At 35.3% G+C, this 72,089-nt stretch overlaps 3 protein-coding genes across 4 annotated transcripts; all 3 read right to left on the reverse strand.

The window, feature by feature from the left end:
- Positions 1 to 15,747: 15,747 nt before the first annotated feature.
- Positions 15,748 to 18,056, reverse strand: LOC127788378 (cytochrome P450 736A117-like). The gene is made up of 3 exons (XM_052316563.1): positions 17,460 to 18,056; positions 16,909 to 17,325; positions 15,748 to 16,429 (listed from the first exon to the last, which is right to left on the reverse strand). Exons 1-3 carry the CDS (start codon positions 17,979 to 17,981, stop codon positions 15,821 to 15,823), a joined length of 1,548 nt encoding a protein of 515 aa, XP_052172523.1. The 5' UTR covers positions 17,982 to 18,056; the 3' UTR covers positions 15,748 to 15,820.
- An 8,103-nt stretch (positions 18,057 to 26,159) lies between these two features.
- Positions 26,160 to 28,827, reverse strand: LOC127788380 (cytochrome P450 736A117-like). 2 transcript variants are annotated; one of them, XM_052316566.1, is made up of 3 exons: positions 28,234 to 28,827; positions 27,692 to 28,096; positions 26,160 to 26,890 (listed from the first exon to the last, which is right to left on the reverse strand). In XM_052316566.1, exons 1-3 carry the CDS (start codon positions 28,750 to 28,752, stop codon positions 26,282 to 26,284), a joined length of 1,533 nt encoding a protein of 510 aa, XP_052172526.1. In that variant the 5' UTR covers positions 28,753 to 28,827; the 3' UTR covers positions 26,160 to 26,281. The 2 variants fall into 2 exon arrangements, with proteins under 2 accessions (XP_052172526.1, XP_052172525.1); XM_052316565.1 differs by having other exon boundaries at positions 28,231 to 28,827.
- Positions 28,828 to 52,473: 23,646 nt separating this feature from the next.
- On the reverse strand, positions 52,474 to 54,891 carry LOC127788379 (cytochrome P450 736A117-like). Its single transcript, XM_052316564.1, has 3 exons — positions 54,370 to 54,891; positions 53,819 to 54,235; positions 52,474 to 53,253 (listed from the first exon to the last, which is right to left on the reverse strand). The coding sequence occupies exons 1-3, from the start codon at positions 54,889 to 54,891 to the stop codon at positions 52,648 to 52,650; spliced, it is 1,545 nt and encodes a 514-aa protein (XP_052172524.1). The 3' UTR covers positions 52,474 to 52,647.
- Positions 54,892 to 72,089: the final 17,198 nt, after the last annotated feature.

A 72,089-nucleotide genomic window follows, 5' to 3' on the forward strand; every position in this document is an offset into this window, starting at 1 on the left:
TCTGCGAAGAACTCTTGACATATATGCACATATATATATTATATACTAATCCAACAACTAATTTTTAGAATTATATTTTATAATTATTAATATAAATTAAAAACATTTATTAATTGATTATTTTTTAAAAGAATAATAGAATAAATTAAAAATAAATTAATTGAGTTAAATAAAATAAAAAAGAAGATTTTATATATTTTTTAAAAATTATTAAAATTTTATTTATTAAAATTTTGTTAAATTTATTTTTATTTTTTTAAATTAGATTTTTAATGAATTTTGCTATTAATTTAAATGCAATTTTAAATTTATTTTTAAGATTTTATATTTATTTTTATTAATTTAATTTTTAATTATTTTCTTAAGCAAAATTTAATTTTTTAATGAAAATAATGAATTTTAATATTTAATATTTTTATTTAATTTTTGTTTTTAATTTAGCGGTAGTTTTTGAAAACCACCGTTAAATTTAATTTTTAATGAATTTTGCGAAGATTTTTGAAAATCCCCACAAATATTATTTTATTTTTAATTTTTAATTATTTATTTTTTTGAATTTAGCAGCGGTTTCCGAGAAACCACCACAAATGTTAATTTAATTTTAATTTTGAATTATTTAATTTTTTTAAATTTAGAGGTGATTTTTAATTTAATTTTTTTTTGAATTTTGCGGCTGTTTTTGAAAACTACCGCAAATGTTAATTTAATTTTAATTTTGAATTATTTAATTTTTTTTAAATTTAGCAGTAGTTTTTCAAAAACCGTCGCTAAATTTAATGTTTTTTGAATTTTACGGTGATTTTTGAAAACAGCTGCAAGTTAATTTAATTTTAATTTTAAATATTTTTTTTTAATTTAGCGACGTTTTTTTGAAAACCGCCGCAAAAAAACATGTTTTACTGAATTTTGCGGCGGTTTTATGAAACCGCCGCAAAATTTTAAAAAAACCGCCGCAAAAAAATAATTTTTTTGTGATGAAGGCCTCACAGTTGTTTCGAGCTTGATTGTGTGCACTATTGGCATCTCCAACATGAACTTGAAGTCTATTTTTTTTTTTTAATTATTGAACCCTTCTTTCACAAAAGAATCACCACCTCCTTATTTTCCATTATTTGTTTTAAAAAGATAATAGTATAAGCAAAATACAACTTCTTTCCTTATACTATATTCCAACCAATCACCAAATTCATTGAACCAAATTGGAATGAATTGTCTTGATTTCGAGGCTAACACAGACTTCTTTACAAGTAGGCTCTTCTAATTTGATCTTGAAGATTAACGTTGTAATCCATTATTAGAGTTCTCAGCTCAGGATCCATAGGAAATTGTGCAACATCAATTTGCTCAATACTTGCTTCGTTAACTTGTTTATTTTCTTCAATATAAATTTCCTCTATACTTTCTTTTTTTTCACAATTTTCTTCAATACTTTGCTTTCTTTGCATCGTCATTGTAAAAAAATAAAATTATGAACAAATTGTAAAAAATGTTTTGATAATTACTACTGGGCCATTATATACTTATTTATTTTTTTTTTTAGTAGTAAACTATAGCATAACTTTATTTTTAGTTGTAAACCATTGTAAAAAGTAAATTTTTTAAAAACAAAATCTAGCCCAATGGGGGTAATTGCCCCCACTGGGCCTCACGTGGCTCCGTCACTGCTTCCATAAGCTCAATCGACTTAAGATGATCTTAAGTTGACTGAAGTTTACTAGAATCTTGGTCTCTAACCTTAGGTCGACCAAGTTTCATCGAAGTTGTGCAGGAATTCTCTGGATAACTTAAATTGACTGAAGTGGGAACTTCAGTAGACTGAAGTCCAACGGATTATAATTAATCCTTGTACTCGAGTAAGGATTATAATTAATCGAGTAAACATTGTTTTCTAATCAAGTAGACAATGCATTGTTCCTATGACTTAAAAATAATCAAATAATGGAATTCTCATACTCGAGTAAGTTTAAAATATAATTGATTACATAATATATTCACTTGAGTAAGGATCAAATTTAGTCAAGTATTACTAAAATATACTTGAGTATTTTATGTCAAAATTTGAAAAATATAATCGTTACACTACATTAAACGAAGCCAATTTCTACTTTTCAGTTCATCAAATGCTTTTCAAACAACTTGTGCGTACTTTTGTGAATTATTAACAGTTGTTTAAGGTTTGTAGAAACAAAAAAGAATATTTCTAACACAAAAAACATTCCAATTTTTTAATGTAACACTACAAAAAAACTGGCATTTAGCGGCAGTTTTTTTTTGCATTTAGTGGCGATTTTTAGCCGCCGCTAAGTGATTTAGCAGCCGTTTTGAAAAGCCCAGCTAAATCAGCCGTTGCGGAGTATTTAGCGACGGTTTTGACCAACCGCTGGAATAATCGTCATAAATCATATTTTTTGCGGCAGTTTCAAAATTAGTGATTTAGTGGTGATTTTTAAAATATATAGCGGCAGTTTTTCAACCGCTACAAAAATTAAAATTTTTAATTTTAGTGGCGGTTTCTAAAACTGCCGCTAAAATTAAAATAAAATTAAAAATTTTAATTTCTCCCAACTGCCCGCTTGGACCTGCCCAGTCGACTGGACCCACTTGTGCCTGCCCAGCCACTTGGCTGCATGTCCGTGCGCCACGTGGCGAGGCCCCTTCCCCAGTTTCGAACCCAAGACCTCCCTTGTGCATGTGCATGCGCCTAACCGTCTGATCTGCCAAGCCCCTTTGTTATATAACCGCATATATAAATTATATATCAAACAACCACTACTTTCTAGAATTATATTTTATATTTTTTAATATAAATTAAAAAATATTAATTAATTTATTATTTTTTAAAAGAGTAAAGGAATAAATTAAAAATAAATTAATTAAATTAAATTAACTAAATTAATTGATTAAAAATAAAAATATATATATATTTTTTAAAATTATTAAAATTTTGTTAAATTAATTTTTATTTTTATTTTTTTAAATTAAATTTTTAATTAACTAGTGGTGAACCCATGTGATATATGGGAGAGTTTAATTTAAAAATAAAAAATAAATTTATTATTTTAAATAATTTTAACAAAATTGATAATTATAATTTTTTTAATCTTTAATCATGTTGAAAAAATTTAACTTTACTTAATTATTCACTATTTAATATGCTAATGGATAACACTTTTAATTCAATATACTGTAAATCAAAGTATTAAAAAATAATTAACATATTAAATAGGTCACTTGACAAAATACTTATAATTTTTTTTATTATATTATTTTTATTTATAAATAAATATTATAAGATCTATAATATTTCCACTTAAAGACGTTCGTTATTTTTTATTTATTATATTATAATTATAAATATAAATTAAAACTCTTAAATATGAGTAAGAATAAGTTTTTTTAATAATAATAAAATTTTAGAAAAATGAATTTTGATTTCTTCCATAGTTTTAAAAATGTGATACCTTAAATATTAATTAGCATTGAAAAACCCTAGCATTTGACAACCTTAAATAATTTTTTATGAATTTGTTAAGACATCACATTTTCAAGACTATAATATAATTATTAAAGTAATTAATAATTAATTAATCACTACCTTTGATTTAATGTAAATTTTTGAGGGAAAAAATTCACCATTGATTGACACTTGGCAAAATACTTTATTTGACTATCATATTTTAATATTATATAAATATACATAGAATAAAGATATAAAAATAATATTTTAAATAAATGGATAATTTTCTATGACTTAATTAATAGTTTAAATTGTCTATTAATATTTCTCATAAAACTCATGCAAATTTAATACAAAACAATTAGCATTGAAAAACTCGTATATTTAAAATTTATTATTAATTTTACAATAATTAATACATATTATTTCAAAATAATTGAAAGATTTAAATTATTAATGCAAATTACAAAATGTAAATTATTAATGCAATAAGTATTAAACGCAAATCATTAATGCAAGTTTTGGGGGAAAATTTTATTACTACTTATTATTTCAAAGTAATTGAGAGATTTAAATTATTAATACAAATTACAAAAGGCAAATTATTAATGCAATAAGTATTAATTGTAAATCATTAATGCAATTTTTGGAGAAAAATTTCTTTTTTCAAGACTATCCTACTTTTATATATATATAAAGATGCAAATTACAAAATGTAAATTATTAATGCAATAAGTACTAAATGCAAATCATTAATGCAAGTTTTGAGGGAAAATTTTATTACTACTTATTATTTCAAAGCAATTGAAAATTTAAAATTATTAATGCAAATTACAAAATATAAATTATTAATACAATAAGTATTAATTACAAATCATTAATGCAACTTTTGGGGTGAAAATTTCTTTTTTCAAGACTATCCTACTTTTATATATATAAAGATGCAAATTACAAAATGTAAATTATTAATGCAATAAGTACTAAATGCAAATCATTAATGCAAGTTTTGGGAAAAAAATTTATTACTACTTATTATTTCAAAGCAATTGAAAATTTAAAATTATTAATGCAAATTACAAAATATAAATTATTAATACAATAAGTATTAATTGCAAATCATTAATGCAAGTTTTGGGGGAAAATTTCTTTTTTCAAGACTATCCTATTTTTATATATACAAATATTTTGCAATTAATTTAAATTAAATTTTAAATTGCTTTTTAAGATTTTATATTTCTTTTTATTAATTTAATTCAATTTAATTTTAATTTTAAATTATTTAATTATTTTTTAATTTAGCGGCGATTTTTGAAAACCGCTGCTAAATTAATTTTTTTAATGAATTTTGCTGCGATTTTTCAAAATCGTCGCAAATGTTAATTTAATTTTAATTATAAATTGTTTAATCATTTTTGAATTTAGAAATTAAACTTTTTAATGAATTTTGCGACAATTTTGAAAAACCGCCACAAATGTTAATTTAATTTTAATTATAAATTATTTAATTATTTTTTTAATTTAGCGGCGGCTTTGAAAAACCGCCGCTAAATTAAATTTTATTTTCAATTATTTAATTATTTTCTAAATTTAGCAATAATTTTTTGAAAACCGCCACAAAATGTTAAAAAAACCGCCGCTAAAATAGTATTTTGCGGCGAATTACAAACCATCGCAAAATGTCATTTTTTGCGACGATTTTAAAAATGGCCGCTAAAAATCATTTTTTTGTAGTGTAATGTCAACTACATTCAAGACAGGAAGCCTATAAATAGGAGAAGAAGTTGGAAGAAAAAGTTTACAATAAAGAGACAAACTTTCTTAACTCAACTTCTCTCAAGCAATTCTAGATTAGTGTGTCAAATGTTGACTTGCTAGAGCACTAAGAGTAGATTGCTCCATGCTTGGCTATCGATTGTGCCTCGACAATCGATTGGCCAATGGACAAGAATCGACTCCTAGTGCCGCCTTAGCCTCCTCAGCCTCTATTTCTTCTATCTCGTTTGTCTTTTTCTATTCTACTTTCGTAAAATTACAAGAACGTGAGTGTCACGTTGGAAGAGACACATGGGTGCTGGTCATACAAAATCCTCGGGCTAGCATGGGAAGAGGTGATCGGAGAAGTACCAGATTACACGCTAGGTGTGGACAGACTAGGACCACCACAACTTGAGATGGATTCAGTTTTAGTATAGAAATAGTTTCTGTACTCATCCTTTATCAGGCTACAAGTATCATTTACTATATTTCATATGATGAAATAACGTATTTCTTAAATATCCAATCTGTGTATGATGTGTGTATTTATGGATTACACCGTGTATGTCTGATACACGTAAAAATTTTGAATTTTACCTACACTACAATACATAAATTCCTTCATGCTCTGCAAGAACAATTTGGTAACGGTTCTACTGCATCTAATTTATCCCATAATCTATTCAATTGTGTATAGTAAACTGATACTGAAAGATTATCCTGATTAATAGAATTGATCTTACATTGAAGTTGATACACAAGACGTCCATTACTTTCTCCAAACCTTTCTTCAATTTCATCCCCTAGTTGTTTGGCATTTGTAGTGTAAATGAAAGCATCTACGAGATCCTTAGATATTGAGTTTAATAGCCAAGAAGTAACCAAGTAATCACACATTTTCCGCAAATCAAAATCTGCCCTACTTTCCTTTGGAATCGGAATCCTTCCATCTATAAACCCTAGCGTATTCTTAGCTCCTAGGGCAATTTGTATTGCTCTACTCCATGATCTATAATTGAGAGCAATCAATGGAGCAAAAACTAAGACCAAACCTGGATGATTGGAGGCATGAATTTGTAGTAGATCTCCTATTGCAATGTTAGGATTCTGATCCTTTTCTCTGGTTTCAACGTTGTTTCAGCTCGAAGCCATGAACAGCTAATTCAATCAAGAAAACAAAGTGATTAGAGAGTCAATGAAGTACGAACATTGACGATAATAGCAGACGATGTTCTCAAATCAAGAAAATCCCTACGATCTTTGCTCTAATACCATGTAAAAGTATCAAATTCAAGGAAGACCAGCTTGGCGTGAAAGGTAAAGGTAGAACGAACATAGAACCTTTCTTTAATTTAGTCTCATCCACGTACCTTCATATCATCTCTGCTATGCTATTTATATATACATCTACTTCTTGCTCTATTTTAGTTACACGGTTGATAACCACTTGCACAACTTGCTAAATTAATTGAACTAACTAACTAAATCAGGCTAACTGCCATAACAAATAATTAAGTAACTAGTGGGTGGTCAATAGAATTTGATCAAGATGGCTCTAAAATCTAGATTTTGTTGCTGGGTAGCGGTGGAAAGTATTTGGAAGGATTTGGGGTTTCATTGTGCATGTTAAGGCAGTCGTCTATATATGCTTTATTCATTTATTTTTTTCTTTAAAAAAATAATTATAAATGATCATACTAAAAAGTATATATGAAAAGATTCCAAGCCCACAAACTAATGCAGAAAAAATATGTTTATGAGACCAGATTTGTGCTCTAAGTCTTCAGGCATCCATGTGCTTGCATGCTTGGTAGGAGGAGACTTAAATAATGTGTTAAGCTGCGATGATACATAGGAGGAGGAGAGCATGGCCCATGGGTAATATGCTCTTCAGCTGGCAGCGTGTGATATATTCTTCGTACCAAGTGTCTTGTTTTGGATTGAATTTCTTCCACTTGACTCATACTTCCATTTAGTCCCTCCCTGAAATGCTCCATGAAGTAGAAAATTTTTCTTATCGTCAAAATTAAACTACCAATTAATATTGTGGCATGCCATGCCATTGAGAGGCTAATGGTTTCCAAACGTGCATGCATGCATCTCATATACTTGAAAACGTGCATGCATCCACTTTTAAACCTTGTTTGTATTTGCATGTGTTTTCGGATATGCTTTCACTTCGAATTGATACCACATATGTCGCTTTAGAATGGATGATGACAGAACTATTGAGAAATCCAAAGTCCATGAGAAAGCTCCAAAATGAAATGCGAGGCAAGCAGGCTATACATAAATGAGGATGACTTGGAAAAATTCTCATACTTAAAAAGGTGTGATCAAGGAAACGTTGCGCTTGCATCCCCCAATCCCGCTAATTCCTAGAGAATCAACCCAAAGTGCCAAAATAATGGGCCATGTCTGATATTGCAGCTCACACCTTTTTAAGTATGAACTGGATCCTGTTGAGAAAAAGGGGGAAGACTTGGATGTAAGTGAAACTGTTGGGTTGTCGGTTCGCAAAAAGGTTCCCTTAGTAGCTCTAGCTTGTAACAACGTGCCGGTGCTAGTGTAAAGATAAAATCCAATAAATATGTGTATGTTCTGTCCACTTCAGATAATGCATGATAGCATATTTAGAATATGACAATCTAATATAAAATAAAAATTAGTCAAAATTTTACATTAAAAAAAATGCATCTACTTTAAAAATGCATCTACGGAGCTCATTTAACTGCCTGAAAGACTGCTAAAAGCACCAATTCTGAATCTTTCAAGTCTGCAGGTAGGCTCGAGCCCAATGGATGATGTCTAACACTAGATGAAAAGTAAATAAAGCATGGTTATAATTAGTGTCACGATACATGGGAAAGTTGACACGTAAATATAAATTATGTTTTCATTTTTTTCTTGCAAATGCATCTAATTAAAAAGTCTATTGATCTCATTTAATAGTTTTTACGGAGCTAACGAGTTTTTGTATCCTAAAAGTAGCAAATACAGAAGCATTCATTGAAAGTATCAAATATATGAAAGTACAGATATTTAATTTTGTAGTTAAGTGAGTCTAACTTACACGCCAAGGAGTTTGGCTTGAAGATGTCCCATTGCTTGTTTGTTTTGATGGTTCTTTTGATTCTATTTTTTCGAATTTTTGTGCTTCCCATGGTGGGGGAGTTTTCTGTTTATATGATTTTAATTTATTTCTAATTTCAATTATCTTTAAAAAAAATCATATTTTAACCATTACATAGACTTAAAACGTAAATATACATATTCTGCTCATACTAGGATATGAACATGCATACTGTTACGATGTTATTCTGCCAACAATAACCTGTACACATTGATACAAATTAAAGGTAAATAAAGGAATTCTTTTGTGGACTCCTAACCCGGCAGTTTCAGCAAGTACTGTTAGTGTGTGGGGGCTAACAGTACGTATTGTTGGTATGCATTATTATAACTCTCACATAACAATATTTGATTATAGTGAAAAATATAATGGCGACAGTTAACATAACTCTCATATTGACAGTGAACTGTTATAAATTTCATATGTTCTTCATATTTACTTTAATTATTTTACTTCTATTATTTAAGATTAGGACTTTAATCCTAACACGTATTTGTATCCAACTCAAACATGAACATTAGATTTGCTAATGCAAGCGCGACAGCAACCACTGAAAATTTAGCTCCTGGGCAACTTTTTCTACCAGCACCAGAGGGAAACAACTCCCTCAAAATGATGTCCTTTCAAGTCTGTGAAATTGTTTAGAAATCTTTCTGGTCTGAACATTTCTGGCTCATCCCATATCAATGGATCCTTGCCAATTGCCTAGGTATTTATAAACACTACTTGTGTGCCCGCTGCTATATCATAACCCATTACTTTAACATTTTGGGTTGATTCTCTAGGAATTAAACGAGCCGAAGGGTATAAGCGCATTATTTCTTTAATTACATCTTTTAAATATGGAACTTTTTTCAAGTCATCCTCGAGTATGGCTTGCTTTGTAACACCCCATTTTTTTCAAACGTGCATTAACATGGAATTTCGAAAATGTTTTTTTTTTCAACATACACTCAATCTAAATCAAATCCCGACAATCCCATTTTACTTTCTTAGCATATCAAACCTAAAATGAATAAACTAAGACAGGTACATCATCACATTAGCGGAAGCAAGATCGAAATCTCAAATTTCACATAACAAAATTCACTTTATTCATAACATAGAAATAGAATCATCATTTGACATAACATCTTCAAAACAAAATACATAGAGACTCACATCTCAACAACAACCACTTATAAACACCTCAAATATAGACAAAATATATGTTAAAGATCGCCAACGTAAATGATGGCTACATCTTGATAACCTCTTTTCCTTTAGCGTTGCTACTTTCACCTAAAATGTTTGAATATTCCAGGAACAAAGTCCAAATTAAATGATGAATCATTTAAGTAAAAGTTCAAATACATTTTCATGAATATATGCAAGACTATGAAACAAAAATCGATATATCCCGATATGATCCAGTCTAAGAGAATCTCACATAGCACTTAACCCTAACCGAGAAAAATGCAATCTCTATAAAGACAACACAACCTCATCGAAACATTGGCATAACACAATCCTACTTAAGAGAGACAACCTCAACGCATGAACCCGTGTATCACCCTTATATCATGTTAGGCATTACGCTCCCACTCAAAAGCATTACAGATCTCAATACAACCCTAGCCACAAGATGATCAACTTTATCCCCGAAATCAACGTCCACCTAGGCAATAATGTTATTTCTCAAAGTAATCTGAGGTGGTGTTTACTCTCACCCCCTCCACTTGAACCAACATCGGGGGTGGTGTCTACTCTCTGCCCTGTCACTTGAGTACCATAGGGTGAAGTCCATCTCAGCCCCGTCCCAAATGGATCACATAGCATTAATCTTTGGCACGCATCTCGAGTGCTATCACTCAAGTGCCACACACAGGTTGACAACCCACATTCCACATGGACAACGCACAAACATGCCAATGCCACATACCATGATTCGATGCATCATGAAAATAACATTTCAATGTACACAATTTATATGACAAAATTCAATGCACATGTATAAAACATTTTGAGACGAACCTCTCACATGAAAACAACCTACCGCAAGTCAAACCATTTATATAAAACAAATCCAGTATTGGATCGAACCACCCAAAATAAAACCAAGTTTTAAGTAAGAACACTCATAGTAAATCAAGTTTGGGTTAAGAACCACTCACAATATAAACCGAATTATAGGGTGAACACTCACCTTGAATGTATCTCAAATCACCTCAAAGCTCGCATCAACCTCGATATTTGTGTCAGTCCTCAAGTAATCGTACTAATGCTCAACCTCGAGCCTTAACTGTCCCTAGACGTCATATTCATTCAAAAGAATATCAATATCTATTTTCCCATAATTTTCACATAATTTCTCCTTTATTTCTTCATATTTTCCTTAATAATTCCTCAAACATTTTCCTGAATAAATAATTCCTCACTAACTAATTTCTCAAATATTTTCTCAATTTTTCTACTACCATAATTCATAAAATAATAATTTTAGAAAAAACCCACTTACCTTGACTTAGCCTCTCAGACTTCCTTGGTATGCGTGTCCTGACCACGAAACACGTGTCCGAATAATTTTTTGACTTCGACATACTCCTATAGCCCCAAATTAATTTCTAAAATTTTTCAAAGATTTTTCTCTATTTTTCTATATTTTTTCTTTTTTCTTTTCTTTTTTTTTTTCTTTTCTTCTTCTTCTCCTCTACCTCCTATGCGAACTGTCCCCATGCCCAGCCGCCGCACGCCCGCCTCAGCCGGCCACCGCTTTCCTCACCAGTCGCTGCACTAGCCACCACCGGCCTCGTCGACCGCTTGGCCTCCGCCAGCCGCCCCTGTTCATTGTCCATCTCATGGCTATGGTCACCACATGCTCGCAGTTATGGCTACGCTTGTTGTTGTGGCCACCCTCATGCAGACTCTCGATTCCTTCTTAAATTTGTTTGCCCCTGGACGTGCAAATTGATACCCCAGCCTCGTCGTGGCCCCTTTTTTCTCATCATCAGTTACTTCTTTCCCACGAGTAATCTCTCCATAATTCATTAGTTTCTTCTCAATATTCACCACTTTCATGACCGCTTCCCGAAAGGTATTCGTTTCCACATAACTCATCCCCTGTCACAGCTCGTGTAACACCCCACTTTTTCGGACGTGTTATAACTTAAGACAATTCTGGGATAATAAATTTTTTCCTTCAAAACTAATGCTAAACCATATTATTCCTCATATCCATCCCAAAATTTTTAATTTTAATTTTAATTATTTAATTATTTTTTAATTTTGCGGTGATTTCTTAAAAATCGCCGCTAAATTCAATTTTTAATGAATTTTGTGATGATTTTGAAAAATAGTCCCAAAAGTTAATTTAATTTTAATTTTAAATTATTTAATTATTTTTGAATTTAGCAGCAGTTTCTCAAAAAATGCCGCTAAATTCAATTTTTAATAAATTTTGCGGCGGTTTTGAAAAACCACAACAAATGTTAATTTAATTTTAATTTTAAATTATTTAATTATTTTTAAATTTAGCCGCGATTTTTGAGAGACCGCCGCTAAATTCAATTTTATTTTTTAATTATTTAATTATTTCCTAAATTTAGCAGCGACTTTTTGAAAACCGCCACTAAATTAAATGTTTTAATAAATTTTGCTGTGGTTTTGAAAAACCACCGCAAAATACTATGTTTTGCAACGAATTTTAAAACTTCCACAAAAAAATCATTTTTTTTTTTTTGTAGTGTTTGCTATTTAGTAAGGAGATAGTTGTAAGTTAGCTATTATATATTCCTTGTTGCAATAAAAACAAACATCAAAATTATTTTGCAACAACAGTTCAGTTTGAATATTAAAGGTTTCTGCTCCTTTTAATGAATTGAAAATCAATGATTTTTCTCTCCTTAACTCAAAATGACAAAAATGCCCTCACCCAATTCACAAATTCACAACTTCTACCCTTAGCCACCTCCTCTCTCCTCTGCCATGGCCACCTCAAACAAACTCCACCTCACCTCGCCTCATCACTGCCTTCACCTCGCTGACTGCCGATGCATCCTCTCGTCACCCCTCTATAGGGCTTCACCCAACCACTGTTGCATTCTGTTGTCGCCCCGTTGCAGCGCCTTGTGCAATCACTGCTACATCATGTCGTCACCTCACCGCAATGGTTCAACAGTAACTATAGCACACCAACTGTTCGTGAAAATGCTTATGTGAGTTCAATGTCGAGATCTTATGATCCAAAAATCATCAAGATTGATTTTCCTCGTTACGAAGGAAAGAGAGATCCAACCATTTGGCTATGCAAGGCGGAACAATTCTTTCAACTACATGGAATCCCTATTCAAGATCGAGTTACACTGGGTTCATTCCATTTGGATGGTGATGCATACCTATGGTATCAGCTGCTGAAACAGGAACGGGGCACAGTCACTTGGGAAGAATTCAGGGATGGATTAAATGAGAGGTATGGGCCAAATTAGTTCCTAGATTTTTTTGTTACACTAACTCCTTTACAACAGACAAGTTTAGTACACACTACAACAAAACAATCTTTTCGCTACGATTTTTTTTTCTACGTAGAAAATTTCGTAGCAAAATGTTAACATTTTGCTACGAAACTATTAAATAGTAGGAGTTAAAATTTTTCCCACCAAATATAATTTTTAGCTACGAAAATTTTAACTACGCTATAAATTTCGTAGCTAAAACTTAATATTTTGTTACGAAATTATTAAATTGTAGACAATTTAAATTAGTCAATTTTTTTACTACCAAATATAATTTTTCAATACCAAAGTTTTATCTACAATCCTAAATTACGTAGCTAAAAAATAAAATTTTGCTACAAAATTATTAAATTGTAGTGAAATGATAAGTTTAATAATGAAAATTAAAAAATATAAAAAATGAGCGGGGAACATTTGGTGGGGAAAAAAATTTTGGTGGGAAAAAATTTTCACTGAAATTTTATTTTTACTGAAAAAAATATAAAAAGTTCAATTTTATTCAATTTTATTTTCACTGAGAGGGTTTAATTTTGTTTTCACTCAAATTTAAAAAGTTCAAATTTCACTAACTTTTGGTGGCAACTTCCTCTCGTGCAAACCCTCTCTCTGTCTCGCGCAAAATTTGAGTTCCCTCTTATGCAAAACAATTTCTATATCGCGAAGCAACCCAGAAGGCAAGGCGAAGCAACCCAGTTTCCCGTCAAATCCAAAATCCCTAGAGCTTCAATCCCAGCAACGATTTTGTACGCAAACCCACTCTTTTTCTTGAATCCCAGCGAGGAACAATCTTCATCCCCGTCGAATCCAAAGCCTTCAATCCAGCGAATCTATTTCTTCCCACGAAGACAAAACCCACGACGCAATCTGTTCAGCGAAGACAACCCACGACGCAATCTGTTCAGCGAAGACAAAACCCAAGCCGCAATCTGTTCAGCTGCTACGTGGGAGGCCTCAAAGAGTCTATTCACACAGATGTTCAGGCTAATAAACCAAGTACCTTTGTCTTCGGCTATTGGGTTGGCCCGATTATACGAAGCTCGTGATCTCACCTCATCCAAAGTTCTATCTACAGGTGATGAAGTTCAAAATGGTCTAGTAACATCGTCAATCAAGAAATTAACTATAGAAGAGATAAAGGATAGGAGAAAGAAAGAATTATACTTCAAGTGTAATGAAAAATTTGGTCCTAGTCATCGTTGCAAAAAGCAATTCACGATTCAAGCTTGCTTGAATGATAGTGATGGGGATGATGATATGGACATTTATGGTGGAAGTCATGAAGTTCTATGGCCGCCATAGTTGAATTAGACCCTACAGGACAAAAGTGTTTTCAAGGGAGAGGGAGTTGATATAGTCCAGAAAAAATATATTTTAATTAATTTATTTTATTTTTCTTTTTGAATTAGTCAGCCATGTATTTAGGAATAGGTTATTAACTGTGGATTGTGCTTTGCTATTTAGTAGGGATCTAGTTATAAGCTAGCTATTATATATTCCTTGTTTCAATAAAAATAAACATCAGAATTATTTTGCAATAACAGTTCAATTTGAACATTGAAAGATTTTGCTATTTTTAGGGACCTAAAAATCTATTATTTTTCTCTCCTTGACTCAAAATAGGTAGAGAAAAGAGTATTCTCTCTACATTTGCACCACTTTCTTATTTTACCTATATATTTGATTTCATAAAAGATGCCGTGAAAATTACATATATTTTTTGAAACGTGTCATGTCATGTGATATCGATCTATTTATGTATGCATAGTTTTTTTCCAAACCAACGAATTAAAGAAACAAATTCATTTTGTGTGGATTGAGATATACGTATCGTTGCATTGAGGCAATTTGCTACAAGAAGCTATGGCTTTTCTGTTTTCTTTGTCAATCAATTGATATGAACAAACTTTTAAATCCCGATATCAATAGCCTTGGTGTCCATCAATCCCGATCGATAGCCGCCCCCTCCCTTTGGATTCGATTTTTTTTTCCTTTTAAACTTTTAAATGCTATGTTTTATGTTGGTTTATATGTATGTTTGAAAACTTTAAATAACTACAAAAATTAACTAGTTGATGATTCACTAAATTTATTATGTTAATACTTCAATATAATATTGCTGTCACCCCAGTGTTTTTAAGTATTATCGTGGGCTGCAATTCCATTTGTCAGCTGTTGGGAAGAATAATAATAATTAAGAACAAAGGTATGCTTGGATGAGTGACAATAACAAATGGTCCCCCGCTACGTTCAGTATTGAGCATCAACATCTCTTCAATTTGACAACTTGTCCAAACAGGATCTGCATAATATTGGCCACAAAATTCATGAAGCACCTCTTGTCGATCTTTGCCATTAACCATCCGGAAGATGGTAAAGGTCTTCATTGATTTCGAACCTAATTATATTAACTGGCTAGATATAGAGATTACTATACTAATTAGGGCAAGTAGTCTATAATAATTTCAAACCTAATTAACTCGCTAGTTTGAAATTACGTACGGCAGAGATGCAAACAAAGCTTTACTTTGTTTTAAGTTCTTAATTAAAAAGCAAAACTAAGTTTTACTCAAAATGCGTATCAAGTTGTTAGACAATTAGATTAACAATGAAATCAATTGTCAGCTCAAAGAATGTCGAAATCAAATACTTTATATCTGAGAATAGTGTACATAAAAATTATTTTTCAATATTTGGTTTAATTTTCATGTAAAAAAAATACTTTTCAAAAGAATATTTTGGATTCTTTGGTGTCAAGAAAGTATTAGTTTTTGAATTTTGAGCAACAAATGTCTTAATTAGGAGTAATCAAAACAGTACCGAGTGAAACGAGCGCCAAGGAAAATATAATTAATTATCTTAAATGCATATGTATAATAAATGCATATACATGATCAACCAACATAACACGAACATGAACGCAATAATACAACATTTATTTAGACATAACACAAACACGCATATATATATATATATGTTCTGCTGACACTAACATGAACACATTGTTACAACAGCTAATAAAGGAAGCTTTTTGCAGATTATTGACCCTGCAGCTTCACTCATGTCCAACTCCTCTACTCTTTCTCTAGCAGGTAATGCGAAGTCAAACATCAACATTAGATTTGCTAATGCAAGCTGAAGAACCGCTAATGAAAACTGAGCTCCTGGACAGCTCCTTCGACCAGCACCAAATGGAATCAACTCAAAATGATGCCCTTTAAACTCTATAGAGCTATGTAAAAACCTTTCTGGCTTGAAATCTTCAGGCTCATCCCATACCAATGGGTCCCTACCAATTGCCCAAGTGTTTATGACCACTTGCGTACTGGCTGTTATATCATAGCCCATTACTTTCACATTTTGGGTTGATTCTCTATGAATCAGAGGAATTGCAGGGTGTAAACGCATGATTTCTTTAATTATAGCTTGTAAGTATGGCATTTTTTTCAAGTCATCCTCGATTATTGCTTGCTTGCCTCTTCCTATTTCTCGCACTTCATTTTGGAGTCTCTTCATGGATTTTGGATCTTTCAAGAGTTCTGCCATTGTCCATTCTAAAGATGCATATGTAGTATCAACTCCACCTATAAACATATCCTGAAAGAGGTACAAATATAATTTATTGAGTTAAGTAGAAAGGAAGATTTAAAAAGTAGCAATTTTGGAAAAATTATTTGGTTTCCCTATACCATAGATTTTAAATAAATAAATGTTGGTAATTTTTTATTCAAAGACATCACAATATTTTACGATAACTAGTATGTTGTACTAAATTAAATTTTAAAACTGGCTTTAATAATTAAAATTTACTACATATTCACTGTTTATTAAGAAAATAGATTGCAGACAAATACAAGATAAAAGAAAAAACACATCTTTTGCTATATGTTTGACTTTAAAAATTACTTCAATATAGGTATTTTATATTAGTCATGAAAAACACTGTTCCCACAAATTTCTTATATAGAAAATATTATTATATCGAAACAGATGTTAGTAATTAAATATGAGCACTTGTAAGTTTCTTAAATCAATATGGAAAGGAAGTAATAGCGCCCCCAAAACCTAGGCCTTACCATGATAAGTGCTTTGACGGTATCCTTATGAAGTGAAAAACCAGCAACTTCGTCTCTCTGAATTTGAAGCAAAACATCTACAAAATCACGTCGACTTTCACATGTAACTTTGTCACCGTCGTTTCTCTCTCTTTCCTCCACGTGTTCTTGAATTACAAGTTCCAGAAAAGTATCAATTTCCTTAGCAACCTTATCAGCTCTACCATATAAACCATTCAAATGGCCCAACCATCGCATCCATGGAACATAGTCCCCCACATTGAAACCACCCAACAACTCCATAAACTCCATCAAAATCTCCTTAAACTTCCTCCCTCCTCCCGCTCCGCTGCCGCCGCCGCCATTGTACTTCCTCCCCAGCACCTCCCTGCACACTACGTTATTGATGTGCTCCGCCAACATTTCGCTTAAATTTATCTGTTAGAATAAATATGGGACTCAAACCAATGAATATGATGAATTATATGGGTATTTACAAATAGACATGGACAGATGATTGAATATATAAGAGATAAATATGAATCCATGGGTTAAATTAATCTCATCATCACCACCACCGAGGGAGAGACGGAGCAGAAAGATCCCATGATCTTCTCCATCAGAAGGGAGGTTTCTTCCTCTCTCACGGCGCGAAATGACTGCACCCTCTTGCTGCAGAGAAGCTCGAGCACGCATATGCTTCTGATCTGCCGCCAATACTCCCCGTAAGGAGCGAAAACCACGTCCTTGCAATCATACATAAGCTTGCTGCGAATGGGGGATTTGGGTCGGTTGGAGAAGGAGAGGTCGTTGGTTTTCATGATCTCTTGGGCGGCATCGCCGGAGGAGACGACAAGAACCGGGTTGCTGCCGAAGTGAAGCAGCATCAGTGGGCCATGTCTCAGAGCCAGCGAACGGAGCGTGCGGTGGGGGAGTATGCCAAGCTGATGCAGATTTCCGATTATCGGAAGCTTTAAGGGAGATGGCGGAAGGTTCTTTCTGGGATTTCGAATGGTGATCCAACTTTTGAGAAGGAAGATGAAGAACAGAAAAATGGAAAGAAAAAAGTAGAAGGATTGATCTCTCGACCACATTTGTTGTTTCTTGGATGTATAGCAAAGATGATTCAGTTTTGGATTGAATATATACACACACACAAACCCACCTACCAACTGGAAAATCTGAACTTGTAACTATCTTATTTGTCAATAATTTATCTACAGATTCTTCTAAATGTTTTCGTGGTTGAGTAATTTTCATCACTTTTTAAATAAAAGTTTTATTCTACTAAAACTTTAGTCACAAATTTGATAAAATAGTATGGAAATGATAGTTTTGAAAATGATACTGAAACATTTTGCAAATTATAGAAATAGCTCGAAATGCGTTTCGAGCCACGTCATTGCCGTGCTTAAGAGGTTAATAGCCCTTGGTGTTGATTGATTTGTGTAGGGGGGGGGGGGGGGGGGGGGAATTGATACAAACAAACAATTGTTTTCACTTTTAGTCAATGATATGGATCGATATCATCAATATCAACTAATTTAAAAAATATTATACATCCCTTTAATATTTTTAGTTGCTTTGTCTTTTTGGTTTTTTCCAAGCAAAAAATTAAAAAAATGATAAAGAATAATATATGTCCCCCAAGTTGCACTAAAATTGTTGTGGGATGCCTTAAAAAAACTAAAGTTGGAAAATAGCCTAAGTGAAAGCTCGGATGACTCCGAAGAGTCTCCTGGGGCGAGAATCCCCCAAAACCTCCGGAGAGTCTTCCGGGATAGCCAAGCCTCAACATTGCATATCCCAAAAACTCACCCAAAGTCTTCTAGGCCAAAGTCACCTAGTGGCTCCAAAGAGTCTTTCAGACCCATTAGGAGTGTCTATAAATAGTCGTCCATTATACTGCAACTGGATCTTTTAGACCCATTCAAATCTTCTGCACCCTTCACAGTTCACTCTCTCACCTTAGTCCCGAAGACTTAGACTTTGGACCACTCACTACTTATCGGGAGATTACTCCCTTAAAGACCCATAATTAACATATAACCCATACACCTTCATCTACATCCTTGCATATTTATTTCTGGATATCAATGTCTGACTTAGGCATCAAAAGGCCCGCGTGAGGAAGATTCTCACGTGTCTTTTGACTAATTCTGTGATTGTAGACCCATCCAAAGTAATAGCCCTGAAAACTTGTCAGGACCCTCCCTTGAAGACTCTCTAGGACCCTTCTGACCTCGATCCCATGAAAACTCTCCAGGGGCAATCAACCTAAAGACTCTAGAGACCCATTCGAGTCCCCTGAAGCCTCAACTCTCCTGGACAGTGAATCGAGCTTAGACCCTGTTGATCCCATAGTGGCATCCCGGACCTCATTGTCTTATCGAGGAGCTCTGCATTGGTTGTTCCCTAAGATAAATAAATTTAATTATTTTTTTCTATAGTTAGGTAACAACAGTTTGGCATCGTTTATGATAAACAGGCAAGAAGTCATCCCCCTCACAAAAGCCATGAGGTTCATTCGTGTAAGGACGCCATCTCAACACTTCCACCCCAGCTTGCAATACCTCCCAATGAATTATGCTCCAAATCCTCCAAGGAGGCACCTATTGATTCCTCACATACTTGATCAAATACTCGATTATTTTGAATATATTACTCGATTAAAATCTTATCAAACTTAAGAACATTTCAAATGGTTTTAGTCATCATTATTGAACCAAATTTACTAAAAAACTTTTTCTCATTAAATCAAAACACAAATTTCTCAACACTTGCTATATATGTTAACAAGTTCTTAGTAGATTTTGTATACATTTCAAATAATTTCAACTTGGATTCATTGGTAGATTTGATTTTAATGTTCCTGATATTCCTAAAAATGCCATCGAAGTTTGCATATTGGACTTCATCAATTTTCTAGGAAAATCTTTGGGTTCCCACAATGGTATTATGTGTTGGAATTTGAAATAATTAATTGGATCTTGGAGTACCAAACTTAGTAGGAACCAAAATGTTCAAGGTTCACTACAAGAAAATTGGTCTTCTGTGATGACCTTAGGTTGTCACAAAAAGATAGAATTTCATCACGCAATCTTTTTAGTGATGATCAAATATTTGTCACGAACTCATCATCGTAGGTCCCTCGCCGATTATCTTTGGTGACGAAATAATCATTTTATCACGAAAAATGCATTATTGGTGACGAAAAAACTCGTCGCCCAACTCATCACCTAAGATCATTGTCTCTTCATATCTAATCACCAAAAATACTTTTTAGTGACGAATTATTTCATCACTATTGGCATAAAAATTTCCTCACTAGAACATATTTGTGACTACCATTAATTATCACAAATTTTTTTTATCTCATCTCCAAAACTATCTCGCAACGTTATCTCCTCACCAAAAAATAAAATTGTTCGTTATGAGAAAGTTTTTGTAACAAAACACTTACTCACCAAAAGGTACTTGTGATAAAAGTGAAGTCCTCACAGAAAATATTCTTTAATGGTTGGTAAAATACTTGTGCTTTACATTAAGAGACTTAGACATCACCAAAAAAATTTTGTGATGAAAGCATCTCATTGCAAAAACTTTTTTACTTCAATACAATATCATCACCAAAAACTTTTGACGGCTAGAGTCTATCAAGGAAATAACATCACTAAAAATTATAGATGACTCATTCAACCTATTACTAAAAATTTCCAATTATGATATTCTCATCATATAGTCCCACAATCATCCCTATTAATAAATTCTCAACCTATTTAAAATATCAAACACAACTATCACAAATTTCAATGAATTACGTCATCCAAATTGTTAGTCTATCAAAACATATCCCACAAATGACAGAACTCATCAAATCTAATATTCAAAAACATGTTCCAAGCATAATTCATCAAATAAAGACAAACAAGAAAAAAGTATATCAAGTCAAACTAAACTTTTAACTTCTTTGGATCCTTAAAGTTCCACACATCTAAGAGTTGTTGCCATCTTTTGCATTTGATGGTTTATCTAGACGTTTTTCTCCAATTTTTTTCTAAAACAATGGCCAACATACTCTTCAACCAATGGATTTCCTCTTTTTATGCTTCAAACTCAATTTCTCTTGACTTATTATACTGTAACAAGTTCTCCACTTATGCATGCCAAGAACCTGAAAAACAAAAGTAAACAAAAGATCAAATAAATTAGTATAATTTGTTTTAATGTGAAAGATTTATAATAATTCAAATAAAGAGAACTAACCATATCATCTTTGCTATGCTATTTATATATACATCTACTTCTTGCTCTATTTTAGTTACACGGTTGATAACCACTTGCACAACTTGCTAAATTAATTGAACTAACTAACTGAATCAGGCTAACTGCCATAACAAATAATTAAGTAACTAGTGGGTGGTCAATAGAATTTGATCAAGATGGCTCTAAAATCTAGATTTTGTTGCTGGGTAGCGGTGGAAAGTATTTGGAAGGATTTGGGGTTTCATTGTGCATGTTAAGGCAGTCGTCTATATATGCTTTATTTAATTTTTTTTTCTTTAAAAAAATAATTATAAACGATCATACTAAAAAGTATATATGAAAAGATTCCAAGCCCACAAACTAATGCATAAAAAATCTGTGTATGAGACCAGATTTGTGTTCTAAGTCTTCAGGCATCCATGTGCTTGCAGGCTTGGTAGGAGGAGACTTAAATAATGTGTTAAGCTGCGACGATACATAGGAGGAGGAGAGCATGGCCATGGGTAATATGCTCTTCAGCTGGCAGCGTGTGATATATTCTTCGTACCAAGTGTCTTGTTTTGGATTGAATTTCTTCCACTTGACTCATACTTCCATTTAGTCCCTCCCTGAAATGCTCCATGAAGTAGAAAATTTTTCTTATCGTCAAAATTAAACTACCAATTAATATTGTGGCATGCCATGCCATTGAGAGGCTAATGGTAAAAAGGGGGAAGACTTGGATGTAAGTGAAACTGTTGGGTTGTCGGTTCGCAAAAAGGTTCCCTTACTAGCTCTAGCTTGTAACAACTTGCCGGTGCTAGTGTAAACATAAAATCCAGTAAGTATGTGTATGTTCTGTCCACTTCAGATAATGCATGATAGCATATTTAGAATATGACAATGTTATATAAAATAAAAATTAGTCAAAATTTTACATTAAAAAAAAATGCATCTACTTTAAAATTGCTTCTACCTAGCTCATTTAACTGCCTGAAAGACTGCTAAAAGCAACTAATTCTGAATCTTTCAAGTCTGCATGTAGGCTCGAGCCCAATGGATGATGAAAAGTAAATAAAGCATGGTTATAATTAGTGTCACGATACATGGGAAAGTTGACACGTAAATATATGTTCCATATGTGGAAATATAAATTATGTTTTCATTTTTTTTCTTGCAAATGCATTTTCAGTCCACATCTAATTAATGGTCGATGGTGAAGTTCTTTTATTTGCTGAATAAAACAATAATTTGTTCAAATGACAGTGTTACAATTTTGTTATAACAATATAATTTATTTTAAGAACTCAAATTAAATTCTATTAGAATCATCAAAAATTAAAAAGTCTATTGATCTCATTTAATAGTTTTTACGGAGCTAATGAGTTTTTTTTATCCTAAAATTAGCAAATACAGAAGCATTCATTGAAGGTATCAAATATATGAAAGTAAGGATATTTAAGTAGTTAAGTGAGTCTAACTTACACGCCAAGGAGTTTGGCTTGAAGATGATAATTTATCAAACTACGAAAATATTACAAAAATTATTCATATTTTATTATTGTAATGGGAAAAATATTACAAAAATTATTAACTTTAAAATGTATATATTTTTTTAATAATATATGAACATTAAATATTTCTAATTTACTGAATAATCAAATTTATTGAATAAAATATTATTAAAAAATTATTTTAATGAAAACACGTTCTCTTTATTATTTTTAAAAATATATATTTTTAAAAAAAATTAAAAAATAATTAAATTATCGAGAGAATAATTGAAAATACTAAATAACAAAAATACTTTCACTCAATTTGTCACTATCGGCTCTAAATGATGCCACGGGCTTCTCCCATCTATGGTGCTTCAATGATGAAGTTTAATTTATGAAGTATAATTTAATTATTGAATCTGTCATCCTGTTAGGGGTGGCTTTTATGACTGACAATAACAAATGATCCTCCGCTACGTTCAGCATTGAACATCAACATCTCTTTAATTTGAAAACCTATCCAAACAGGATCTGCATAATATTGGCCACAAAATTCATGAAGCACCTCTTGTCGATCTTTGCCATTAACCATCCGAAAAATGGAAAAGGTCTTCAATGATTTCGAATCTAATGATATTAACTGGCTAGATAGAGATTACTATACTAATTAAGGCAAGTAGTCTATAATAATTTCAAACCTAATTAACTTGCTAGTTTGAAATCACGTACAGCAGAGATGCAAACAAAGCTTTCATTTGTTTTCAATTCTTTGGTGTCAAGAAAGTAGTAGGCCGGGTTCTTTTTATTATTCTTAAATTATTTTTAATTTTTAATTTTTTTTAAAATAATGAAAATGCGTTCTCTTTATTATTTTTAAAAAAAATTAAAAAAATAATTAGATTATCGAGAGAATAATTAAAAATACTAATTAACAAAAATACCTTCACTCAATTTGTTGCTATCGTCTCTAAATGAAGCCTCGGGCTTCTCCTGTCTATGGTGCTTCGATGATGAAATTTAATTTATGAAGTCTATGGTGCTTCGATGATAAAATTTAATTTATGAAGTCTAATTCAATTATTGAATCTGTCATCCTGTGAGGTGGATATAACAGGGGGTGGCTTTGATGACTGACAATAACAAATGGTCCCCCGCTACGTTTAGCATTGAACATTAACATCTCTTCAATTTGAAAACCTGTCCAAACAGGATCTGCATAATATCACTGTCCCTGTCACTATGAACCATGGCTGCCAATAATATCATTTTGTGTGGATTGAAGCAATTTGCTTCCAGAAGTTACGTCTTTCCAGTTTTCATTGTTAATCAATAATTGATAATATTGGCCAATATTGTGGCCACAAAATTCATGAAGCACCTCTTCTCCATCTTTGCCATTAGCCATCTGGAAAATGGAAAAGGTCTTCAATGATTTCGAACCTAATTATATTAACTGGCTAGATATTGAGATTACTATACTAATAATTAGGGCAAGTAGTCTATAATAATTTCAAACCTAATTAACTTGCTAGTTTGAAATTACGTACGGCAGAGATGCAAACAAAGCTTTACTTTGTTTTAAGTTCTTAATTAAAAAGCAAAACTAAGTTTTACTCAAAATGCGTAACAAGTTGTTAGACAATTAGATTAACAATGAAATCAATTGTCAGCTCAAAGAATGTCGAAATCAAATACTTTATATCTGAGAATAGTGTACATAAAAATTATTTTTCAATATTTGGTTTAATTTTCATGTAAAAAAAATAATTTTCAAAAGAATATTTTGGATTCTTTGGTGTCAAGAAAGTATTAGTTTTTGAATTCTGAGTAACAAATGTTGTTGCGGAAGATCAATTACCAAAGCAGAGGGTTAGTACAAATATAAGCAAAACCAAAGAGATATCGAAAACAAGTCAAGAATACAAAAGAGTAATAGTAAAAGAAACTCGTTGTAAAATAACTCGTCAAGGCTCAGATCTGGGTCTGTCCAAATGTGTACCACCCAGGTAACTCCAGAAAATAGGGACATCAAGCCTCACGAAAGCACACAAGGAACAAGCGACGGAAACCTCAAATAGGAGCCCAAAACCCTTTCGGCCAGAACACCAAATCTTCTCCCCAAAACCACACAGGTTACATTCACCGCCAGATCCACAAAGGAGCAAGAACGATCACTCAAATATAGGGCGAAGAACAATCTAGAAAAGCTTACCTCAAAAGGATCTACCGAACCAAATAAATACTAGCTACTCACCGATCGACTAGGGGCTTCCAAAGGAAAGGAAGACCCACTGCCATAAAAGGGAAGGACAAGCACATGAAGATCGGCCATCAAAGAAAGTATCGGGAGAGCAAAGAGGGAAAGAGAGAGAGATAGTTTGGTCGTCAAATGAGGGTAAAGAAGGCAAGAAAAAAGCCTTAAATATGACGGAGTTAGGGCGCAGCTAATGGGCCATTTGGCTTGGGTTTGGGAAGAATAATAATAATTAAGAACAAAGGTATGCTTGGATGAGTGACAATAACAAATGGTCCCCCGCTACGTTCAGTATTGAGCATCAACATCTCTTCAATTTGACAACTTGTCCAAACAGGATCTGAATAATATTGGCCACAAAATTCATGAAGCACCTCTTGTCGATCTTTGCCATTAACCATCCGGAAGATGGTAAAGGTCTTCATTGATTTCGAACCTAATTATATTAACTGGCTAGATATAGAGATTACTATACTAATTAGGGCAAGTAGTCTATAATAATTTCAAACCTAATTAACTTGCTAGTTTGAAATTACGTACGGCAGAGATGCAAACAAAGCTTTACTTTGTTTTAAGTTCTTAATTAAGAAGCAAAACTAAGTTTTACTCAAAATGCGTAACAAGTTGTTAGACAATTAGATTAACAATGAAATCAATTGTCAGCTCAGAGAATGTCGAAATCAAATACATTATATCTGAGAATAGTGTACATAAAAATTATTTTTCAATATTTGGTTTAATTTTCATGTAAAAAATACTTTACAAAAGAATATTTTTAATTCTTTGGTGTCAAGAAAGTATTAGACGGTATTCTCTTTGTATTTCGTATTTCAATTTTCAGTTTTATATTTTGAGTGTCTATTTTAAGATTTTTAAAAATGTATTTTTTTTTTTACATTCTAAAAAACTATTTCTTAAAACAAAAAATTAAAAAACTCGTTTACTTTGATATTTTCAAAAAAAAAATTATAATACTTTATTCAATAAATTTGATTATTAAATAATAAAATTACATCTTTTTAATATAACATTTTATATTAAATATTATTATATAATATATGTGTAATACACTTAATAATATACTATATGTTATCCTATATTTTTTATTATAATATAGATATACTATATTTTTAAAATTTTAAATAAATATCTAATTTTATTTTTTAAATTTAAGAATAAATTTTCTTCTTTCCTTTTCTTTTTCTATTCTCCCCAACGACCACCACCAATCAAAGATTTACACGATCAGAACTACCATTAAAAAGGCCAAGCAAAAATTTAATCAACAATAATATAATTAATTCTCTTAAATGCATACTATAATAAATACATATACATGATACAACATTTATTTAGACATAATAACACAAACACGCATATATATATATATATTGTTACACTAGCATGAACACATTGTTACAATAGCTGATAAAGGAAGCTTTTTGTGGATTACCAACCCAGCAATTTCACTCATGTCCAACTCCTCTGCTCTTTCTCCACCAGGTAATGCGAAGTCAAACATCAACATTAGATTTGCTAATGCAAGCTGAAGAGCCGCCAATGAAAACTGAGCTCCTGGACAGCTCCTTCGACCAGCACCAAATGGAATCAACTCAAAATGATGCCCTTTAAGCTCTATGGAGCTATGTAAAAACCTTTCTGGTTTGAACTCTTCAGGCTCATCCCATACCAATGGGTCCCTACCAATTGCCCAAGTGTTTATAAGCACTTGCGTACTGGCTGTTATATCATAGCCCATTACTTTCACATTTTGAGTTGATTCTCTAGGAATCAGAGCACCTGCAGGGTGTAAACGCATGATTTCTTTAATTATAGCTTGCAAGTATGGCATTTTTTTCAAGTCATCCTCGACTATTGCTTGCTTGCCTCTTCCTATTTCTCGCACTTCATTTTGGAGTCTCTTCATAGATTTTGGATCTTTCAAGAGTTCTGTCATTGTCCATTCTAAAGTTGTATATGTAGTTTGAACTCCACCTATAAACATATCCTGAAAGAGGTACAAATATAATTTATTGAGTGTAGTAGAAAAGAAGATTTAAAAGGTAGCAATTTTGGAAAAATTATTTGGTTTCGCTATACCATAAATGTTAAATAAATAAATGTTTGTAATTTTTTATTCAAAGGCATCACAATATTCTACGATAAGTAGTTTGTTGTACTAAATTATATTTTAAAAATTGGCTTTAATAAATAAAATTTATAACAGATTCACTGTTGCTTTGTAACTTTTTTATTACAGGCATCACAGTATTTTTATTTTTTTATTTTAAATACTAAAATAAGTACTTTTTTTTCTACAAACAAATACAAGATAAAAAAAAAAAAACATATCTTTTGTTATATATTTGACTTTAAATCACAGTTTGATAAAAATCTTGTAATACTTTTTAGTCTTATCTTGATCATTTCATATCTTGGTTCAGAAAGCATTTCAATGTTATCTTAATACAATCATGTCTTACTCATTTTAACAAACGCTACTTTAGAAAATTTAGAAAAAAAAATATTTTTAATTCACAAAATAAGTTAAAAATTAGAAAAAAAAAATCATTTTCTAAGTGAAGATTCAATCATTCAATAAAAAATGAGATGAAAAATAAGAAAAATATATTCTTAAATAGAGGTATTAATTTTTTATTAGTCACGAAAAACACTGTTCCCACAAATTTCTTATATAGAAAATATTATTTTATCGAAGCTGATGTTAGTAATTAAATATTAGCACTTGTAAGTTGTTTAAATCAATATGGAAAGGAAGTAAATAGCGCCCCCCAAACATAGGCCTTACCATGATAAGAGCTTTGATGGTATCCTTGTGAAGTGGAAAATCAGCAACTTTGTCTCTCTGAATTTGAAGCAAAACATCCACAAAATCATGTCGACTTTCACCTGTAACTTTGCCGTCGCCGTTTCTCTCTCTTTCCTCCACGTGTTCTTGAATTACAAGTTCTAGAAAAGTATCAATTTCCTCAGCAACCTTATCAGCTCTACCATATGAACCATTCAAATGGCCCAACCATCGCATCCATGGAATATAGTCCCCCACATTGAAACAACCCAACAGCTCCATAAACTCCATCAAAATCTCCTTAAACTTCCTCCCTCCTCCCGCTCCGCCGCCGTACTTCCTCCCCAGCACCTCCCTGCACACTACGTTTTTGATGTGCTCCGCCAACATTTCGCTTAGATTTATCTGTTAGAATAAATATGGGACTCAAACCAGTGAATATGATGAATTATATGGGTATTTATAAATAGACATCTACAGATGATTGAATATATAAGAGATAAATATGAATCTATGGGTTAAATTAATTTCATCATCACCACCACCGAGGGAGAGGCGGAGCAGAAAGATCCCATGATCCTCTCAATCAGAAGGGCAGTTTCTGCCTCTCTCACGGCGCGAAATGACTGCACCCTCTTGCTGCAGAGAAGCTCGAGCATGCATATGCTTCTGATCTGCCGCCAATACTCCCCGTAAGGAGCGAAAACAACGTCTTTGCAATCATACATAAGCTTGCTGGTAATGGTGGATTTGGGTCTGTTGGAGAAGGCGAGGTCGTTGGTTTTCATGATCTCTCGGGCGGCATCGCCGGAGGAGACGACAAGAACCGGGTTGCTGCCGAAGTGAAGCAGCATCAGTGGGCCATGTTTCTGAGCCAGCGAACGGAGCGAGCGGTGGGGGAGTTTGCCAAGCTGATGCAGATTTCCGATTATCGGAAGCTTTAAGGGAGATGGCGGAAGGTTCTTTCTGGGATTTCGAATGGTCATCCAACATTTGAGAAGGAAGATGAAGAACAGAAAAATGGAAAGAAAAAAGTAGAAGGATAGATCTCGGGACCACATCTGTGGTTTCTTGCATGCATAGCAAAGATGATTCAGTTTTTGGTTTGAATATGCACACACAACACCCCCCCCCCCCCCCCCCCAACTTGATAAAATGGTGTGGAAATTATAGTTGTGGAAATTATAGTTTTGGAAACTTGTCACTTCTCATTTTTGTTTTCCTAAGCAAAAAAATTAAAAATAAAAAAATAAAATTAACACTGTCCCTTCAATTGCCAACCACTGTTGTCGATAGCTACGTTACATGGAAGTAAAAACAATAACGGAAAGCGTTTTCAATATGAAATGAAAATGAGAAAATAACATTTTTCTAAAAAATTAGAAAATGAAAATGTGAGATAAAGTGTAAATTAAAAAAAATATAAGATTTTTTGTAAATAAGACTATTATAAATTATGTAATATTACATCAATATATATAAATAATATTATTATAAAAATATAGTAATTATTTAAAAGATATAAAAATTTGTACATATTTTAAACAATATGTATAATAAAAAAAAATTATTTTATATATTATATGTTGTGAAACACACCAACACCCATATCAATGAATCATTGCCAATTGCCCAAGTATTATAACCATCTCCAACCCAATCCCAAATTTGGGGTAAAACCCTCTCCAACCCACCCCCGAATCTTACCCCAAATTTGGGGTTATGAATATTATTACCCCAAATTTGGGGTTGCACTATTCCTTGACCTCAAATTTGGGGTTGCACTATTCCTTGACCTCAAATTTGGGGTAATATATTTATTCCTATTTTGCCCCCTCATTTTAACTATAACAAAATTTAATTTTTTTTGTATCCTACCTTTATATATTTTTATTTACTTATTATTAGTATTAATAATATTTAAATAATATTAATAAATTATAATCAATTAATAAATAATAATTAATAAATTTTATCGTGTTCAATATAATGTTTTATTAATTGAGACAGTAAATGTAACATTTTTATTTTTTAATATTATTGATAATTAATTTTTTTAGTTATGTAATTTTTAGGTAATAATTTAAATTGATATATAATAAATAAGTAAATAATTTACATTATAAAAAATAAAGAAAAAAAATAAACTATTCATTTACCACAAATTTGGCTTTAAGGGTTGAAAAGGAATTAGTTCTTATCCCAAATTTGGAATGAAGGGTTGGAGATGCCCTTAAACACTACTTGTGTGCTGGCCGCTGCCATATAATAACCCATTACTTTGACATTTTGGGTTGATTCTCTAGGAATTAATTAAGAGGAGCCGAACGGTGTAAACGCATTATTTCTTTAATTACAGCTTTTAAAAATGGAATTTGTTTCAAGTCATCCTCGAGTATGGCTTGCTTGACTCTTCATATTTCTCCCACTTTATTTTGGAGTTTCTTCATATATATATTTTGGATTTTTTAAAAGTTGTGTCATTGTCCAATCCAATGTTCATTCTAAAGCTGAACAGATGGTATCAATTCCACCGACAGACATATCCTGAAAAATATAAAAATAATAATATAAATAAGAATATTTAAAAGTTTTTTTTAATTAGTAAAAGAGAGGTATAGAAAGAACGAAAACGTCTATACATAACACAAACTAGGGCATACCCTAGATATCAAAATCACAAAAGAGAAAATAGACACTTAAGATCCACACACGACCAGATCAAAACAACATAGAAGGAAACACAACAAAGGTACAAGGAATAGAAAATAAGGAACAACTCCAGGTGAGATCAAGCTCCAAGGTGAAAAACACTCCAAAGCACGTTGACATGGACAATGAGAAGAGTAGGAACAAACAACAGACCTGAAGGCAACCACGAAAGAGCTACGATATAGAGAGTAACCCTAGGACTGGGATGATGAGCATGTAAGCGTCATCAATTGATCCTGCGAGCCATACCGGAACACACACTCTCGGCCAGAATCGCCAATATATGGACCTCATCCAGGAGTGTTGGTCGGTAGGAAGCCGCCAGAAATGCCAAAGCGCACAGCTCTATAAAGTATATGAAAACGGGATGGTGACCAACCCTACCCACACTACACACATAATCTAATGGACAAGATGGTTCGCAAACTGCTCGGACTCTTGCTAACACCGGTTATTGCACTCACACCACAAAAAATAAACCATCACCTGCAAAACTAAATGATTAGCAACATGCCAAAGATTTTTACCTTTCCATCAAGCCGCTGCCCATAGGACCCCCGTCTCCCATTGACGCCAGGGCCATGCAAATTTCTTTGAACGCCGAAAAAATGACACCACTTTTCTAGAATAGGAATAGTCAAAGAATAGATGGTTGTGACTCTCGAACTCTGCCCTACAAAGGAAACACCTATTAGGAAATGGAAAAAATAAGTTAACACAATCAAGAGTATATAATCGTTCCCTAATTGCTAACCATAGGATAAATGAACGCGCAAGGACTCCATACCCAAACCACACAAGTCGATACTAGGGGACCCAGTCCCATTGCTCTAACAACCCTTGTAAGACAAACTTAACAAAGAAGGCATCATTTTGAGCTGGGGTCCAAACGAGCACATCATGGCAACCAACCCTTAGGGGGCTTGACATTCAGTGCTGGATAAGCTCCAAGGATGGAGATGTCTAGTCCGACGACAACTCCCACCTACCATCAACAATGATTTCGGAGACACGAGCCATAATCGAGATATCAAACTGCCGAGAGAGTTAACAAGAGAAATGATCGACAAGGATCCCAAGGGGGTGCCACTTATAGTACCACAAAACAACATGACTGTCGTCCCCCACCTTCTACCCAAACTTATCTTTGACCACCCTCTAGAGAGATAACAGTTTCCTCTAGTACCATGGACACAAATACGGCACTGGGAGCATCCACAAGCACTTATTCTTAATCTGAAACATGTGAATCCATTTAACCCACAAGGACTCGCTTTCGCCTGACAGGAGCCTCCAGATTAACTTAGTTAGCATAGCCTGATTCCACATATAAAGAGGTTTTAATCCAAGACCTCCCTGATCTTTGGGATAACAGACATCACGCCATGCGACCTTAGCTTTGTCGGAATCCTCAACTGACCCACTCCATAGGAAATTCTTAATGATACACTCTAATTCCTTAATCACCTACTTAGGCAACAAAAAGATAGATGCCTAATAAAGGTAAATCTTAGCAAGGACTGCATGAGCCAGCTAAAGCCTACCCCCAAATGACAGTAACTGACTGTGCCATGAGCACACCTGTAAGCACCCCCGCCCGGATATCCCCAACCACCCGGACTACCCGAACGGGAGCGCCTATGGGAGGAGAAAAATAATGAAACACGAGACAAAGACCACCCCGGCATGCATACACGAAAATAAGAACAGCGGAAGCAAAGCTCAAAACATGCATGCACTATGGGTATCCCGCTAACACAGCGGTCACAAGATAAGTAAATAAACACAAACTCCTGTGCTGACATACACAAGACTCGAGAAAACACCTGGCACAGTACGAAATAATAGAGTAAACCCTACTCAGACATCAGAGTTGACAGAGGTTGACGGGACTGCCTGAACACCATACCGACTCGACTGCTAGACGCTGATTCCCCTGCTCGGACCCACGCTAGCACTACCTGGAATGATGGAAAGCAAGGTGAGTCGAGAGACTCAGCAAGCATAAGGAAGAAAAGGCTGAAGGCTACACAAAATCAGAAATCTCACCCCAGAATAAACCCCCAGGTACACACAAGCCATGAGACGCTACAACACAACAGCTCGATAGCATAACAAAATAAAAGCACATACCGGTCCTTGGGGCCCACATATGACACTTGGCACCCAAGTCCCATACCAATCTGCCGCTGCCCTGAAAGGCAACAAATATCTCCACAAACCTGCGAGCGTAATCCCGAGTCAGTACTCCCGTCACCCGTATCCGTCGATACTCCCGACAACCGAGCCATAGGCTCCCTTGGAACGATACTCCCGTCCGAGAACTAAATATTACCAGTATCCATGCAATGCACATAGAAATGCAATGGCGTAGTGAGCATCAACGTGATACAAGGCGCCCATACATCCAGGCATCAGGCCATGCTCCACCCACATATTAAATCACACGCCATGCATATGCCGCGCTGGATGCAACCTAACCAAGCTAGAATGTCCGTGTCCAAGCATATTTAATAAATGAATATCCCAACATGCAACCCGTACCCATGTGCATACCAAATCATGAACAGTAATACAAGGTATCTAATCATGCAGTAAATCACATACCGGTAGAGCTAGACAGCAGTGCCCGGTACCGGTCAACGGCCAGTAACTAGGGGTGTCCACCCGACGGTCCACTTCAGGGCCGTACCGTAGTCTACCCCAACGTCACCAACAACCGACCCCTGCCCCACTGCTCAATAGCTCTAACCGAACCATAAATAAATCTGAGAAAAACTGTAAGCAAACCCAATAAAATCGTAAATAAACCCTCACGTCTAGGAACCTAGTCCCCAAACTGGTTCAGCATCATTCCCGAAAGGAGTGGGGGCGGTACAAACCCCCGTAGGCACACAACAAATAAAACTCTAGAAGCCTCGGATTTAATTTAAATTAAAACAAATGAATAATAATTTAACGAATAAGGTTAGGTGCCGAATTAGAGTAAGGGAGGTGATAAAATACAGGAAATCACGGGGTCTTTCACGGGAATTAAAGATCACGACGAAAGGGGTTGGAACTTGCCTGAAATTAGCTGATTCCGACCTCTCTCAAGCTCTCGAGGCAAATTAAATCATTTCCTAGCAAATAACATATCCGGGACCCAAATTAATTAATTTTAATCGCATAAAATTTATGATTTAAACATATAATGCTTTTACTAATTTTTACTCACGTATCTGATCACTTCCCATGCCGAAAAATTCCAAAATCATTTTATTTTTCTCCTTATTTTCTTTTCTTCCCTTTCTTTTCTTTTCTTTTCTTTTCTTTCTTCTCCTCTTCTTCTTCTTCTTCCTCTCCCTGCGTCTTCCTCCTCCTGCAACTCCATTCTTCTTCTCATTTCCTTTCTTTCTTCTTCTTTTCCTCTTTTCTTCTTTCTTCTTCTTCTTCTTCTTCTTCTTCTTCTTTCTTTCTTCCCCGCGCTGCCTCCCCTGCTTCAGCCGCAGCCATGGCCGCTGCATCCACAAACGCACACAGCCGCCTCTGCCGCTGCAACTGGCCGCCCTCGCCTACTGCCACTGCGCCGCCCTGATCGCCGCGAGCCTACTGCTCCGCCTTCGCCGCTGCTGCAAGTTGCTCGATTGCCATGGCCGAGCTCTCGGCCAGCTCCCATGGCAGCCACCCCCCGTTCTCCCTCTCGAGCTCTCTCTCTCTCTCACTGCTCTCCTTCCCTATCAACCTCGATCTCACCCTCTCGATCTCCCTCATCCGATCTCTATCTCTCACTCTCTGGTCACTTTGAAAAAATATGGCCACTGGCCATTCCATAGTTTCCACGCACACAAGCACAGCACACACGCGCACCGCCTCAAATTAAAACATTAATTTAATTAATTTAAATTAATTTAGATAAACTTAATTTATACTTTTATTATTTATTTATTTTCAAAATTTGAGGATATTACAGTTCTCCCCTCCTTAATAGAATTTCGTCCTCGAAATTCACGTTCAGTCCATGTCCTTAAGATACACTTACACCGCTCGTGATATTACCCAACATCACATCCAGGACATTTCATATCATCATTTTCCAGTATTCCCTCAACTTCCTAATCTATCACCTCTATTGCATCACGTTATGGCCACTAATACCTTAACCGACATAAGGAACGTCATCAATCATATATTACATACATCCACAATGTTCTCCTATTACCTCACCATAACTCAACCGTTCCCCAAAGCCATCTCAACCACAAATCAACCTAAAGGCAACTCAAAATTCAGCGACACCGATGATAAACTGACTCGCACCACTAGGCTCAATGTGAATGCAGCTAGTTCCGGATACAACTGGTAGTGACAAGAGTAGAACCACCTTATTGCATGTCGAGAAGCTAACACTCGATAACGTAACCAGAACCTGCCACGTTCTTACGCTCCATGGGAACATGGAAACGATACGATATCCTCAATCAAGAATTCAACAGCAATATCCTTTAGTCTGACTTTTCTCAATTGATTCTTAACCAGGTACACAGCATTTTCTCTGCAGTACTTTCTCTCATAATTTGCCGCGAATGCCCGGGGTCCTGTCAATAAATATGGGTAGTCATTTAATCAGGACTATCAAAGGATAAACGCTATCCACTCAATATATCTTAAGATCCAAACGTCACCAGATCTTCCCTCCTTAAAGGAATTAACACACCCAATTTTGACTTATTCGGTGACCACCAACCCTTAATCTTGTCCTTGCTACTGATCTTAACTCCCAATAGCTAATTGGGCCGTACCTCATCTCGATCGCTAAGTACATACCTTGACCTCCTCAAGGCTTTATACGGTAGCTGGGACTCGATCTTTAGAATCGGTGTTATCTACTCTGAAGTCTGCTCGACTAAAAGCAACTCACCGTACCATTAGCTATCTAGTCCACAAGGTATCTCATAGGTCTCCTTAATAACGAAAAGTAATTGAAGTGGGTTAAGCATTCTTCTGATTGGCATGACAAGCTATCTCATGTTTTTGACGATGTACCACTTGACCAGCACCCAAAGGAGTCTCATCTCCTCACTCGGTCAATAACCGACCCTAGGGCATGTGGTCCGTGATTAGCACCGCGCGTACTCATAGCAACTACTATCCTTGCAGCAGAACCCAACGGTTACTTAGACCTGTATCCAATTTCGGCCTTGGCCATACACCTGGGCATCTCCCACAACAATAATCTTAGAGGGAATTTTCTTATTCCTAATTCACTTTATCACCAATGTTCTACGGCAGTGCAAAACGTCTATTACCACATTTGCTTAATCATATTTATTACAGAACCTCACAGCCTTAGTCATTTGCCACGCCAATCGCGGCGTCACCTGAACTCTGCTCCACCTGTGAGAACTAAACACCTACACCCTAGCCAGGTAGTAATGTCAAATCTCCAAACAGCATAACCGCTGTAAAAGCCAAGTCCACAAGTTCGTAATAATCCCTCAATAAATTCCCAGCACAGATCTCTCGTCCGAATATACACAGACGGTTTAACGGTCAACTCCACACGAACTACCGCATAACCCAACCTTCAGCTCCCCGTCTTAGTATGCCATGTACACATCTCGGTACCTACGTATCTGCCATTTACCATTAGACTCCCATAGCACATTCCCACATGGTAGGACCTTTTCATACCACTCCTGGCAAAATCCAATCATGGACCTCCATCTCACATTCTATCACAACCTCATCTCTCATGAGATTAACGCAGGCCTTTATAGGGCGTCGACAACACCTGGCGAGACCAAGGAAACTTCAGACCCCATCTCTGTCACCAGTCCCGACCAATCCATAAATACTACGAAGGCATTGGTCAGCCCCAAATGGCATGGCCACGAACTCATAGCGGTCGTACAAGTACGACAAAAAATCGTTAGAAAACACCCTGAGGTTAGCCCGGCAAATCATCTACTCAGAAGGAAGGAACATTTATGCCTCAAGGCTATCCGATTCAATTTCAGGGTCAATCCTTTGCTAATTGCAACGACTACTTGATTCCTAAGGATCCCAAGGTTCACAAGTTTACCTAATACATCTCATTACATAATACCTTCAAACATTGTACCTGGTGTTTCTCAAACCATTCCCATCCTTACAAAACTCGTAATTTACAACCACACATTTACTTTACAGCCCTTTAATAAACATACTAACTAGAACTCCTCTTATCACTTCTGGCAACCGAGGTAACTTCATCTATCGGGTAAGCTAAGTCCTCAATGCTAGCTACGCTGGAACTGGGTCCAACAGGTCCCTCTAGTGGCTGTGACGGTTCCCTCACGGCGGCTCGGATTGACTAAGTGTCCGGTAGTGCTCCAATCTTGGGCACGTCCGATATCGGCCCCTAATAGGACTCCCAAATGGCAGCTTGTTACCTCACAGCTTCGGCAAAAATATCATAATGGGAACGAAGCCTCACATCATTCATAATTACAACAGTCAGCCACCTCCATATGTCCTTCATGTGCTCACGGGCAAACAGGACTTGTCTCTCCGACAATCCCCAAAAATCTCATGAATCGTCTCTTGAAACACCTCGTCAAACTGATACATACAACTCACTAAGTACTCCTCTTTGTCTTGCCCGCCTCCCCATCCAGAAGCAAACTCCTGTTTCCACTGACACCATAAACGATTCAATGCTGGGAGGTCGTCTAGATTAAGTAGGGGTACACTGGGATCTAGGTCTTCCGATTCCATTGGGAATACTCAAAATCAGCAAACAACACCAAATATCAGGTAAATAAATTACAACTAAACTAACCTCTTACACAAAAACTTAGGCCAAGCGCAAGTCCTAAATAAATCCCGTTCATACCACTTCACGATCCCTTCCTAATGTGCATTTATCACCATTCCACGAATATAAATTGGGACACAACCAAACCCTATTCAATTCACCTAGACCTCTCTAACTCTACCCGACAACCTTGGTGTACAGGAACTCGTCCCTCAAAACTGACTCAAACAACGCTCTGATACCAACAATGTAAGCACCCCCGCCCAGATATCCCCAACCACCCGGACTACCCGAACGGGAGCGCCTACGGGAGGAGAAAAATAATGAAACACGAGACAAAGACCACCCCGGCATGCATACACGAAAATAAGAACAGCGGAAGCAAAGCTCAAAACATGCATGCACTATGGGTACCCCGCTAACACAGCGGTCACAAGATAAGTAAATAAACACAAACTCCTGTGCTGACATACACAAGACTCGAGAAAACACCTGGCACAGTATGAAATAATAGAATAAACCCTACTCAGACATTAGAGTTGACAGAGGTTGACAGGACTGCCTGTACACCATACCGATTCGGCCGCTAAACGCTGATTCCCCTGCTCGGACCCACACTGGCACTACCTGGAATGATGGAAAGCAAGGTGAGTCGAGAGACTCAGCAAGCATAAGGAAGAAAAGTCTGAAGGCTACACAAAACTAGAAATCTCACCCCAGAATAAACCCCCAGGTACACACAAGCCATGAGACGCTACAACACAACAGCTCGATAACATAACAAAATAAAAGCACATACCGGTCCTTGGGGCCCACATAAGACACTTGGCACCCAAGTCCCATACCAACCTGCCGCTTCCCTGAAAGGCAACAAATATCTCCACAAACCTGCGCGCGCAATCCCGGGTCGGTACTCCCGTCACCCGTATCTGTCGGTACTCCCGACAACCGAGCCATAGGCTCCCTTGAAACGATACTCCCATCCCAGAACTAAATATTACCAGTATCCATGCAATGCACATAGAAATGCAATGGCGTAGTGAGCATCAACGTGATACAAGGCGCCCATACATCCAGGCATCAGGCCATGATCCGCCCACATAGTAAACCACACGCCATGCATATGCCGCGCTGGATGCAACCTAACCAAGCTAGAATGTCCGTGTCCAAGCATACTTAATAAATGAATATCCCAACATGCATCCCGTACCCATGTGCATACCAAATCATGAACAGTAATACAAGGTATCTAATCATGCAGTAAATCACATACCGGTAGAGCTAGACAGCAGTGCCCGGCACCGGTCAACGGCCAGTGACTAGGGGTGTCCACCCGACGGTCCACCTCAGGGCCGTACCGTAGTCTACCCCAACGTCACCAACAACCGACCCCTGCCCCACTGCTCAATAGCTCTAACCGAACCATAAATAAATCTGAGAAAAACTGTAAGTAAACCCAATAAAATCGTAAATAAACCCTCACGTCTAGGAACCTAGTCCCCAAACTAGTTCAGCATCATTCCCGAAAGGAGTGGGGGAGGTACAAACCCCCGTAGGCACACAACAAAAAAAACTCTAGAAGCCTCGGATTTAATTGAAATTAAAACAAATGAATAATAATTTAACGAATAAGGTTAGGTGCCGAATTAGAGTAAGGGAGGTGATAAAATACAGGAAATCACGGGGTCTTTCACGGGAATTAAAGATCACGAGGAAAGGGGTTGGAACTTGCCTGAAATTAGCTGATTCCGACCTCTCTCAAGCTCCCGAGGCAAATTAAATCATTTCCTAGCAAATAACATATCCGGGACCCAAATTAATTAATTTTAATCGCATAAAATTTATGATTTAAACATATAATGCTTTTACTAATTTTTACCCACGTACCTGATCACTTCCCATGCCGAAAAATTCCAAAATCATTTTATTTTTCTCCTTATTTTCTTTTCTTCCCTTTCTTTTCTTTTCTTTTCTTTTCTTTCTTCTCCTCTTCTTCTTCTTCTTCCTCTCCCTGCGTCTTCCTCCTCCTGCAACTCCACTCTTCTTCTCCTTTCCTTTCCTTCTTCTTCTTTTCTTCTTTCTTCTTCCTCTTCCTCTTCTTCTTCTTCTTCTTCTTCTTCTTTCTTTCTTCCCCGCGCCGCCTCCCCTGCTTCAGCCGCAGCCATGGCCGCTGCATCTGCACACGCACGCGGCCGCCTCTGCCGCTGCAACTGGCTGCCCTCGCCTACCGCCACTGCGCCGCCCTGATCGCCGCGAGCCTACTACTCCGCCTTCGCCGCTGCTACAAGTTGCTCGGCTGCCATGGCCGAGCTCTCGGCCAGCTCCCATGGCAGCCACCCCCCATTTCTCCCTCTCGAGCTCTGTCTCTCTCTCTCACTGCTCTCCTTCCCTATCAACCTCGATCTCACCCTCTCGATCTCCCTCATCCGATCTCTATCTCTCACTCTCTGCTCACTCTCTACTCACTTTGAAAAAATATGGCCACTAGCCATTCCATAGCTTCCACGCACACAAGCACAGCACACACGCGCACCGCCTCAAATTAAAACATTAATTTAATTAATTTAAATTAATTTAGATAAACTTAATTTATACTTTTATTATTTATTTATTTTCAAAATTTGAGGATATTACAACACCCGACTCCTAACTCTATCCAAAATGTGCTTATAGTCCCCATAGGCTAGTTTCGTTGATAATAAGGGGACATCCAACCGCCCGCTTGGACCCGCCCGCACCCAGTCGCCCAGACCCATGGCCGCATCTCCGCGCGCCACGTGGCGAGGCCCCTTCCCCAGTTTCAAATCCACGACCTCCCTTGTGCACGTGCATGCGCCTAACCGTCTGATCTGCCAAGCCCCCTTGTTATATAACCGCATATATAAATTATATACTAAAACAACCATTACTTTCTAGAATTATATTTTATATTTTTTAATATAAATTAAAAAATATTAATTAATTTATTATTTTTTAAAAGAGTAAAGGAATAAATTAAAAATAAATTAATTGAATTAAATTAACTAAATTAATTGATTAAAAATAAAAAAATTATATATTTTTTAAAATTATTAAAAATTTGTTAAATTAATTTTTATTTTTATTTTTTTAAATTAAATTTTTAATTAACTAGTGGTGAACCCATGTGATATATGAGAGAGTTTAATTTAAAAATAAAAAAATAAATTTATTATTTTAAATAATTTTAACAAAATTGATAATTATAATTTTTTTAATCTTTAATCATGTTAAAAAAATTTAAGTTTACTTAATTATTCACTATTTAATATGCTAATGGATAACACTTTTAATTCAATATACTGTCAATATTCAATGTATTAAAAAATAATTAATATATTAAATAGGTCACTTGATAAAATACTTATAATTTTTTTTATTATATTATTTTTATTTATAAATAAATATTATAAAATCTATAATATTTCCACTTAAAGACGTTTGTTATTTTTTATTTATTATATTATAATTATAAATATAAATTAAAACTCTTAAATATGAGTAAGAATAAGTTTTTTCAATAATAACAAAATTTTAAAAAAATGAATTTTGATTTCTTCCATAGTCTTAAAAATGTGATACCTTAAATATTAATTAGCATTGAAAAATCCTAGCATTTGACAACCTTAAATAATTTTTTATGAATTTGTTAAGACATCACATTTTCAAGACTATAATATAATTATTAAAGTAATTAATAATTAATTAATCACTACCTTTAATTTAATGTAAATTTTTTAGGGAAAAAATTCACCATTGATTGACACTTGGCAAAATACTTTATTTGACTATCATATTTTAATATTATATAAATATACATAGAATAAAGATATAAAAATAATATTTTAAATATATGGATAATTTTCTATGACTTAATTAATAGTTTAATTTGTCTATTAATATTTCTCATAAAACTCATGCAAATTTAATACAAAATAATTAGCATTGAAAAACTCGTATATTTAAAATTTATTATTAATTTTACAATAATTAATACATATTATTTCAAAACTATTGAAAGATTTAAATTATTAATGCAAATTACAAAATGTAAATTATTAATGCAATAAGTATTAAACACAAATCATTAATGCAAGTTTTGGGGGGAAATTTTATTACTACTTATCATTTCAAAACAATTGAAATATTTAAATTATTAATGCAAATTACAAAATACAAATTATTAATGCAATAAGTATTAATTGTAAATCAGTAATGCAAGTTTTGGAGGGAAATTTCTTTTTTCAAAACTATCCTACTTTTATATATATAAAGATGCAAATTACAAAATGTAAATTATTAATGCAATAAGTACTAAATACAAATCATTAATGCAAGTTCTGGAGGAAAATTTTATTACTACTTTTTATTTCAAAGGAATTGAAAATTTAAAATTATTAATACAACTTTTGGGGGGAAATTTCTTTTTTCAAGACTATCCTACTTTTATATATATAAAGATGCAAATTACAAAATGTAAATTATTAATGCAATAAGTACTAAATGCAAATCATTAATGCAACTTTTGGAGGAAAATTTTATTACTACTTATTATTTCAAAGCAATTGAAAATTTAAAATTATTAATGCAAATTACAAAATATAAATTATTAATACAACAAGTATTAATTACAAATCATTAAAAAAATTAATTTGCTAAATTAATTTTTTTAATGAATTTTGCTGTGGTTTTTCAAAACCACCGCAAATGTTAATTTAATTTTAATTATAAATTGTTTAATTATTTTTGAATTTAAAAATTAAACTTTTTAATGAATTTTGCGGCGATTTTTCAAAACTGTCACAAATGTTAATTTAATTTTAATTATAAATTATTTAATTATTTTTTTAATTTAGCGGCAGTTTTGAAAAATCGCCGCTAAATTAAATTTTATTTTTTGATTATTAAATTATTTTCTAAATTTAGTGACGATTTTTTGAAAATCGCCGCAAAATTGAATATTTTAATGAATTTTGTGACTGTTTTTCAAAACAGCCGCAAAATGTTAAAAAAATCGCTGCTAAAGTAGTATTTTGCGGCGGTTTACAAACCGCTGCAAAATTCCATTTTTTGCGACGATTTTAAAAACCGTAGCTAAAAATCAATTTTTTTGTAGTGTAATGTCAACTACATTCAAGACAGGAAGCCTATAAATAGGAGAAGAAGTTGGAAGAAAAAGTTTACAATAAAGAGACAAACTTTCTTAACTCAACTTCTCTCAAGCAATTCTAGATTAGTGTGTCAAATGTTGACTTGCTAGAGCACTAAGAGTAGATTGCTCCATGCCTGGCTATCAATTGTGCCTCGATAGTCGATTGGCCAATGGACAAGAATCGACTCCCGGTGTCGCCTCAACCTCCTAAGTGTGGTCCAAGTGGCATGCAATTGAAGGGGTGGTGTGGTGGTGGATGGACAAGGGTTTTTGGACATGAGGAGAGAAGGCTGTAACTTGGCTTATTTTGTTCCTCTATTTCCTCTATCTCGTTTGTCTTTTTCTATTCTACTTTCGTAAAATTACAAGAACGTGAGTGTCACGTTGGAAGAGACACATGGGTGCTGGTCATACAAAATCCTCGGGCTAGCATGGGAAGAGGTGATCGGAGAAGTACCAGATTACACGCTAGGTGTGGACGAACTAGGACCACTACAACTTGAGATGGATTCGGTTTTAGTACAGAAATAGTTTCTGTACTCATCCTTTATCAAGCTACAAGTATCATTTACTGTATTTCATATGATGAAATAACGTATTTCTTAAATATCCATGCTGTGTATGATGTGTGTATTTATGGATTCCACCGTGTATGTCTGATACACATAAAAATTTTGAATTTTACCTACACTACAATACATAAATTCCTTCATGCTCTACAAGACCAATTTGGTAATGGTTCTACCGCATCTAATTTATCCCATAATCTATTCAATTGTGTATAGTAAACTGATACTGAAATATTATCCTGATTAATAGAATTGATCTTACATTGAAGTTGATACACAAGACGTCCATTACTTTCTCCAAACCTTTCTTCAATTTCATCCCCTAGTTGTTTTGCATTTGTAGTGTAAATGAAAGCTTCTACGAGATCCTTAGATATTGAGTTTAATAGCCAAGAAGTAACCATGTAATCACACCTTTTCCGCAAATCAAAATCTGCCCTACTTTCCTTTGGAATCGGAATCCTTCCATCTATAAACCCTAGCGTATTCTTAGCTCCTAGGGCAATTTGTATTGCTCTACTCCATGATCTATAATTGAGACCAATCAATGGAGTAGAAACTAAGACCATACCTGGATGATTGGAGGCATGAATTTGCAGTAGATCTCCTATCGCAATGTTAGGATTCTGATCCTTTTCTCTGGTTTCAACATTGTTTCAGCTCGAAGCCACGAATAGCTAATTCAATCAAGAAAACAAAGTGATTAGAGAGTCAAGGAAATACCAACATTGACAATAATAGCAGACGATGTTCTCAAATCAAGAAAATCCCTACGATCTTCGCTCTAATACCATGTAAAAGTATCAAATTCAAGGAAGACCAGCTTGGCGTGAAAGGTAAAGGTAGAACGAAAATAGAACCTTTCTTTAATTCAGTCTCATCCACGTACATTCATATCATCTCTGCTATGCTATTTATATATACATCTACTTCTTGCTCTATTTTAGTTACACGATTGATAGCCACTTGCACAACTTGCTAAATTAACTGAACTAACTGAATCAGGCTAACTGCCATAACAAATAATTAAGTAACTAGTGGGTGGTCAATAGAATTTGATCAAGATGGCTCTAAAATCTAGATTTTGTTGCTGGGTAGCGGTGGAAAGTATTTGGAAGGATTTGGGGTTTCATTGTGCATGTTAAGGCAGTCGTCTATATATGCTTTATTCATTTATTTTTTTAAAGATTTATTTTTTTCTTTAAAAAAATAATTATAAATGATCATACTAAAAAGTATATATGAAAAGATTCCAAGCCCACAAACTAATGCAGAAAAAATATGTTTATGAGACCAGATTTGTGCTCTAAGTCTTCAGGCATCCATGTGCTTGCATGCTTGGTAGGAGGAGACTTAAATAATGTGTTAAGCTGCGATGATACATAGGAGGAGGAGAGCATGGCCCATGGGTAATATGCTCTTCAGCTGGCAGCGTGTGATATATTCTTCGTACCAAGTGTCTTGTTTTGGATTGAATTTCTTCCACTTGACTCATACTTCCATTTAGTCCCTCCCTGAAATGCTCCATGAAGTAGAAAATTTTTCTTATCGTCAAAATTAAACTACCAATTAATATTGTGGCATGCCATGCCATTGGGAGGCTAATGGTAAAAAGGGGGAAGACTTGGATGTAAGTGAAACTGTTGGGTTGTCGGTTCGCAAAAAGGTTCCCTTAGTAGCTCTAGCTTGTAACAACGTGCCGGTGCTAGTGTAAAGATAAAATCCAATAAATATGTGTATGTTCTGTCCACTTCAGATAATGCATGATAGCATATTTAGAATATGACAATCTAATATAAAATAAAAATTAGTCAAAATTTTACATTAAAAAAAATGCATCTACTTTAAAAATGCATCTACGGAGCTCATTTAACTGCCTGAAAGACTGCTAAAAGCACCAATTCTGAATCTTTCAAGTCTGCAGGTAGGCTCGAGCCCAATGGATGATGTCTAACACTAGATGAAAAGTAAATAAAGCATGGTTATAATTAGTGTCACGATACATGGGAAAGTTGACACGTAAATATAAATTATGTTTTCATTTTTTTCTTGCAAATGCATCTAATTAAAAAGTCTATTGATCTCATTTAATAGTTTTTACGGAGCTAACGAGTTTTTGTATCCTAAAAGTAGCAAATACAGAAGCATTCATTGAAAGTATCAAATATATGAAAGTACAGATATTTAATTTTGTAGTTAAGTGAGTCTAACTTACACGCCAAGGAGTTTGGCTTGAAGATGTCCCATTGCTTGTTTGTTTTGATGGTTCTTTTGATTCTATTTTTTCGAATTTTTGTGCTTCCCATGGTGGGGGAGTTTTCTGTTTATATGATTTTAATTTATTTCTAATTTCAATTATCTTTAAAAAAAATCATATTTAACCATTACATAGACTTAAAACGTAAATATACATATGCTGCTCATTCTAGCATATGAACATGAATACTGTTACGATGTTATTCTGCCAACAATAACCTGAACACATTGATACAAATTAAAGGTAAATAAAGGAATACTTTTGTGGACTCCTAACCCGGCAGTTTCAGCAAGTACTGTTAGTGTGTGGGGGCTAACAGTACGTATTGTTGGTATGCATTATTATAACTCTCACATAACAATATTTGATTATAGTGAAAAATATAATGGCGACAGTTAACATAACTCTCATATTGAGAGTGAACTGTTATAAATTTCATATGTTCTTCATATTTACTTTAATTATTTTACTTCTATTATTTAAGATTAGGACTTTAATCCTAACACGTATTTGTATCCAACTCAAACATGAACATTAGATTTGCTAATGCAAGCGCGACAGCAACCACTGAAAATTTAGCTCCTGGCCAACTTTTTCTACCAGCACCAGAGGGAAATTAACAACTCCCTCAAAATTATGTCCTTTCAAGTCTGTGAAATTGTTTAGAAATCTTTCTGGTCTGAACATTTCTGGCTCATCCCATATCAATGGATCCTTGCCAATTGCCCAGATATTTATAAACACTACTTGTGTGCCCGCTGCTATATCATAACCCATTACTTTAACATTTTGGGTTGATTCTCTAGGAATTAGACGAGCCAAGGGTGTAAGCGCATTATTTCTTTAATTACATCTTTTAAATATGGAATTTTTTTCAAGTCATCCTCGAGTATGGCTTACTTTGTAAGACCCCATTTTTTTCAAACGCGCATTAACATGGAATTTCGAAAATATTTTTTTTTTCAACATACACTCAATCTAAATCAAATCCCGACAATTCCATTCTACCTTCTTAGCATATCAAACCTAAAATGAATAAGCTAAGACAGGTATATCATCACATCAGTGGAAGTAAGATCGAAATCTCAAATTTCACATAACTAAATTCACTTTATTCATAACATAGAAATCAAATCATCGTTTAACATAATATCTTCAAAACAAAATACATAGAGACTCACCTCTCAACAATAACCACTAAACAGCTCAAACATAAACAAAATATACGCTAAAGATCGCCAACGTAAATAACGGCTTGATAACCTCTTTTCCTTTAACGCCGCTACTTTCACCTAAAACGTTTGAATATTCTAGAAACAAAATCCAAATTAAATGATGAATCATTTAAGTAAGAGTTCAAATATATTTTCATGAATATATGCAAGACTATGAAACAAAAATCAACATATCCCGACATGATCCGGACTAAGAGAATCCCACATAGCATTTAACCCTAACTGAGAAAAATGCAATCTCTATAAAGACAACACAACCTCATCGAAACATTGGCATAACACAATCCTGCTTAAGAAGGACAACCTCAACGCATGAACCCATGTATCACCCCTATATCATGTTAGACATTACGTTCTCACTCAAAAGCATTACAGATCTCAACACAACCCTGGCCACAAGATGATCAACTCTATCCCCGGAATCAACGTCCACTTAGGCAATAATGTTATTTCTCAAAGTAATCTGAGGTGATGTCTACTCTCAGTCCCTCCACTTGAGCCAACATCCGGGGTGGTGTCCACTCTCAACCCTGTCACTTGAGTACCATAAGGTGAAGTCCATTTCAGCCCCATTCCAAATGGGTCACATAGCATTAATCCTTGGCACGCATCCCGAGTGTTATCACTCAAGTGCCACACACAAGTTGACAACCCACATTCTACATAGACAACGCACAAACATGCCCATGCCACATATCATGATTCGATGCATCATGAAAATAACATTTCAATGTACACAATTTATATGACAAAATTCAATGCATATGTATAAAACATTTTGGGACGAACCTCTCACATGAAAACAACCTACCGCAGGTCAAACCATTTGTATAAAACAAATCCAGTATTGGGTCGAACAATCCAAAATAAAACCAAGTTTTAAGTAAGAACACTCATAGTAAATCAAGTTTGGGGTAAGAACCACTCACAATATAAACCGAATTATAGGGCGAACACTCACCTTGAATGTATCTCAGACCACCTTGAAGCTCGCGTCAACCTCGATATTTGTGTCAGTCCTCAAGTAATCGTACTAATGCTCAACCTCGAGCCTTAACAGTCCTTAGACGTCATATTCATTCAAAAGAATATCAATATCTATTTTCACATAATTTTTCCTTTATTTCTTCATATTTTCCTTAATAATTCCTCAAACATTTTCCTCAATAAATAATTCCTCACTAACTAATTTCTCAAATATTTTCTCAATTTTTCTACTACTGTAATTCATAAAATAATAATTTTAGAAAAAACCCACTTGTCTTGACTTAGCCTCTCAGACATCCTCGATATGCGTGTCCTGACCTCGAAACACATGTCCGAATAATTTTCTGACTTTGACATACTCCTCTAGCGCCAAATTAATTCCTAAAATTTTTCAAAGATTTTTCACTATTTTTCTTCTTTTTCTTTTTCCTTTTTCTTTTTTTTTTCTTTTCTTCTTCTTCTCCTCTACCTCCTATGCGAATTGTCCCCATGCCCAGCCGCCCCACACCCGCCTCAGCCGGCCACCACTTTCCTCACCAATCGCTGCACCAGCCACCACCGACCTCGCCGACCGCCTAGCCTTCGCCAGCCGCCCCTGTTCATTGTCCATCTCATGGCTATGGTCGCCACATGCTCACGGTTATGGCTACGCTTGCTGTTGTGGCCACTTCCGGCCACCCTCATGCAAATTATCGGTTCCTTCTTAAATTTGTTTGCCCCTGGACGTGGGAATTGATACCCCCGCCTCGTCGTGGCCCCTTTATTCTCATCATCAGTTACTTCTTTCCCACGAGTAATCTCTCCATAATTCATTAGTTTCTTCTCAATATTCACCACTTTCATGACCGCTTCTCGAAAGGTATTCGTTTCCACATAACTCATCCCCCGTCATAGCTCGTGTAACACCCTACTTTCTCGAGCGTGTTATAACTTAAGACAATTCTGGGATAATAAATTTTTTCCTTCAAAACTAATGCTAAACAATATCATTCCTCATATCCATCCCAAAATTTTCAATTTTAATTTTAATTATTTAATTATTTTTTAATTTTGCGACTATTTCTTAAAAACCACTGCTAAATTCAATTTTTAATGAATTTTGCGATGATTTTGAAAAATTGTCCCAAAAGTTAATTTAATTTTAAGTTTAAATTATTTAATTATTTTTGAATTTAGCGGCGGCTTCTCAAAAAATGCCGCTAAATTCAATTTTTAATAAATTTTGCGACGGTTTTGTAAAACCACCACAAATGTTAATTTAATTTTAATTTTAAATTATTTAATTATTTTTAAATTTAGCGACAGTTTTTTAGAGACCACCGCTTATAAATTCAATTTTATTTTTTAATTATTTAATAATTTCCTAAATTTAGCGGCGACTTTTTGAAAACTGCCGCTAAATTAAATGTTTTAATAAATTTTGATGCGGTTTTGAAAAAATCATTTTTTTTAGGTAGTTTTTAAAACTTTCACAACAAAATCATTTTTTTTTTTTTTTGTAGTGTTTTCTATTTAGTAAGGAGATAGTTGTAAGCTAGCTATTATATATTGCTTGTTGCAATAAAAACAAACATCAAAATTATTTTGCAACAACAATTCAGTTTGAATATTGAAGGTTTCTACTCCTTTTAATGAATTGAAAATCAATGATTTTTCTCTCCTTAACTCAAAATGACAAAAATGCCCTCACCCAATTCACAAATTCACCACCTCTGCCCTTAGCCGCCTATTCTCTCTTCTGCCATGGTTGCCTCAAACAAACTCCACCTCACCTCACCTCATCGTTGCCTTCGCCTCGCTGACTGCCGATGCATCCTCTTGTCACCCCTCTATAACGCTTCACGCAACCACCGTTGCATCCTGTTGTCGCCCCGCTGCAGCACCTTGTGCGATCACCGCTACATCCTGTCGTCACCTCACCGCAATGGCTCAACAGCATTAACTATAGCATACCAGCTGTTCGTGAAAATACTTCTGTGAGTTCAATGTCAGGATCTTATGATCCAAAAATCATCAAGATTGATTTTCCTCATTACAAAGGAAAGAGAGATCCAACTATTTGGCTATGCAAGGCGAAACAATTCTTTCAACTACATGGAATCCTTATTCAAGATCGAGTTACACTAGCTTCATTCCATTTGGATGGTGATGCATACCTATATATGGTATCAGCTGCTGAAACAGGAACAGGGCATAGTCACTTGGGAAGAATTCAGGGACGGATTAAATGAGAGGTATGGGCCAAATCAGTTCCTAGATTTCTTTGTTACACTAACTCCTTTACAACAGACAAGTTTAGTATAAGACTATCAGGATAAATTTGAGAAATTATTGGCTAAGGCAGGACCAATGGAGTAAATCCGACAAGTCAGCTGTTACGTGGGAGGCCTCAAAGAGTCTATTCGCATAGATGTTCAGGCTAATAAACCAAATACCTTTGTTTTCGGCTATTGGGTTGGCCCGATTATACGAAGCCCGTGATCTCACCTCATCCAAAGTTCTATCTACAGGTGAAGAAGTTCAAAATGGTCTGGTAACATGGTCAATCAAGAAATTAACTATAGAAGAGATAAGGATAGGAGAAAGAAAGAATTATACTTCAAGTGTAATGAAAAATTTGGTCCTGGTCATCATTGCAAAAGGCTATTCATGATTCAAGCTTGCTTGAATGATAGTGATGGGGACGATGATATGGACATTTATGGTGGAAATCATGAAGTTCTATGGCCGTCATAGTTGAATTAGACCTTTTTGGACAAGGGTGTTTTCAAGGGAGAGGGAGTTGATATAGTCCAGAAAAAATATATTTTAATTAATTTATTTTTATTTTCCTTTTTGAATTAGTCAGCCATGTATTTAGGAATAGGTTATTAACTGTGGATTGTGCTTTGCTATTTAGTAGGGAAATAGTTATAAGCTAGCTATTATATATTCCTTGTTGCAATAAAAATAAACATCAGAATTATTTTGCAACAACAATTCAATTTGAACATTGAAAGATTTTGCTATTTTTAATGAGCTAAAAATCTTTTTTTTTTTCTCTCCTTGACTCAAAATAGGTAAAGAAAAGAGTATTGTCTTTACATTTGCACCACTTTCTTATTTTACCTATATATTTGATTTCATAAAAGATGCCGTGAAAATTATATATATTTTTTGAAACTTGTCATGTCATGTGATATTGATCTATTTATGTATGCATAGTTTTTTCCAAAGCAACGAATTAAAGAAACAAATTCATATGTCCCTGTCACTATGGACTATGGGTGCCCATAATATCATTTTGTGTGGATTGAGATATACTTATCGTTGCATTGAGGCAATTTGCTACAAGAAGTGATGGCTTTTCTGTTTTCATTGTCAATCAATTGATAAGAACAAACTTTTAAATCCAGATATCAATCAATCAATTGATATGTACCCGATCAATCCCGATCGATAGCCGCCCCCCCCCCCCCCCCCCCCCCTTTTGGATTCAATTTTTTTTTTCCTTTTAAACTTTTAAATGCTATGTTTTATGTTGCTGTCACCCCAGTGTTTTTAAGTATTATCGTGGGCTGAAATTCCATTTGTCAGCTGTTGGGAAGAATAATAATAATTAAGAACAAAGGTATGCTTGGATGAGTGACAATAACAAATGGTCCCCCGCTACGTTCAGTATTGAACATCAACATCTCTTCAATTTGACAACCTGTCCAAACAGGATCTGCATAATATTGGCCACAAAATTCATGAAGCACCTCTTGTCGATCTTAGCCATTAACCATCCGGAAGATGGAAAAGGTCTTCATTGATTTCGAACCTAATTATATTAACTGGCTAGATATAGAGATTACTATACTAATTAGGGCAAGTAGTCTATAATAATTTCAAACCTAATTAACTTGCTAGTTTCAAATTACGTTCGGCAGAGATACAAACAAAGCTTTACTTTGTTTTAAGTTCTTAATTAAAAAGCAAAACTAAGTTTTACTCAAAATGCGTAACAAGTTGTTAGACAATTAGATTAACAATGAAATCAATTGTCAGCTCAAAGAATGTCGAAATCAAATACTTTATATCTGAGAATAGTGTACATAAAAATTATTTTTCAATATTTGGTTTAATTTTCATGTAAAAAAAATAATTTTCAAAAGAATATTTTGGATTCTTTGGTGTCAAGAAAGTATTAGTTTTTGAATTCTGAGTAACAAATGTTGTTGCGGAAGATCAATTACCAAAGCAGAGGGTTAGTACAAATATAAGCAAAACCAAAGAGATATCGAAAACAAGTCAAGAATACAAAAGAGTAATAGTAAAAGAAACTCATTGTAAAATAACTCGTCAAGGCTCAGATCTGGGTCTGTCCAAATGTGTACCACCCAGGTAACTCCAGAAAATAGGGACATCAAGCCTCACGAAAGCACACAAGGAACAAGCGACGGAAACCTCAAATAGGAGCCCAAAACCCTTTCGGCCAGAACACCAAATCTTCTCCCCAAAACCACACAGGTTACATTCACCGCCAGATCCCCAAAGGAGCAAGAACGATCACTCAAATATAGGGCGAAGAACAGTCTAGAAAAGCTTACCTCAAAAGGATCTACCGAACCAAATAAATACAAGCTACTCACCGATCGACTAGGGGCTTCCAAAGGAAAGGAAGACCCACTGCCATAAAAGGGAAGGACAAGCACATGAAGATCGGCTATCAAAGGAAGTATCGGGAGAGCAAAGAGGGAAGGAGAGAGAGATAGTTTGGTCGTCAAATGAGGGTAAAGAAGGCAAGAAAAAAGACTTAAATATGACGGAGCTAGGGCGCAGCTAATGGGCCATTTGGCTTGGGTTTGGGCTTGGGCTTGGGCTTCCTTAATCCTTGAGCAAATGGGCTAAGCCCATTTCTCCTCCAAATGCTTAATTAGGGTTTATGGCCCAACTTTTTAATAAGCTGCCAATGGGTGGTATATTGGACGGTACTTCAATCTCGGACCGAAGCCTATGAAGATAAATCCAAATATTCATCATAGCCTTGGGCCTCTTTCGGAAACAAAAAACAACAAATGTCTTAATTAGGAATAATCAAAACAGTACCGAGTGAAACGAGCGCCAAGGTAAATATAATTAATTATCTTAAATACATATATATAATAAATGCATATACATGATCAACCAACATAACACGAATATGAACGCAATAATACAACATTTATTTAGACATAACACAAACACGTATGTATATATATATATATATATATATGTTCTGCTGACACTAACATGAACACATTGTTACAACAGCTAATAAAGGAAGCTTTTTGCAGATTATTGACCCTGCAGCTTCACTCATGTCCAACTCCTCTACTCCTCTTGCAGGTAATGCGAAGTCAAACATCAACATTAGATTTGCTAATGCAAGCTGAAGAACCGCTAATGAAAACTGAGCTCCTGGACAGCTCCTTCGACCAGCACCAAATGGAATCAACTCAAAATGATGCCCTTTAAACTCTACAGAGCTATGTAAAAACCTTTCTGGCTTGAAATCTTCAGGCTCATCCCATACCAATGGGTCCCTACCAATTGCCCAAGTGTTTATGAGCACTTGCGTACTGGCTGTTATATCATAGCCCATTACTTTCACATTTTGGGTTGATTCTCTAGGAATTAGAGGAGCTACAGGGTGTAAACGCATGATTTCTTTAATTATAGCTTGTAAGTATGGCATTTTTTTCAAGTCATCCTCAATTATTGCTTGCTTGCCTCTTCCTATTTCTCGCACTTCATTTTGGAGTCTCTTCATGGATTTTGGATCTTTCAAGAGTTCTGCCATTGTCCATTCTAAAGTTGCATATGTAGTATCAACTCCACCTATAAACATATCCTGAAAGAGGTACAAATATAATTTATTGAGTTTAGTAGAAAAGAAGATTTAAAAAGTAGCAATTTTGGAAAAATTATTTGGTTTCACTATACCATAGATTTTAAATAAATAAATGTTGGTAATTTTTTATTCAAAGACATCACAATAAATGTTGTACTAAATTAAATTTTAAAACTGGCTTTAATAATTAAAATTTACAACATATTCACTGTTTATTAAGAAAATAGATTGCAGAGGTCTACCGTAAATAAAGTTTTGAAATTTTTTTATTAAAGGCATCACAGTATTTTTATTTTTTTATTTTAAATACTAAAATAAGTACTTTTTTTCTACAGACAAAAACAAGATAAAAGAAAAAACACATCTTTTGCTATATGTTTGACTTTAAAAATTACTTCAATATATGTATTTTATATTAGTCACGAAAAACACTGTTCCCACAAATTTCTTATTTAGAAAATATTATTATATCGAAGCCGATGTTAGTAATTAAATATGAGCACTTGTAAGTTTCTTAAATCAATATGGAAAGGAAGTAATAGCGCCCCCAAAACCTAGGCCTTACCATGATAAGAGCTTTGACGGTATCCTTATGAAGTGAAAAACCAGCAACTTCGTCTCTCTGAATTTGAAGCAAAACATCTACAAAATCACGTCGACTTTCACATGTAACTTTGTCACCGTCGTTTCTCTCTCTTTCCTCAACGTGTTCTTGAATTACAAGTTCCAGAAAAGTATCAATTTCCTTAGCAACCTTATCAGCTCTACCATATAAACCATTCAAATGGCCCAACCATCGCATCCATGGAACATAGTCCCCCACATTGAAACCACCCAACAGCTCCATAAACTCCATCAAAATCTCCTTAAACTTCCTCCCTCCTCCCGCTCCGCTGCCGCCGCCGCCATCGTACTTCCTCCCTAGCACCTCCCTGCACACTACGTTATTGATGTGCTCCGCCAACATTTCGCTTAAATTTATCTGTTAGAATAAATATGGGACTCAAACCAATGAATATGATGAATTATATGGGTATTTATAAATAGACATGGACAGATGATTGAATATATAAGAGATAAATATGAATCCATTGGTTAAATTAATCTCATCATCACCACCACCGAGGGAGAGACGGAGCAGAAAGATCCCATGATCTTCTCAATCAGAAGGGCGGTTTCTTCCTCTCTCACGGCGCGAAATGACTGCACCCTCTTGCTGCAGAGAAGCTCGAGCACGCATATGCTTCTGATCTGCCGCCAATACTCCCCGTAAGGAGCGAAAACCACGTCCTTGCAATCATACATAAGCTTGCTGCGAATGGGGGATTTGGGTCGGTTGGAGAAGGAGAGGTCGTTGGTTTTCATGATCTCTCGGGCGGCATCGCCGGAGGAGACGACAAGAACCGGGTTGCTGCCGAAGTGAAGCAGCATCAGTGGGCCATGTCTCAGAGCCAGCGAACGGAGCGTGCGGTGGGGGAGTAAGCCAAGCTGATGCAGATTTCCTATTATCGGAAGCTTTAAGGGAGATGGCGGAAGGTTCTTTCTGGGATTTCGAATGGTGATCCAACATTTGAGAAGGAAGATGAAGAACAGAAAAATGGAAAGAAAAAAGTAGAAGGATTGATCTCTCGACCACATTTGTTGTTTCTTGGATGTATAGCAAAGATGATTCAGTTTTTGGTTTGAATATATACACAAACCCACCTACCAACTGGAAAATCTGAACTTGTAACTATCTTATTTGTCAATAATTTATCTACAGATTCTTCTAAATGTTTTCGTGGTTGAGTAATTTTCATCACTTTTTAAATAAAAGTTTTATTCTACTAAAACTTTAGTCACAAATTTGATAAAATAGTATGGAAATGATAGTTTTGAAAATGATATCGAAACGTTTTGAAATTATAGAAATAGCTCGAAATGCGTTGATTGATTTGTGTAATGGGGGGGGGGGGGGGGGGGGGGGGGGATTGATACAAACAAACAATTGTTTTCGCTTTTAGTCAATGATATGAATCGATATCATCAATATCAACTAATTTAAAAAATATTATACATCCCTTTAATATTTTTAGTTGCTTTCTCTTTTTGGTTTTTTCCAAGCAAAAAATTAAAAAAAAATGAAAAAGAATAATATATGTCCCCCAAGTTGCACGGAAATTGTTGTGGGATGCCTTAAAAAAACTAAAGTTGGAAAATAGCCTAAGTGAAAGCTCGGATGACTCTGAAAAGTCTCCCGAGGCGAGAGTCCCCCAAAACCTCCGGAAAGTCTTCTGGGATAGCCAAACCTCAACATTGCATATCCCAAAAACTCACCCAAAGTCTTCTAGGCCGAAGTCACCTAGTGGCTCCAAAGAGTCTTTCGGACCCATCAAGAATGTCTATAAATAGTCGTCCATTACACTGCAAGTGGATCTTTTGGACCCATTCAGATCTTCTGCACCCTTCTCAGTTCACTCTCTCACCTTAGTCCCGAAGACTTAGACTCTGGACCACTCACTACTCATCGGGAGATTACTTCCTCAAAGACCCATAACTAACATATAACCCACACACCTTCATCTACATCCTTGCATATTTATTTTTGGATATCAATGTCTGACTTAGGCATCAAAGGGCCCGCGTGAGAAAGGTCCTCACGTGTCTTTTGACTATCTCTGTGATTGTAGACCCATCCAAAGTAATAGCCCCGAAGACCTGTCAGGACCCACCCTTAAAGTGTAATACCCGAGAATAAATTGAGGATAAAAATGATATTTGATAAGGGGCATAAATGGAATTTTGAAAAAATAAGACTATAGGGTACACTAACACAGCTTTGGACGATCGAATTAGTCAGAGGGAGTACCCCGGACCCTAGATAGCCAAGAAAAATTATGTAGTATCGACGAGTGATTTAAATTATAATTTTTAGTGATAAAAGAAATGAGATCGGGAACATTTTTTGGTACAGCAAAAATACAGCTGCCAGTTAGGTCGTATTACCGAATTGTTATAAACGATGTCCGAAAAATCAATGGAGTGTTTCTAGGACTAATATTTGATGTATAGAACAACCCTTAAGTGGTTTCAGATTGAATCGAGTGGATTTGAGGTCAAATTGATCAATCGGGCCTAAGTGTAATTTTCTAAAATTACCCAAGGAAGGTCAAAACGGTAATTTTTTAGAAGTTTCCAAGGAGAAATGAGAAGTACTAATCTTGAGGGTCTTGGTGATGGTGTTGGAAAGATCAGGGGTTTGAGAATAAGGGCCGAAATGTAAAAGGAAATTCAAGGGGGACCAAACTATAATTTTTGAAAATCTGCCAAAGCATGGTAGATCTGGCTGCGGATTCGGCCAGAAAATCCAGCGATTTGGCAACCTAGCTTCGTCAGGGCATGGCCAAGGACTGTCCTAGTGGCGTGTGGGAAGAGTTTTGGCCCAAAATCGGCCACGTGGGGGTGGGTTTTGGCCTATAAATAGCCAAGGGTTTTTGGCTGAAAATGAAGCAATAAATTGCGCGATTTTGAGGGCGAATCGAGGGAAGCCAATAAGGGGCTTTTGATCCTTGAGGCAAGGGGAGCAATTCTGGTAAGTTTCGTGAGTTTTGGAGGTGAATCGAAGGCGTTTCGAGAGTGGCCGGAAAGTCGAGGCGGTTCACCTACCGCGACCTGCAACTCGACTTCCGGTGGCCTTACGGCCTGAAACCGATAGGGTTGAGATCGATTCTTCATGGGCTTTCAGAGGGTACCGGTTTCAGGGGCATCGAAGCAACCGTCGGTGACTAGCTCGAGGTTGAAGACAGTGGCGCGTGAGCTGCACGCGCCAGCCTTTGCTTACACCCACGCGCCAAGCGCTTGAAAGCGCGTGACGAGGGGCTTTTTGGTAATTCAACTTCCAGAAATTTCATTTAATTATTTTATGAATTTTTATGTAAAAATATTTGAGAAAATAGTTGTGTAGATATTTATTTTGGATTATTAAAGAAGAAAAATGGGAGAAAAATAGGAAAAATGTGAGAAAAATTAAGGAAAATTATAATTGTTGGATAAATATGATGATTAGGGTGCCTTGAGGGTAGAGACAAAGTGACTCATGCGAAGTTCGAAGAGGGCACGCAAATCGATGCAGGCACGCAGATCGAGGTAGGCACGTAAATCGAGACGTGCCGCGCTTGTCGAGAAGAATTTGAAATTTCACCAAAGGTGAGTGGTTCTACCCGAAAAGACTTATAATGGCATGTGAATGATTTACTGTGGGTGTTCATCCCTATGGCTTGGTTTATTGTGATGGTCTGTCCAAATGGTTATTTACACATGCATTAAATTTCGTACGATAAATTGCATACATCGAAATGTTGATTTTAAGTTATGCATGTTATGATTTTTCAGCATTGGCATGTTGTGTTGTCCATGTGGGACGTGGGTTGTTAACCTGTGACGTAGCTCTCGAGTGTCAACACTTGGAATGCGTGCCAAGGGTTAATGCTATGTGACCCACTAGGGACGGGGCTGAGACAGACTTCACCCTACGATACTCAAGTGGCGGGGCTGAGAGTGGACACCACCCCAGGTTCCTTTGAGCAATAGCATTAAGGCCGAGGTGTCGTTGATTCCGGGGATAGTGCTGACGTGACACTTTTGGGGCTAGGGTTGCGTTGCGTTTTTGAATGCTTTTGAGTAGGAGCGTAATGCCTAACAATGACAATGGGGTGATTCCCGTGTTCATATGTTGAGGTTGTCCCTCTTAAGCAGGATTGTGTTTGCCAATGGGTCGATATGGTCGTGTCGCCTTTAGAGATATTGCATTTTCCCCGGTTAGGGTTAAGTGCTAGATTGGATTCTCTTAGGCTGGGACATGTCAAGATTTATCGGTTTTATATATGATTTTGCATATCTACATGAAAATGTTTTTGAACTCCCATTTAGATGATTCAGCATCTAATTTGGACTATGTCCCTGGAATATTCAAACGTTCTAGGTGAATGCAGTAGCGCCAAGGGAAAGAATGTCATCGAGATGTAGCTGCTATGATTACGATGTTTAGAGGTTATGTAATATTTTGATATCTTCATGTGAAACATCGATTTGATTATTGTAAAAGGAATTGTCGGTTATATATTATTGAAGTTTCGATCTTGCTTCCGTTGATGTGATTAACAATGCCTGTCTTAGTCTATTAATCATTAAATTTTGATATGCTAAGAAGGTACAACCAGGATTGTCGGGAAATGATTATGATAAAGGTACGTGTATCGAGAGACTTATGTTGTGTGTTTGATGTTGAAAAAAAAAATTTCTGAAATCTCGAGGTAATGCACGTTGTGGGAAAACGAGGCGTTACATAAAGACTCTCTAGGACCCTCCTGACCTCGGTCCCATGAAAACTCTCCAAGGGCAATCAACCTAAAGACTCTGGAGACCCATCCAAGTCCCCTGAAGCCTCAACTCTCCTGGACAGCGAATCGAGCTTAGACCCTGTTGATCCCCTAATGGCATCCCGAACCTCACTATCTTATCGAGGAGCTCTACATTGGTTGTTCCCTAAGATAAATAAATTTAATTATTTTTTTCTGTAGTTAGGCAACAATAGTTTGGCATCGTTTATGATAAACAGGCAAGAAGTCATCCTCCATCACAAAAGCCATGAGGTTCATTCGTGTAAGGACGCTATCTCAACGCTTCCACCCCAGCTTGCAGTGCCTCCCAATGAATTATGCTCCAAATCCTCCAAGAAGGCACCTACTGATTCCTCACATACTTGATCAAATACTAGATTATTTTGAATATATTACTCGATTAAAATCTTATCAAACTTAAGAACATTTCAAATGGTTTTAGTCATCATCATTGAACCAAATTTACTAAAAAACTTTTTCTCATTAAATCAAAACACAAATTTCTCAACACTTGCTATATATGTTAACAAGTTCTTAGTAGATTTTGTATACATTTCAAATAATTTCAACTTGGATTCATTGGTAGATTTGATTTTAATGTTCCTGATATTCCTAAAAATGCCATCATAGGAAGTTTGCATATTGGATTTTATCAATTTTCTAGGAAAATCTTTGGGTTCCCATAATGGTATTATGTGTTGGAATTTGAAATAATTAATTGGATCTTGGAGTACCAAACTTGGTAGGAACCAAAATGTTCAAGGTTCGTTTCTTGCTTATCTATGTATCAAATTCTAATTTTCACTGTAAACCAAATAGTGACTAAATTTTGTTTCTAGATATATATTGATTGGAGCTAAATTTTGTGACTTTGGGTAGTCAAATTTCATAGCCATGTCTAATAACTCTAAAACTCTAAATGACAAGAGGTCCAACTTTGACATCTTCATTATCATCCAACACAAGATCATGGTACCTATAGCTATCAATAGATCATCTAACCTAACGATCCAACCCAAACTCAATGCGAAATTAATAGGTTTGGGTCAACCCTTAACAAGGTTGAGTCATTATTGGGTCAACCCAACAAGAGCTTATTAGGTTTAGGTTGATAGTAGGTTAACCTAAAACAACCCAAAATCGACTTGTTAACAAGGCAAAATTTTGATTGTTTTTAAAGTTGTATTATGGATGATGGATATACTATTCTTGATTTGTGTCTTGACTATTTTGGATTGTTCAAAAGAATCAGAACTAAACTAATCACATAATCAGTAATTTGTAGTGCTCAAGGGTAGGATAATATGATTTTGATGATAATAAAATTATTTTATTGAGATAAAAATAAAAATAAAGAATTTTAATCCGTGTAATGTGAAGAAGAAATGAAAATCATGGCTAAGTAACTTAAGTCAACTAATGGTTAAACTTAAATCGATTGAAGTAAGGCAATAAATTGGTATCTAATCTTGCATAAATTCAATCGACTTAAGATGAACTTAAGTTGACTGAAATTAACTAGAATCTTAGCCTTTGATCCTAGGTCGACCGAGTTTCATCCGAAGTTGTGCAGGAAGTCTCTTGTAATGGCCCGCCTCCCAGAGCACCCACTAGAATAGGTGATCTGTGAGGAGGTCGCTAAAGATGGAGCAGAACAAATTTAATTTAACAACCAAATGCAATCTCACATTTCTTAAAGACCATTAAAATCATATAATTCATGTCATTACACAAAATCAGTTGATATTCCTTTATATTTTATACATCACCAAGTTAAAGGGAAAAATTAGATAAAATTTCAAAAAACAATAACACCCCTTCTGCCCCACCATTACGTACTCCCCAGGATATTTTTGCTTATGGTAACTCTGTACGCATGCTAATCTCTACTCACAAGCCACTAGACTCGTCCTTTTCTTTGCCCTTATCCCTACCTTTTGTAATATCCTAGTATTTTGAGAATAATAATTATTATTTTTTTTATTTTTAACATCAATTAGAGATTATAATTGAAAAAAAAATTAATGGATTTAGAGTTAGTGGTCTAAGTTGAAAAAATAAAAACTAAGTAAATGGGCTTAGAGTTAGTGGGCCAAATTGAAAAAATAAAGACTAAGTAAATGGGGTTAGAGTTAGTGGGCTTAGTTGAAAAAAATAAAAGGCTAAGTAAATGGGCTAATTAGTAGGTTAAGAAAATAGGTTTAAAATTAATGAATTAAACAAAAAAATAATCTATTTAGAAGAAGATTTAGTGAAAAATAATTAAGGTGACAAAACAATTAAAGATAGTAGGTGAAATAATTAAGAAATGTGGGAGACAAAGTAGAGTGTGGACAAATAATTAAAGATTATGAGTGAGATTTAGTGAAAAATAATTAAAAATGATGACAAAATAATTAAAGATTATGGGTGAAATAATTGAGAAATGTGGGAGACAAATTAAGGTGTAGATAAATAATCAAAGATAATGAGTGAAATAATTGAGAAATGTTGGAGACAAAGTAGAGTGTGGACAAATAATTAAAAATTATGAGTGAGATTTAGTGAAAAATAATTAAAGATGATGAGAGAAATAATTGAGAAATGTGGGAGACAAATTAAGGTGTGGACAAATAATCAAAGATAATAAGTGAAATAATTGAGAAATGTTAGAGACAAAATAGGTTGTGGATAAATAATTAAATATTATGAGTGAGATTTAGTGGAAAATAATTAAGAAAGATGAAAAAATAATTAAAGATGATGAGTGAAATAATTCAGAAATGTGGGAGACAAAGTAAGGTGTGGACAAATAATCAAAGATAATAGGTGAAATAATTGAGAAAAGTGGGAGACAAATAAGGTGTAGATAAATAATTAAATATTTTTAGTTAGATTTAGTGAAAAATAATTAAGAAATGTGACAAAATAATTAAAGATAATGGGTCACTACAATTATGTTAAGCTTAATTTAACCTCCTATAAATAGAAGAAACTTGAAAGGTTTGAGAACTTAAATTAGAAGGAGAAATGTTGAAAGAAAGATTTGAGAGTGAGAAAGAGATTTGAAAAAGAGAAAGAAAAAAAAAATAGAGAGAGAGAGAGAAAAATACCAAAAAAAAATTTCTAGAAAAATCCTATAGGCTGGGTTTAGTAGTTTGTGTGAAAATTTGTGGTAGAAGGCGTTGTTGGATGCGCAAATCAAGGGTTTGTCGCAATATAGAAGAATACCGAATCGCTCTGCGGAAAGGTGAGTTATCTTCAAAAGTTTCTTAAAAAATTTCAAAAATATGAGAATGATATTTTAGAATTTTTGGTGATGAAATTGGAAGAGAAATGCATGATTGGTATTTATTATGAATTTTTTAGGTAATAGATGCTTGAAAATCAAAGAGAAAATAAGAAATAAATAGAATATGGATTCTGAAAATTATGAGAAAATTTATGAGGCTTAGGAATATTGTTTTAGGAATTATTATGAAGAGAAATTGAGAAAATTTTATGAGAAGCTATTTATTTCATAATCTGAAGGAAATAATAGGAGAAAATAGGAGCAATTAGGAAAATTAAAGAAAATTATAAATCTGATTTTCTTAAGTAATTAAGATGCCCAGGATACATCAAGGTTCATAATTGAGTATAATTGGAAGTCCGACGCAAATTTTGATGCAAAATTATATTAAGGGCAAAATTATCTTTTTGCAAGGTAAGTGGTACTTCCTAGCTGAATTTAGTTTTATGAAAATACTTAACTTGTAAGTGATTCGATCCAAAATCTAATTTTACATAAATGATTTTATCATATTGTCATACCTTGATGTGAGCATGTCATGTAGATTACATTTACATGTTTGATTTATGAAATATGCATATGAGCATGATGAGATTCACGGTCATATGTTGCATGGGTTTGGGATTAGGTACTGGCTCTGTTACTTTGCCAAGGGTGCACCCATACACCTTGGTCTAGCAAGGAAACTGAAAAAATGGCAGGTAATCTTAAGATGCAGTCAACCCAAACATGAGAGTTATGATGTTATGTGCATTGCATACATACATAAGCATTAAATGTTTTGTATCCTTAGTTAGATGATTCATCATCTAACTTGCGTTTTACCCCTGCAATATTCTAACGTTCCAGATGAAAATAGTAGCAGAAACGAGGATAAATGAGGCATGTAATGGCACTTAGCAAAATGCATGATGAGTTGTATGATCAGTTGAACGTATGTTATGTTGCTCATGTATTTAAGTTCTGCTACTTCTGTAGCGACCCTCTCCCGGATCATCCCGCTAGCATAGGAAATCCGAAAGGAGGTCGTCACAAAATGGATACAGAAATAATAACTCGGATTTCTCACCAATTCCTTTTTTTTTTTTACTTGCTCACTAATCATCAGGAGCCAAAATAAAACATCTCTACATTTGCTTACTATCAATAGGAGCTCAAATTAAATATTACACACCCTTAACATTATCATCTTGGGTTTATCACCCATACATTTTTCAAATAAAGGGCATTAAGGTTCTAATAACAAATTGAACCCTCTATTTCCTGCCCTCACCCATAGATTTTGAGGCTGGGACATCCCTGTACACAACTAAACCCGGGCTCTAGCCTCATTGGACTCGCCCTCAGCAATAGCTTATCCCTTACCTGGAATGACAGGAATAAGCAAGGTGAGCCACAAGGCTTAGCAAGTATATATATATTACAACAAGAAGGACAATAGAGTCAAGGCATGGATAAATTAAAATGGAATAGACCCGACTTCCCAAGTACGAGTAACATTTCCCATTAGATCCCATTATTATGATCATTTCCATGCCATTGGCATTATGCAATTCATGCATCATTTCATTTCTCAATCATTATGATCATTACCATGCCATTGCCGTTATGCAATTCATGCATCATTTCATTTCTCATGAATATATATAATTTTCCATGCAGCATATCAGCCCTTAAGGCCTTTCATTCACATGCATGCATACATATACATAGAAAAATCATTTAGCCATTCATTTGGCTTGAGCATCACCTACCGGGTCCATGGCCACCTTTCCCGCGTCAGGTGCTCTTTAGGATATCCTTTTCTCACCCCGCGGTACATAACCACCACGCAAAATAATAAGTGCGCAAATAATAATACCATGCAATGCTCATGTAGGTTTCAAGTAAACATATGAAACATGCTACATTATTAGCAATGTTCTCCTCATAATCATCATGCGCACTTAGCCATTTCAAGATTATATCCACACATGAGCCAATGATATTTTCATCATATGATTTGGCATCATTCATTGAGATTCATTCCCATGCCATAAATAATAATACCATGCAATGCTCATGAAGGTTTTCAAGTAAACATATCGACATGCTTCATTATTAGAAATGTTCTCATCATGATCATCATGCACATTTAGACATTTCAAGATTATATCCTCACATGAGCTAATGGTATTTTCACCATGCGATTTAGCATTATTCATTGGGATTCATTTCATACTATTTCTCAAGGTCAAACAAGTTGGTTACATGAATTCACCTTTTAAAAACTCATGATTTTCATCTTTAATTCCCACCATTAATTAACTTCCCCATTTTTGGAACACCTACATATCCACGAGATGGTTTTTGAAGCCAACTAAGACATCACAAGAACTTTGGGGAAGAATTTCAAGCATTAGAAAAGAATCGGACCAAAAAGAAAGAATCATTGCATTCTGTTGGTTGACCGAATAAAAGAGTTAGTCAACCGATGAAAAAGGCTTAGTTGACTAAATAGGGACTTGGTCGACCGAGTAAAAACACTTGGTCGACCAACTGAAATCACTTGGTCGACCGACTGAAACACTTGGTCGACTAACAGAAGCTTAAATTATCATTTGGTCGACCGACTGAAATCAATTGGTCGACCGACTGAAACACTTGGTCGACTAACAAAGGCTTATTTTATCACTTGGTCGACCGACTGAAACCACTCGGTCGACTAACAGCCCACTTGGTCAACCGATTAAAACACTTGGTCGACCGACTAAAATACTTGGTCAACTAACAGAAGTTTAAATTATTACTTGGTCGACCGACTAAAACACTTGGTCGACCAACTGAAGAACAAAACACATACTTAGTCGACCAATAGAAATACTTGGTCGACCAACAGAGGCCTAAAACTTAAAAATAATAACGACAACCCACAAAACTCAACATCCCAAGCAAGATACACCAAATCTTGCTTCTCTAACATTCCTAATCAATCAAGTGTCATTCCTTTCAGAATTTAGGGTGAACTAGACCCTAATGAAAACTCTTAAAAAGACCCGTCAATGATAAAACATAAGAGTTAAAGAAATGAGAAAATAATCCACCGATCAATATAAACTCATGATTTGATCTTCTAATAAAATAGAAAATTCGAAGACAAGGGAACCAAGAAGGAAACCAACTTGACCCAAGAGAAAAAGAACCAAAGTTTGCATTATCAAGGAGAATCAACGTGAACTTTCAATGAAACAACATAGAAGGAATAATAACTTGCATTTAGAATGAGAGCTTGCCTCCAAAACGAAACAAGGAGGTAAGAGAACTTGCATAACCAAAAAGAAATGCAAGAAGAACTTGCCTTAATGATGCTTGGTCCAACGAGAAGAACACCAGCTGAAACTCCCACCTTTGAAGCTTTAATGGAGATTGAAAATGGAAGAAAAAGAAGAAGGAAAGAAGAAGAGAATGGCCGATCAGGAGAGGAGAGAAGAAAGAGAAAAGAAAACAAGGAAAAGAAAGGAGTATGGGGGAGGGATGGGCGCCAACCAGCTTTCCAACCACCCCTTAGCTAAATTACCACTTTGCCCCTCTCCTTTACAAACATACCACAACTCATTAAACCCATTTTGGTCTTTTGCCTCTTTTTCTTTTCTTTTTCATTTTCTTTCTTACACCATAATACTCATAAATTCATTTATAATAATACCCATTTATGAAATTCCCATTTCACCTTCACCTTTTTCAATAAAGCAAGGACCATTTGGTCACTTTGCATTTTACAATTCTTTTCTTCCTTTCTTTTAATCCACAAAATACAAATATATATATATATATAATTTCATTTATTAAATTTCATCTCTTATATTTTACACATGGGCCTAAGCCCAATTCAAAAATCCACTCATACACTTACATGAGCCCAAGCCCAACTCATTGACTCAATTAATTATAATAGCCCATTTCCATTAGCCCACCAAAAGGGCCTCAACATAACATTAAGCCCAATGGGCTTCACAACCATACAACACTTACAAGATACAAAATCTCCCCTTGGGCTTAACCCAAATTTCCAAAGACCAATCCATAAATTTAATACATCATTTATTTATATAATTTTTGCCACATCAAGATATGCACACACACATATATATATAAATATATATAATGCCCATGCCCACTTTACTAATTGCCCACTTCATTTTAGGCCCATGGGATTTCTCTAAACCCATCACATTCGTGGACCTTAAACACTTGGCCCAAATGGGCAACCCAATTCATGAATTTAAATACATAAATTTTGACACTTAAGAATATTTCCCAACATTCGATTTAATAAACCAAATCTCCAAATTTTCGTAATTAAAATATTAATAAACTTCTAGACCCACTAACGGGTCGTTACAGTTTCTTCCCCCCTTAAAAGAATTTGGTCCTCCAAATTCATTTCTAGTCAATCAAAAAGAACTGGGGGGAAATAGACGACTCATCTCATCCTCATGCTCCCAAGTAGCCTTGCCCAGAGAATGACGTTGCCACTGGGCCTTTACAAATGGAATTGACCAGTTCCTTAGAACTTCATCTTTTCGCTCCAAAATTCTACTTGGCATCTATTCATATGAAACATCCTCCCCGACCCCAATGGTCTGATAATCACTGATAAGTTGGGAATCCGGCACCTACTTCCTCAACATAAACATATGAAAGACGTTGTAAACACCGGATAACTGAGGTGGCAAAACCCACCTATATGACAAGGTCCCAACTCGCTCCAAAATGACAAAGGGGTCCAATGTAAGGGGGACTACGCTCCCCCGAAACTCCGAATCGACGCGCCCTTTATGGGCATTACCCTTAACCACACATTATTGCCCACATCAAACTTCAAGTCACGCCATTTCTTGCCCGTGTAACTCCTTTGTCTTTCTTGGGGTGCTTTAATTCAAGCCCTAATGGTTCTAACCTTCTCTGACTTTCTCCCAGCACATAGGCAACCTACATGGCCTGCCATACAATGCCTCATAAGGTAGCATTCCTATTTATGCATGATAACTATTGTTGTAGGTAAATTCCACTAATGGAAGGTAATCGTCCCAATTGCCATGATAATCCAGGACACATGCCTCCAATGTTTGGATAATTCTCTCCGTCTGTTCATCGGTCTGCGAATGATATGTAGTACTAAACTTCAACTTGGTCCCCAAAGCAACATACAAGGCTTCCCAAAAATGAGAAGTGAATCAGGGATCCTGATCCAACACAATGCTAAACGGGATACCATGCAGTCTCACTATTTCATCAATATACATCTTTGACAAACGACTCAAGCGATATATCTTTTTAATAGACAAGAAGTGGGCCGATTTTATCAGCCTATCCATCAACACCCAAATGGAATCATTCCCCTTGGCCGTTCTAGGCAAGCTCGACATAAAATCCATAGAAATGTTATCCCACTCTCATTCCGAGATAGGCAACGTCTGCAATAAACCCACGGCTTCTAATATCCCGCTTTGTCTTGCTTGCAAATTATGCAAATCGAAACAAATTTAGCTACATCATGCTTCATGCCGTCCCACCAAAATTGTCACTTGAGATTCTGATATCTCTTCGTTGTACCAGGATGGATGGCGTACTGGACTTATGGACTTCAGATAAAAATCTTTTACCTAATCTTGGCATCATTAGGAACGCAAACCCGTCCCTAGAACATCAACAAACCATCATTCCTCCAATAGAATCTCGCTGACGTGAATCTCTCCAAATCTATCATGATATGATGGTTCATCTCTAGACTGTTGTCCCCAAATTTGCTCAATCAAATATGATTTCACTTTCATATACACACAATGCATAATGGGTCTTTCCTCAGGAAAAGAGATAGTCATCTCCTCATATACAATATCCTCTAATGATCGAATAATCCCTACGGTCTGCTTAACAGTTGCGGATGAGACACAACACTAGACTTCAACCTAGACCCTAAGGCAATGATCTCAATCGTTCTTCAAGGTCATAGAATTAGCTAATACCAAAGCACATGCCACTCGATGTTCAGGTTCTAAAAACCTCTCTATTGATGGTCTTTCCAAATAAGTTTAACCCCTTTTTCCAAGTCATTCAAGACCACGGAGCAACAATGCTCAAAATCTCTCTTTAGTACCCTACGGTACACCATGCTGTCTAAGAGACTCCTTATATCTAAAATGATCATAAATAGTGATCACTTTTCTACCACTATGACATTGGCAAGATCCACAAAAGACTATTTCTTTTGACCAAAATTCGCATTTGCTACTCATAGCATACCTTTTGATTTTCCCAACTTGGACAAGGTGATCCACAGGTACTCTTAGCAGGTCTTTTCACTTGGCGAGAATTAAAATACTGATTTTGAGATGGCTACCTCCCCATCTCACTATTCATTGATACCATTTGGACCACGTGAGAATCTTGGAAAAAAAAATGCCCACCGCAATAACTATTCCCATAATCATCCACTTCTCGCGGGGTTCTTATTTGACATGATAACTTATATCAAGCACCATTCTTTGTGCACGCCCCTACTCTGCCACACTTCCTTCTTTCTTCATGAATTAATCCATGATCATCTAAACACTATCAATATATACTAATACCACGTATTGAATAAGAATACACACACATACTTATACTTTTATATTAACTGCATTACTATTTTAATGGTTTTAGAAAACCACATTCAGCAAAAACACAATCGACAGATGCAAGGAAACGGGCGACCGTTCGCGACCGGTCAATAGCTCTTCACCATCGGTCAATAGCTGCTCTGCTGAGATAGGCTCTCACCTTATTATTTTCTTTCCCTTAGCTCCTCATTAGCCTATAGAATCACATTAGATTTCTATATGGACTACCCTAGTTTAGGTTTTACATATCTACATACGCGTGCATTCAAACGGTAGCTTTTACTCTTCCTTTTCCCTCTAGTTCACTGTGCACATCCTCATCCTAAGACCAAACCAAAAATTCAGGCAAGTAACTACACATGTCTTCATATAATCCCCACTTAATACCTCATTAGTTTAGTTGTGTACTCACCCAATCAACTCACCTGTCAGTACTACATATTCCTTGACTATAGATTAATGACTATTCAATCCTCAAGCTCTTCCCTCACATGGAGACATTCCTTCCTTTTTTAGGGCCATGAAGAATCAACCACGAAAACCCATAGGTCATGCCTATTCCAATGCGTACAGGTCTATCAAAACTGTAACTATTCAATTCAACACCCTGTCACATCATTCACTCACCCTGCCAAGCATGTAAGACAATTTCATACCACAAATGTTATAAACGGTCCTCATGTGTGACAAAATAAAACTCCTTGTACATTTCACCATTATATACAATACATTTCATCCATACTCCACCTACTACATAAGTACAATGCCAGCACTTACAACTTTAATAGTACAACATTTCTACTAAGTGCTACTCTTCTCATCCCCCTTAGCATAGGATGTGGCCTCATCTGCCAGGCAACCCAAACCTCCATCGCTGCCCACACTTAACTCAAGCCCGATGAGCTCCTCTCTTCGATCAGTTGGCTCCCACTTCATAGCTTCAGATGGAAATTTCCCAGAAATTGTTATTTCTTCCTCGGAGCCATAAGCTGCAGTTTGACTTGGATCCCATACCTCCACATGTCGCTCTATAGCATCGACAAAAGCGTCATAATGGAACCGGAGGTGCATATCTTGCATCAGCATCCGGGTAAGCTCTTTCCACTTTTCATTCATGAACTTTCTCACGAATAACACTTGTTTTTCTGGAAGGCCCCACACATTCCACATGTACTCACTGATGGTAAAGTGGAACACTGAATCCACTCGATGTAGATAGTCTACCACTTACTCTCTTTACAGTTGTTTTCCTCCCCAGACTGTGAGCAGTTCTTTTTCCCAGTGATACCAAAGTAGGTCTAGCTCCCCCAAACTTGGGTCTGGTAGTTCAGAACTCAATCCCCTAGGGTCCATGCAGAGGTTTTCTAGAGTCTGCATACAAAGCCAAACATCAACCGAATTACCAAAATAAATCACTCCTCACCATAGCACCGAATTTGAGAACATATGCTCCATTGCTAATACAAGCCTAAACAAGCCATATCACATTACATACTTAGAGTACAATCTTAAATTATATCCTTACTTTGGACTACTAAGCTTAGTCTTAACTCTACCCGACATTCCTATGTGTACAGAGACTTCTCTTGTCCCAACCTTTGCTCTGATACCAATACTGTAGCGGCCCTCTCCCGGATCATCCCGCTAGCATAGGAAATCCAAAAGGAGGTCGTCACAAAATGGATACAGAAATAATAACTCGGATTTCTCACCAATTCCTTTTTTTTTTTTTACTTGCTCACTGATCATCAGGAGCCAAAATAAAACATCTCTACATTTGCTCACTATCAATAGGAGCTCAAATTAAATATTACACACCCTTAACATTATCATCTTGGGCTTACCGCCCATACATTTTTCAAATAAAGGGCATTAAGGTTCTAACAACAAATTGAACCCTCTATTTCCTGCCCTCACCCATAGATCTTGAGGCTGGGACATCCGTGTACACAACTAAACCCGGGCTCTAGCCTCATTGGACTCGCCCTCAGCAATAGCTTATCCCTTACCTGGAATGACAGGAATAAGCAAGGTGAGCCACAAGGTTTAGCAAGTATATATATATTATAACAATAAGGACAATAAAGTCAAGGCATGGATAAATCAAAATAGAATAGACCCGACTTCCCAAGTACGAGTAACATTTCCCATTAGATCCCATTATTATTATCATTCCCATGCCATCATCATTATGCATTTTGGGCGAGAAAATAGTTTAGGCACGCATTTCGAGAATATGACACGCATACTAAGGAAGCCAGAGAAGTCAAGTTAAGGTAAGTAAAATTTTCTAGAAAATTCTAGAAATTCAAAAATATTATTTTATGAATTTTTGTAGTAAAATATTTGAGAAATATTTAGTTTGGATTTATTGAGGAAAAATAGGAAGAAATAAAGAAAAAATCAAGAAAATACAAGAAATTATGAAAAAATAGGTTTTAATGTTTATTTAAATAATTATGGTGATTAAGATGCTTTGAGGCCTAAGTTGAAGTGACTTGTGCAAATTTTGAGGTTGGCGCGCAAATCGAGGTGATACACGCATTTCGAGACACGCTCAAATATCGAGGTAGCTTGATAGTGGTACTTCCCAATTAAAGTTAGTTTTATGGAAAATTCTTGGTTATAAGTGATTTATGTTTAAAAAAACCCGATCCCCGGGAATGTTTTCATCATATTGACATGCCCTGATATGTCTCCATCACGTAGACTGCATACATGACATGACTATGAAATGCATATGTACACGTTGATATAATTGATCACTCGCATTGTGGCCGTAGGGAGTACGAATTGGCACCGCTGCTTTACCAAGGGTACACCCATACACCCCCGATTTCGAAAAAGGCGGCCACAAAAATGGTAGTAGCATGAGGAGTGCAGTTGACACCTATGATGAAGGACATTGCATACACACATGATATAGCATTATGTACCCTTACTTAGATAGTTCATCATCTAATTTGGACTTTGCCCCTGGAATATTCAAACATTCCAGATGGAGATTGTAGCAGATACGAGGATAAATGAGGCATGAAATAGCACTTAGCAGAGTGTATAAAGAATGAAATGTATGTTGTGCAGCCCATGTATTTAAGTTCAGCTACTTTAGATTCTGAACATTTTGAGGAATGTTGATTTATATTCTTATGGTTAATGAAGATGTAAGAACTGATTTATGATCAATGTTAAGATATCAAGTTTCGATCATTGTTTCCGTATTTGATGTGTATAATGATTCTTTTTTTTAGATAAAATGTATGAAAATTCTGGGACGAATTCGAGGAATGATGTGGTTTAGCTTTAGTGTTTGAAAGAAAAAAATTATCCCAGAATTGTCCCAAGTTATAACGCACCAGGGAAAGCGGGGCGTTACAAAAATATCATTAAAAAATTAATACAAGAAAATCATATTGTTTAATATGAAAAATAAAATAAAATAAAAAATCAAATAAAACAAAACAAAACAAAAAAAACAAATCACAGAAGGGGAAGGGGAGTTGCACCAATCAAAAGAAACCATCGGTAAAGGGGAGGCGGTAC

The sequence above is a fragment of the Diospyros lotus genome, chromosome 13 (genome assembly GCF_014633365.1).
Source record: "Diospyros lotus cultivar Yz01 chromosome 13, ASM1463336v1, whole genome shotgun sequence".
In the NCBI taxonomy this organism is placed as follows: Eukaryota; Viridiplantae; Streptophyta; class Magnoliopsida; order Ericales; family Ebenaceae; genus Diospyros; species Diospyros lotus.

What these genes read in the sequence shown, in the direction of transcription:
- LOC127788378 (XM_052316563.1), bottom strand. Translation starts at nt 17,981, where the DNA reads ATGTGGTCGAGAGATCAATCCTTCTACTTTTTTCTTTCCATTTTTCTG. An exon ending in CCGTCTCTCCCTCGGTGGTG is followed by an intron (nt 17,326 to 17,459) that starts GTGATGATGAGA and finishes TTATTCTAACAG; the next exon opens with ATAAATTTAAGCGAAATGTT. An exon ending in CCGTCAAAGCACTTATCATG is followed by an intron (nt 16,430 to 16,908) that starts GTAAGGCCTAGG and finishes TACCTCTTTCAG; the next exon opens with GATATGTTTATAGGTGGAGT.
- LOC127788380 (XM_052316565.1), bottom strand. Translation starts at nt 28,752, where the DNA reads ATGTGGTCCCGAGATCTATCCTTCTACTTTTTTCTTTCCATTTTTCTG. An exon ending in CCGCCTCTCCCTCGGTGGTG is followed by an intron (nt 28,097 to 28,230) that starts GTGATGATGAAA and finishes TTATTCTAACAG; the next exon opens with ATAAATCTAAGCGAAATGTT. An exon ending in CCATCAAAGCTCTTATCATG is followed by an intron (nt 26,891 to 27,691) that starts GTAAGGCCTATG and finishes TACCTCTTTCAG; the next exon opens with GATATGTTTATAGGTGGAGT.
- LOC127788379 (XM_052316564.1), bottom strand. Translation starts at nt 54,891, where the DNA reads ATGTGGTCGAGAGATCAATCCTTCTACTTTTTTCTTTCCATTTTTCTG. An exon ending in CCGTCTCTCCCTCGGTGGTG is followed by an intron (nt 54,236 to 54,369) that starts GTGATGATGAGA and finishes TTATTCTAACAG; the next exon opens with ATAAATTTAAGCGAAATGTT. An exon ending in CCGTCAAAGCTCTTATCATG is followed by an intron (nt 53,254 to 53,818) that starts GTAAGGCCTAGG and finishes TACCTCTTTCAG; the next exon opens with GATATGTTTATAGGTGGAGT.